Source organism: Staurois parvus, unplaced genomic scaffold (genome assembly GCF_062004578.1).
Source record: "Staurois parvus isolate SC_StPar_1 unplaced genomic scaffold, SC_StPar_1.0 ptg000432l, whole genome shotgun sequence".
Classification (NCBI taxonomy): Eukaryota; Metazoa; Chordata; class Amphibia; order Anura; family Ranidae; genus Staurois; species Staurois parvus.
Genome location: NW_028318228.1, coordinates 1,492,214 through 1,564,302, shown reverse-complemented (window position 1 = coordinate 1,564,302; position 72,089 = coordinate 1,492,214). Strand labels below are relative to the sequence as shown.

Genomic DNA, 72,089 nt, shown 5'->3' with positions numbered 1-72,089 from the left:
GTTAGTGGTGTCAGTGGGAAGAAAGAAATGTTTTTCAGAAAGGGACAATTTGTAGTATAACTTTTGTACTTTGACTGGCTTTCGGAAGTGTAGAACAGGTATTGTCAAACAAGAACAGGTGCAATGTGGATACCGTGCCTCTGCAATGCGAGATTCAGCTGCTGGTAGCCAGGAAACTGGTGCTCTCAGTGCTTCTGCTTACCTGTCCTCCTCACTCTCTTTGAGCTCCATCTTATGAAGTTCTGAGTCCTGGGTGGTTGGGTCAACCCTGGTGATGAGCAGTGCCGAGGTAATGCTATCTTTCCCAGGGGCCTGTCTAGACACATGCTTGCGTGAGCACCAAAGTAGCTGTAAAGTGGCTGCTGGACTGGCTCTCTGCTTCGATTCTGAATATAGACATCAGCTGAATTTGAATCCACTAGCTCCAGAACTGTGCATATGCATGGGACTCTTTAACTGACGCTTGCTCCAGTCCACAGACGTAAACAGGTGGGAGTATCCATCTTTTACAAACAGTCTATAAAATATTGGATGATTTGCAACCCTGAATATACCTGTTTTTTTATGGGTAAAGGGATAAGGTTCAGAGTTGCCGCTAGCATGGTTCAAAATTAGTGATCTTTGTGAATTGTTTTGTGCAGATTCACCCCAGGAGAATTTTTTACTAAACATCATGCACTTAATGGCCTTTAAACTATTGCCATCAGGCTTAGAAGGGCCAAAAAGGAGACATTTGGATAAGACACATAGGATAACACGCCGGGGATGGACACATAGGATAACACGCCGGGGATGGACACATAGGAGAACATGCCGGGGATGGACACATAGGATAACACGCCGGGGATGGACACATAGGATAACACGCCGGGGATGGACACATAGGATAACACGCCGGGGGGTTTACTGGCTGTAGAAAAAAATGTCAAATGCCAAAAACAGCCGCTGTAAACACATCCAGTGTGCAGGAGGGCTAAAGCTGAACTCCAAGTACCAAAAACTCATTTAAATATATTCCTACCCATACAAGATGTAAATCTACTCTGAGCGCACCAAATGCCTTCGCACACCAAGATTCAAATACAAATTGCATGGCTCCTGTGGACAAAGGGACTATTTACTAAAACTGGAGAGTGCAAAATCTGGTGCAGCTCTGCATAGTAACCAATCAGCTTCCAGGTTTTAGGGCTCATGTACCCTGCAGCTGATAAACTCACGTTTAGGAACTTTTCTGCATTTTTTTCAGCAGCCCCTGAACTCCCCCTCATGTTTTCCTATGTGTCCATGTACACATCGTCATTTACAGGCAGTTGAGTTTACAGTCGTTTTTTTTAATGCACCAAACTTGCATTCAGGAGTAGATTTTATCAGCATTTCAAATGCCAAATGCTTGTAAACGTATGTAAACGCATTTAACCGCGTTTGCGTTTAGAAGCGTTTTGCAGTCATGACATGACATGCAGTCATGCAGGTACTTTTAATCAGCATTTAAACCATTACATGTTCTACGCATTGTGGAAGACCAACTACCCAATGAATACCTGCCCTTGAACATCACAGCATTCACCCGGCACTCCAAGATATAACAGAATCCAACTGCAATATTCTTGTACTGTCAAAACCTCCACTTTTATTATCACACGACACACATGAGGATATATCTTATAGTCATCGCAATCTGCATAATAACACACACCAATAATAATGGGAGCATTACAGCATGAAATAGACACATCATTTGACAGCGTCACAGCATAGAATTAATACATTAACAAAGCTATGTGGAAGCTGGGAGGAACAAATCAAATCGGAACCAAACTGCCCAAGGGGTCACGTAGAAGCCATAGGCGCGACCAGTCAAGCCCATATAGCCTTAGTAAAAATCCCAGCGTCAAAGCGTCCTCTGGCCACTAGGGGAGCTTCTACTGGTCTTGCCTGGACCTCCGCCTTATAAACCCTTTTTCTGGAAGCGGTCCAATTGTGCGCGGCACCACACCCACCACAGGAGGAGCTAGCAGAAGGGTTCCGCGAGGATAACAATCACGTTCAACCACCATATTCATTATCTGAAAAGTCACACTTTTGCTTCTTATCTACACCAAAACCTCTTTTCATCTCCCCCAGACTTAAGGATTTCTAAATTAGATGTTCTTAAACAGGTTTTTCTTTCCTAATGTGAGGTTACTTGATTTCACAAAACAGGGTTTATTCCATAAACAAGTTTTTATCTTGCTCTCAGCAAAATATCTTGTGACTCTGTCCCTTTGGCTAAAGAAATGACATCAAGTCACTTCTCATGCCCCTGGCATTTGGGCAACAATGCTTTATTGTAAAAATTACCCAAGAAACAAAAGGGTCCAAGGCCAACACATTTCATAGGCATTACACCCCTGTTTTGGCATTGTCAGTGGAAAGGGGGAAATGCCCCAAGGTTAGTGGTGTCAGTGGGAAGAAAGAAATGTTTTTCAGAAAGGGACAATTTGTAGTGTAACTTTTGTACTTTGACTGGCTTTCGGAAGTGTAGAACAGGTATTGTCAAACAAGAACAGGTGCAATGTGGATACCGTGCCTCTGCAATGCGAGATTCAGCTGCTGGTAGCCAGGAAACTGGTGCTCTCAGTGCTTCTGCTTACCTGTCCTCCTCACTCTCTTTGAGCTCCATCTTATGAAGTTCTGAGTCCTGGGTGGTTGGGTCAACCCTGGTGATGAGCAGTGCCGAGGTAATGCTATCTTTCCCAGGGGCCTGTCTAGACACATGCTTGCGTGAGCACCAAAGTAGCTGTAAAGTGGCTGCTGGACTGGCTCTCTGCTTCGATTCTGAATATAGACATCAGCTGAATTTGAATCCACTAGCTCCAGAACTGTGCATATGCATGGGACTCTTTAACTGACGCTTGCTCCAGTCCACAGACGTAAACAGGTGGGAGTATCCATCTTTTACAAACAGTCTATAAAATATTGGATGATTTGCAACCCTGAATATACCTGTTTTTTTATGGGTAAAGGGATAAGGTTCAGAGTTGCCGCTAGCATGGTTCAAAATTAGTGATCTTTGTGAATTGTTTTGTGCAGATTCACCCCAGGAGAATTTTTTACTAAACATCATGCACTTAATGGCCTTTAAACTATTGCCATCAGGCTTAGAAGGGCCAAAAAGGAGACATTTGGATAAGACACATAGGATAACACGCCGGGGATGGACACATAGGATAACACGCCGGGGATGGACACATAGGATAACACGCCGGGGATGGACACATAGGAGAACATGCCGGGGATGGACACATAGGATAACACGCCGGGGATGGACACATAGGATAACACGCCGGGGATGGACACATAGGATAACACGCCGGGGGGTTTACTGGCTGTAGAAAAAAATGTCAAATGCCAAAAACAGCCGCTGTAAACACATCCAGTGTGCAGGAGGGCTAAAGCTGAACTCCAAGTACCAAAAACTCATTTAAATATATTCCTACCCATACAAGATGTAAATCTACTCTGAGCGCACCAAATGCCTTCGCACACCAAGATTCAAATACAAATTGCATGGCTCCTGTGGACAAAGGGGCTATTTACTAAAACTGGAGAGTGCAAAATCTGGTGCAGCTCTGCATAGTAACCAATCAGCTTCCAGGTTTTAGGGCTCATGTACCCTGCAGCTGATAAACTCACGTTTAGGAACTTTTCTGCATTTTTTTCAGCAGCCCCTGAACTCCCCCTCATGTTTTCCTATGTGTCCATGTACACATCGTCATTTACAGGCAGTTGAGTTTACAGTCGTTTTTTTTAATGCACCAAACTTGCATTCAGGAGTAGATTTTATCAGCATTTCAAATGCCAAATGCTTGTAAACGTATGTAAACGCATTTAACCGCGTTTGCGTTTAGAAGCGTTTTTTTAACTGTTCCATATCCAGATGCTGTATGGAGCCTTTATCATCATCAGAAATGCATGCAAAGTGTTTTCCATGTATTCAAATGGACCCGGTGCACCAGCGCAGTCAGTCCCAGGTTTTGCGCGAAGGAAAAAAATGGTAGAATGTGCTGCATTATGCTCATGATGGGATCCATAGTGAAGACAACCAGAAAAGACCGGTCATCTCAACACATACTGCTCTCTCTGCTTCTGCTCTCTCTATTTCTTCTAAAATGTCTGAAATAGTTAATTTTTTACTATTTTTCAGTGCATTCTGGGCATTTTGGAAGGTCTCCTGAAGTTATCTTAACCGCATGCTGCCCAACCACTGTACATATACGGCGGCAGGGCGGCACTCACAGGCAAAACCACGTTTTAAAATGTGTGTTTTGTAAACAAATAGGGGGCGTGCGCGAGGCGCGCTGCCGCCCTATTTGTCCTGTGGATCACCGCCGCAGATGTCAGTTGCCGGGTCACAGCCGCTCATTAGCGGCTATGTCCCGGCGATCGGCGGTAAACGGTGACAGAGAGCACAGCTGCAGTAGCTGTGCTGTCTGTCACCTCTCTGTCAGCTCGAGGATGAGCTGATCGAGAAAGAATAGTTTCTCTTCCTCGATCAGCCTTGTCCCGCCCAGTACACACCCCGCCCCGCCCCCTAGTAAAACACTCCCCTCACTCCTATAACCCTTCCCTGCAAAATAAAGTTAACCCCTTCCTCCCCATTGCCATTAGTACAGTGTCAGTTTTTATTTTTTTTGCACTGATCACTGTATTAGTGTTTTTGGGGATGTCAGTGACCCCAAGTCAGTACCCCCCAATGTCAGAATGTCCGCCGCAGTCCCGCCATAAGTCGCTGGTCGCTGCCATAAGTCCCTGATCGCCGCCATTATTAGTATAAAAAAAACCCTAAAAATTCCAGTATCTTTCCCGCCATTTGTAAACGCTATAACTTTCACGTAAACCAATTAATTTACACGTATTGTTTTTTTTTTTTTAGCAAAGACATGTCACAGAATGCATTTTGGCAGAAATTTATGACTAAATTTGATTTTTGCATTTTTTTTTTTACTGGACATGTTTTATAGCAAAAAGTCCAAAATATTGTTTTTTTTTCCTCAAAATTGTCAGACTTTTTTTTTTATAGCGCAAAAAATAAAAACCGCACAGGCGATCAAATACCACCGAAAGAAAGCTCAATTTGTGGGGAAAAAAAGGATGTAAATTTCATTTATGTACCATATTGCATGACCGCGCAATTGTCCGTTAAACTAGCGCAGTGCTGTATAGCAGAAAAATGGCGTAAATTGCAGTATCTATACCATAGTTTGTAGACGCTATAACTTCCACACAAAGCAATCAATATACACTTATTGGGATTTTTTTTTACCAAAAACATGGAGCAGAATACATTTGGGCCTAAATTTATAACCAACTTTGAGTTTACTATATATTTTTTATAGCTGAAAATAAAAAATATTGTTTTTCTTCAAAATTTTTGGCTTTTTTTGTTTATAGCGTGAAAAATAAAAAGCGCATAGGTGATCAAATTACACCGAAAGAAAGCTCTATTTGTGTGAAAAAAAGGACGTAAATTTTGTTTGGGTGCAGCATTGCATGACCGCGCAATTATCAGTTGAATTAGTGCAGCGCCGAGTAGCAAAAAGAGGCGTGGTCATTAAGAGGGGTAAATCCTCAGGAGGGCAAGTGGTTAAAAAAACGCTTCTAAACGCAAACGCACATAAACGCGGTATGCAAACGCAGCTAACAGACATTTTTTAACCTACGTTTTCCAGCAGTCAGTTTCCATCGTTCAGAAGTGTTTTCCAGATTCCCCCGTGTACATGGGGCCTTATTGTCAAAGCTTAACTGAACAAGCTGAAGTCAGAAGCTGATTGGCCGCCATGCTCAGCTGCACCAGATTGTACAGTTGTGACCAAAATTATTCAACCCCCACTGAAATTGAGTGTTTTGGCCAGTTTGACATTGCTTTTGATCATTCAGTCATCTTGCTTACATTTACATTAAAGAGGCACTTGTAGGTCAGACAAATATAACATAACAGTTATAATGAAATAACCACAAATGTCTTTTCTGTGCTCACAGCATTATCAGTTTTATTCAACCCCCAAGTGACATTCAATCTTAGTACTTAGTACAGCATCCTTTTACAGTTATAACAGCTTTTAAACGTGAAGCATAGCTTGACACAAGTGTCTTGCAGCGATCTACGGGTATCTTCGCCCATTCTTCATGGGCAAAGGCCTCCAGTTCAGTCACATTCTTAGGCTTGCGCACTGCAACTGCTTTCTTTAAGTCCCACCAGAGGTTCTCAATCGGATTTAAGTCTGGTGACTGCGATGGCCACTCCAAAATGTTCCAGCCTTTCCTCTGCAACCATGCTCTAGTGGACTTGGAGGTATGCTTGGGATCATTGTCCTGTTGAAAGGTCCAACGTCTCCCAAGCCTCAGGTGTGTGACGGACTGCATCACGTTTCCATCCAATATCTCCTGGTACTGAAGAGAATTCATGGTACCTTGCACACGCTGAAGCTTCCCTGTACCTGCAGAAGCAAAACAGCCCCAAAGCATGATTGACCCTCCACCATGCTTCACAGTAGGCAAGGTGTTCTTTTCATCATAGGCCTTGTTCTTCCTCCTCCAAACATAGCGTTGATCCATGGGCCCAAACAGTTCTAATTTTGTTTCATCAGTCCACAGAACACTATCCCACAACTTTTGTGGTTTGTCCACATGGCTTTTGGCATACTGCAGTCGACTCTTCTTATTCTTTGGAGACAGCAAGGGGGTACGCCTGGGAGTTCTGGCACGGAGGCCTTCATTACGCAGTGTGCGTCTTATTGTCTGGGCTGAAACTTCTGTACCCACATCTGACAAATCTTTTCTCAGTTCCTCAGCAGTCACACGGGGACTTCTCTCCACTCTACGCTTCAGGTAGCGCACAGCAGTCGAAGTCAGCATCTTCTTTCTGCCACGACCAGGTAGCGTTTCAACAGTGCCCTTTGCCTTGAATTTGCGAATGATGCTTCCTAAGGTGTCTCTTGGTATGTTTAACATCTTTGCAATCTTCTTATAGCCATTGCCCTTCCTGTGAAGAGAAATCACCTCTTCTCTTGTCTTCCTGGACCATTCTCTTGCCTTCACCATGTTTGTAACCACACCAGTAAATGTCTAGAAGGAGCTGAGTATCACAGTCATTTTAAAGCTGCCTAATTGGTGCTTATTATGCTTGATTGCTGCTCGGTGACATCCACAGGTGTTTTCAATACCTGATGGAAAGCACCTGTATGAACCTCTGTTCTTCAGAGTGGTAGTCTTTAAGGGGTTGAATAATTGTGGCAATGAAGAAACCACATAAGAACCATTTACTACTGTATTACATAAACAATTGATGTCATTTTAGTTGCATTTGGGTAGTTACAACGTCCTTGTAGGATTTGATTCTGAATACAATTCCAAATGTACACTATAGTCCCTAAACCCCTTTACAGCATTGGGGGTTGAATAATTTTGGTCACAACTGTAAGTGCTCCAGTTTTAATAAATCTAAATGTCTGCTTATCCCAAAGTTCAACCCATTAATCAGGAATTTCCCAAAATTCAAACTGTGAATGACCAGCATAACGGTTCGAATTTGGAAAAATCCAAACCCATATTAGCCACCTCCCGCCCGCCATATAGTAGTATGACGGGCGCAAGGTGGTTCTCTCGTTCTGGGATGACGTCCTCCCATTCTCACTGCGCATGCGCGGCTCAGGGAGCGCGCAGCGTGGCGATCGGCGGTGCGCTGTGTCCTTCAGACACAGCGGATCACCGATCACGGAAAGAGCCGAAGATGTCGGCTCAGTCATGTGATCAGCTGTGTCCAATCACAGCTGATCACATGTAAACAGGGAAATGTCGGTTATCGGCATTTCTCTCCTCTCGAGCTGTCACGCTGACAGAGGAGAGGAGAGCCAGAAATCGGCTTTCCGCGCGGGGGGGGGACGACATGTACACTGATCATCAGTGTGCCCTGATGATCAATGTAGCCCCAGCAGTGCCACCTGTCAGTGTCCGCCAGTGCCCATCAGTGCCACATCAGTGCCCCATATCAGTGCCCATCTGAGCTGCCTTTCAGTGTCACCCGTCAGTGCCACCTATCAGTGCCAGTCAGTGCTGCCTATCAGTGTGCATCAGTGCCTGTCAGTGCCGCCTAACAGTGCCAGTCAGTGCCGCCTAACAGTGCCAGTCAGTGCCGCCTATCAGTGCCATGTATCAGTGCTGCCTTTCAGCGCCCATCAGTGATGCCTGTCAATACCCATCAGTGCCACCTACCAGTGCCTCCTCATCAGTGCCACCTATTAATGTCAATTAGTGCAGCCTATCAGTGCCCATCACTGCAGCCTCATTAGTGCACATCATTGAAGGAGAAAAATAACTTATTTACAAAATTTTATAACAAAATTTTCAGTGGTTTTTGGTTTGTTTAAGAAAAAATAAAAAACCCAGCGGTGATTAAATACCACCAAAATAAAGCTCTATTTGTCACAAAACAAAATGATAAAAATTTCATATGGGTACAGTGTTGCATGACTGCGCAATTGTCATTCAAAGTGAAACAGCGCTGAAAGCTGGAAATTGGCCTGGGCAGGAAGGGGGTAAAAGTGCCCGGTAGGCAGGAAGGGGGTAGAAGTGCCCGGTAGGCAGGAAGGGGGTATAAGTGTCCTGTAGGCAGGAAGGGGGTAGAAGTGCCCTGTAGGCAGGAAGGGGGTAGAAGTGCGCTGCAGGCAGGATGGGGGTAGAAGTGTCCTGTAGGCAGGAAGGGGGTAGAAGTGCCCTGTAGGCAGGAAGGGGGTAGAAGTGCCCGGTAGGCAGGAAGGGGGTAGAAGTGTCCTGTAGGCAGGAAGGGGGTAGAAGTGTCCTGTAGGCAGGAAGGGGGTAGAAGTGTCCTGTAGGCAGGAAGGGGGTAGAAGTGCCCGGTAGGCAGGAAGGGGGTAGAAGTGCCCGGTAGGCAGGAAGGGGGTAGAAGTGCCCAGTAGGCAGGAAGGGGGTAGAAGTGTCCTGTAGGCAGGAAGGGGGTACAAGTGCCCGGTAGGCAGGAAGGGGGTAGAAGTGCCCGGTAGGTAGGAAGGGGGTAGAAGTGCCCGGTAGGCAGGAAGGGGGTAGAAGTGTCCTGTAGGCAGGAAGGGGGTAGAAGTGCCCTGTAGGCAGGAAGGGGGTAGAAGTGCCCGGTAGGCAGGAAGGGGGTAGAAGTGTCCTGTAGGCAGGAAGGGGGTAGAAGTGCCCGGTAGGCAGGAAGGGGGTAGAAGTGCCCTGTAGGCAGGAAGGGGGTAGAAGTGTCCTGTAGGCAGGAAGGGGGTAGAAGTGCTCTGTAGGCAGGAAGGGGGTAGAAGTGCCCTGTAGGCAGGAAGGGGGTATAGGTGTCCTGTAGGCGAGGGGTTAACCACTTGCCGTCTGCCTGCTGTTTATAAACGGCAGGGCGGTGGCACTCCAGGGGCGGGTTGCTGTTCATAAATGGCACCCACATTTTCTAGCAATCCGGTGCCCGCTGTGTCCTCCGGACACAGTGAAACACCGATCGTCGGACGGGACCTCTGTACGAGGTCCCGATCATGTGATCACTGATTGGCCAATCAGTGATCACATGCAAAGTAGTAAGCAAGATGTCACTTGTGACATCATTGCTTACTACGTGTGAAATCTGTGAATGATCACAGAGGTCACATGGTACAAGGCTATTCACAACAGCCTTGTACCATGTGACAAGGTGTGTCCAATCACAGCTCACTCAGTATTTCTCAATGGCTGCAAGAATACAGACAGAGAAAAAGAGAAATGATTGCTTTTACATCCTATATGAGTGCAGGGGCGGACTGACCATTTGGAAACTCGGGCACTGCCCGAGGGCCCAGGGTCAGTAGGGGGCCCCATGAGATGCCCCTGGTACCTTTTTCATAGGCTTTTTTGAGTTTGGGCAAGGGCACAGGGGCCTCATGACCCCCTATTGCCCGGGGGCCCCATGAGTTGTCAGTCCGCCCCACCATGGTGACACTGTACTGCTAGGGTGACAGTATATAAAAAAAACCCCATAAATAATAATATAAAAAAATAAAATAAAAATGTAAAAAATGTTTTAAAAATTATAATTTTTGGTTATAAACTAATCTGGCTTATTTTTTTTTACTAAAAAGACAACTGAATACATTTTGGCCAAGATTTATGATGAAAGATTATTTATTTGCAACATTTTATAAGAAAAACACTTTTTTCAAAATTTTTGGACTTTTCATTTACATAGCAAAAAACATAAAAATCCCAGCGGTGAATAAATACCACCAAAATAAAGCTTTATCTGTCTAAAAAAAATGGTAAAAAATTCATATGGGTACAGTGTTGCATGACCGCGCAATTGTCATTCAAAGTGTGATAGTGCTGAAAGCTGAAAATTGCCCTGGACAGGAAGGGGGTAGAAGTGTCCGGACTGGAAGTGGTTAATAACACAACATTACCACCTTGAGGTTTCTTGAATTTCGATTCTATACTTGTATATATGGAGAGGCTGCACCAGCTACTTCCTGAGATGACAGCAGACACTTAAATTGCCACATAACAAAGTGCTGGGAGGATTCCATGAAGGAAAAATGAAGGCTTTGTTAACTAGTAGCCGACCGCAGATAGCAGAATGACGGCTTCACTGCGGCCCGGCGATCTCCGTGATCGCTGTGTCCTACGGACACAGCTGATCACGTGATGTGGTAAAAGGTCGATCCCAGCGGCCTTTTACCACGTGATCAGCGGTGTCCAATGACACGCTGATCACAGGGAAATGCAAGTGCCGGTTCTCGGCTGCACTTTCCTCACGCTGTCAGATCGTGAGGAAAGTACTGCCGAGAACCGGCAGTTGTCAGAGCGGGGATCGGCACCGATCATCAGGACACTGATGATCAGTGCCCTGATGATCGGTGCCCAGCAGTGCCACCCGCAAGTTCCGCCCACCTGTGCCCAGCAGTGCGCCCACTAGCTCCGCCCACCTGTGCCCAGCAGATCACCCACCTGTGCCCAGCAGTGCACCCACCTGTGCCCAGCAGTGCACCCACCTGTGCCACTCTGCAGTGTCACACACCTGTGCCCAGAAGTGCCACCTACCTGTGCCCAGAAGTGCCACCCACCTGTGCCCACCCACCTGTGCCCACCAGTGCCACCCACCTGTGCCCACCCACCTGTGCCCACCCACCAGTGCTGCCCACCAGTGCCACCCACCAGTGCCGCCCAGCAGTGCCACCAGTCAGTGCCCAGGGGTTGTGCCAGTCAGTGCCGCCAGTCAGTGCCCAGCAGTGATGCCAGTCAGTGCCGTCTATCAGTACCCATCATCAGTGTCACCTATCAGTGCCGCCTATCAGTGCCGCCTCATCAACGCACATCAGTGAAGGAGAAAAAATATACCTGTTTGAAAAATTTTATAATAAAAATTTTTTGCACTTTTTTTATTTATAGCGCAAAAAGTAAAGCGCCCAGTGGCAATTAAATACCACCAAAAGAAAGCTCTATTTGTGAGAAAAAAATGATCAAAATTTCATATGGGTACAATGTTGCATGACCGCGCAATTGTCAATCAAAGTGTGGCAGCGCTGAAAGCTGAAAATTGGCCTGCTAAGGAAGGGGGTATAAGTGCCTGGTAGGCAAGTGGTTAACCATTAGCCGCCCGGCCAATGGCCATTTGGCGGCTTCAGATGTGTATCTGCATTCCGGGTGCCCGCCATTTGGCGTGCTCCAGCACATGCGCCGTTTGCGCTAGTGCAGAGCGGCGCAGCAGTGCGATCTGTCATCGGCCGTGCACCTCGGACACGGCCGATGACAGATCCGAGTACCGGCTCCCATTGCTGGTACCATGTGACCTGCTGTGACCAATCACAGCAGGTCACATGACAGTTGTATACAATGGATGGCTTCATTCATGCCATCCATTGTATACTAGTGCCTAGCTGTGAATGGTCACAGCTAATCACATGCACATGTCATGTGATTAGCTGTGACCAAATCACAGCTAAGCACAAAAAAAAAAAAAGCTGAATGAATTGATTTCATTCAGGTAAATGCTTGCTTATAGCGAAGTAATTCTTTGCTATAAGCAAATTGTGTAAAAAAAAAAAAAAAAATACTGATCACTTCCCTAAAGTAGTACAATGTTACTATGGTAACATTGTACTATTTTGGTCATAGTGAAATATGAAAAAAAATCTTTAAAAAAATAAAAAAAAATGTAATAAAAAATTAAATATAATAAAAAAATAAAAAAATATATATATATATTTTTTTTTTTCATACTGTCAACAGTCAGTGTCCCTGTTCACCGGCATGCCAGTTATATGATGACGCTGTACTGCACTGGTGACAGTATGTAAAAAAAAAAATAGTGAAAATAATTTTTTTCATTTTTTCATTTTCCGAAAAATTATGACAAAAAAATACAACTTTAAAAAACTCGCCATTCCTCTTATGAAGTACGTCGGACTGTCTACTCTGCAAAAAGGGGGTCATTGGGGGATATCTGTACTGTCCTGACATTTGGGGGGATATCTGTACTGTTCTGACATTTGGGGGGATATCTGTACTGTTCTGACATTTGGGGGGATATCTGTACTGTTCTGACATTCTTAGACCTCAAGAAATTAGATTGGCTGTCAGTACTTCAGGATTGATCAATATTCAGATCTATACCATAGTTTGTGAACTCTATAACTTTCCTAAAAACTAAATAATACATCCTAATTTAGGTTATTTTCACCAAAGACATGTAGCAGAATACATCTCGGCCTAAATTTATGAAGAACAATTATTTATTTGTAAACTTTTATAACAGAAACAAAGAAAATGTGTTTTTTTTTCAAAATTTTTGGTCTTTTTTTGTTAATTTAGCAAAAAATAAAAACCCCAGCAGTGATTAATTACCACCAAAAGAAAGCTCTAGTTGTGTGAAGAAAATGATAAAATTTTAGTTTGGGTACAATGTTGTATGACCGCGCAATTGTCATTCAAAGTGTGAGAGCGCTGAAACCTGAAAAATGGCCTGGGCAGGAAGGTGTAAAATTGCCCGGTATTGAAACAGTTAAAGCAGAATCCCCCCCCCCCCCTCACCTTTGTAGTTAAGAAAGCTGTCATTTTACAGGCGGTTGCCATGGTCCGGCTCCTGTGTCCAGCTATGGCATGAAAAGTCAGTTGAGAGCTCTCATAGGCACACTGGTGACAGTTATCAGCAGAGGTATGATTTGAAAGTTACTGGCTGAACCTGCTCATTTGCATATCTTTGCAAAGGATTCTGGGAAATGGGTTTTGCCACCTCAGGGTTGATCAAATCTGAATTATTTGTGTTTTTAGATGGTTTACAGAGCCAGAAAGATTTGGATGCGAACATACAAGCCAAAAGAAAGATTTTAATGTTAAATTCAAATTTGACTCTCCATAGGTTGATATTTTGGTAGTTCGGGGCGGTATAAAAAGACTCGAAGCTTACTGAGCAGATGGAGAGGTTGGGAAAGCTCAATGGACACCAAGTGAAGGCTCTTTCTAGGGTCAACTCAGTGACACTACTGAGGTGTAGATTCCTCTGAGGGAAGTTCATTGATACTGATGTGAGGATCTATCTGAGGGAAGTTCAGTGATTACTGACAGGAGTGAGACTCCCCCATGAGTGCTTACTACCATGAGGATCTCTCTGGGGAGTTCAGTGATACTGACAATGAAGATCTGATCTAATGAAGTTCAATGACAGGGTGAGGATGTCACCAAAGAAGTTCACTGAGGCTTGGAAGTTGAGCGTAATGGTTGTTCCCTGTACCTCTCATTTTTAAGTGTTTTTGCAAGACCCCTTACATATATATTCTTATTATAGACAAATTTACCCCGCTAACTCCTCCCACAGTTTTTACACTACATAGTAATATACGGAAACGTGCGGATTGTTCCCGATTGGTGCGCTATCACTTGAATGGTTCACGAAATATCGCGTTTTTTGTGGTGAAATTGGTCCCATAGGAATGAATGGCGGAATGTTCAAAACTAGAGTGGGAGCTGAAAAATCAGGACATGATTTGTAAACTGCCATCACTCCCTCATTTTCAAGCCCACCTACACGTATCTTATATCAAAACGTTCGGCAATCCCCGCTGCCACTAAAAATGTCCACGGCTAAGCCATAGTCCTGATAGTTTTCACAATATCACCTTTTGTTTGCAACTCACACTGCCCATTGACTTTCATTGAAACTTCACTCGCAGCCACCTGAAATTTGAAGGGTCATTTCTAAACTGCGACTGTGCCTTCATTTTTAATATTTCAGAGACATACTATGCATCAAAATGTAGGTCTGGTTCTTGTGATTCTCATAATATAGCTCTTTGCAGTAGCATTTATACTTTTAAAACTACAAGTGTTTGAAAGTGGCAATCGCCAGTGAATTTGGCAAGTTGGAGCAGTGTGTTTATAAAAGCCCCTCTCAGCTTCCTGTGACTGACTCAGTGAGTTGCCATAGCAACCAAAGATGACTCACCAGGCAGCTGAGTGACCCAGGCTAGACTGTGAGCTGCAAAATACAAGTTGAAATGCATTTCTCAGTCTATCAGGCTTGCCATGTGCACTGCTTACATTTCATCAATCACTTGGTTAGGGTTGGATGCAAGAACACGTCACACAATTTCCCCAGAAATTGTACCTTTTCTAGTTAAGTGTTCTTGCATGGCGACCACTTCCTGTTATCTCACATATATATTCTTATTATTATAGCCAAATTTACCACCCTAACTCCTCCCACAGATTTTACACTACATAGACAGTAACATACCGAAACGTGTGGATTGTTCCCGATTGGTGTGCTATTACTTTGTGGAACGTTTCGCCGAATGGTTCACGAAATATCAGCGTTTTTGTGGTGAAATTGGTCCCATAGGGATGAATGGCGGAATGTTCAAAACTAGAGTGGGAGCTGACAAACCAGGACATGATTTCTAAACTGCCATCACTCCCTCATTTTCAAGCCCACCCAGGGGCGGACTGACCATTTGGAAACTCAGGCACTGCCCGAGGGCCCGAGGTCAGTAGGGGGCCCCATGAGATGCCCCTGGTACCTTTTTCATAAACTTTTTTGAGTTTGGGCAAGGACACAGGGGCCCCATGATCCCCTATTGCCCGGGGGGTCAGTAGGGGGCCCAATGAGATGCCCCTGGTACCTTTTTCATAGGCTTTTTTGAGTTTGGGCAAGGACACAGGGGCCCCATGATCCCCTATTGCCCGGGGGCCCCATGAGTTGTCAGTCGGCCCCTGAGCCCACCTGCACAAATCTTATATCAAAATGTTCAGCTATCCCTGCTGCCACTAAAAATGTCCGCCCACTCCAGTTGTAGACTACTGGTGGAGGCAAGAACACTTCACACAATTTCCCCAGAAATTTTAGCTTTTCTAGTTCTTATTTTTATTCTTATTATAGCTAAATTTGCCACGCTAACTCCTCCCACAGTTTTTACACTACAAAGACAAGTAATATATCAAAACGTGCGGATTGTTCCCGATTGGTGTGCTATTACTTTGTGGAACGTTTTGCCGAATGTTTCACGAAATATCGTGGTTTTTGTGGTGAAATTTTCCTATAGGTCCCCTATAGGATAAGCTGGAGCGTGGTGGATTGCCCTCCTCTGGATGCTGGGGTGGTCAACAGGGTTTCTGGGGAATTAAATGCTCGGTACAGAGTAAAAATGGATATTGCCCATAGTGTAGTAATTAAATACCAGATTTTATTAAAGGGTTAAAATTCCAGAAAGCATTCCAAAATTAGCAGGAGATACATGCAGCTTAACCTCTTCACGCCGGCCGAACGTAAATGTGCGGCCTCCCAGCGTCTGGGCCTAGACACCGAGCGGCCGCACATTTGCGTTCTATTAAAAAAAGACATATGTGCTGAGAGCGCGCGCCCTGCACGCTCCCAGCACACATGTCCGGTACTCACGGAAAGGTCCCGATCTCCTCTTTTGATCGGGACCTTTCTTGATCATGTGACGGGGTGTCACGGCGGTCACATAACCCTAAACCCTGCCCCCCGGCTGCTGAAACCCTTAAAGGGTCGGGAGGCACCGGCGCAAAGGGGTTAAAGCTGCTTGATGACTAACCAGCTTGTGTATAAAGATGGCCGCCGGACCTCCGTGTTCCGGCGGCGTCACGTCACAGCGTGCAGGCTCCTCCTTCATATTTATTTCATTAAGGATTGATGTATATGTGCCTACAAAGTCCACTGGTCCACAAACCTCACTAAAACTGAAGAGCGTTTTGAAAAATAATCCCCCTTGTGAGCAAAAGGCTTATTACTTTGCAAATTACAGCTCAGCCCTCCACAAGGGGGTAAGGTCATAGGTCAGAGATGAGTGATCAGATTCTTGGAGATTCTTGGAAAAATCCAAGAACTTCAGAATGTGCCGATATCCCCACCCCCACATAGCACCAGCTTAAGGTTGCCCTTAGAAGGTTTAATCTGTTTTCAGAATGATGGATGGTAAAAATTCAGCCTTTGCCATAATGGTGTCCCATCAAGACCTGCCAGAACATTTATTCCGGACTTAAGAGGATGTTTGACACTAGCAGACATTCAGCGATGAGCCTTCTATAGCAAAAAGTAATGATCACTTACTGGTCCAAGAGAGATTTTAACACATTTAGGAAACCCTTTGTATACAAGTCGTTTAGATACCTGTACATCCTTGCTACTAGTATAGTGCAATTCTTGCAAAAAATTTTCCCATCAGTCACAAAACATGGAAATTAGGGCCACATATTGCCACAGGAAAGTGGAAACAGGCAAGCCTTGTAATCCTAGGATCCGCAGACCTGTGTGGTTCCTGATGTTACTATATACAGTACACATATCAATAGAGATTACTGTGCTTCCACATTTCGGGCAGCTATACCTGAGCCAACGGGTTCTCAGTCCTGGCCCATTACCAGTGAATTATTTTGTGGCAGGTTCTGGAAGTCTGCAGTGGTTTACTTGCTAGAAAGCCAACCGGCTTTCCAAGGTGGAGGAGAAGTCCTCCGCTGAGGCCCCACAAGGATATAGATCCGGTCTTCACATTCTTTCAGAGCCACGGCCAGAGAAGTCCGTCTGCAGAGGCGCAATGTTATTGTCATAGGAAGCGTGGTCAGAGGTTCCAGTGCTGGCCAGTTTGAGTTGAGCTGCTGCATGTGAGAGCTGGAAGGCGGCATCAGGATGAGCGTTGTCAGGAAGCAGAGTACATTCCCTCTCCAGCATATCAGACACTCCCTTCAAGAGGTCCAGGAACCCGAAGGCAAGTGCTGCCTTTCGAAGACGATTCAACTCCTGAGAGAAAAATCACAAGCAAGAATGTCACGTGAGACAAGAAAGACACAAAACGCCATTAAAAGTAGCATCCTATATTGGAAGTACAGGAGCAGGCAGCAGAAGAGGCTATCACCACCCTGTATGCCCATCTTCTACATTGAATGTATTCTTATGGGAACAAAACCAGCTTCTTCTATGTATTCATGCCAGCATGTTTGCAGATTCTTCCAGCAAGAACGCAATGCAAGTGATGCGGTGCTGAAAACTCTCTTCTTGCAGAATACGTTTTAGGTCTGTGGGGACAATTCGCAAAGCGGTATCTTACCGCATCCAAGTATGTTTCAAAAAAAATTGTTGGCATTCACTAAAAAAAGTGTACCAAAATACAGCATGAGTTAGTGAAAACATGCGGTAATGTAACGAGTCATCAGCTGCCAGCAGGTTGTCACGCCCTCCCTGCCAAAACCATACCAGCCCACAAGCCCTTTTGACAAGTCCTTTATTAAAAAAAACAAAAATATAAAAAACATCCCCTGGTTTAGAGCCCTCGTCAATCACAATGCCCGCTGCCACCGCCTTCCCAACAAAAAAAAAAAAAAAAAAGGGCTCCGCTCCCGACAAAGACTCCCCGTCTGACAGCTCTGCTGCCTGACAGTTCTTAAATAACTAAGGGGCAAGGTCAACCGGTGACCACGCCCCCCTAGTGGTATCAATGACTGGAGCAGAGCTGCCCCCCCATGTTGAGAAGGGGGGGTGACTGCTTGTTCGCCCTCAGCCCCAACACCCACCCATTGCTAGCAATTTTTTTTCTTCAGCAGGTGCCCAGCGGATGACTCGTTACATTACTGCATTTTTGCAACGGGACCTGGGTAGCAGGGGGAAACATATAGTGCACGCTGAGGCTTATGGGTGTGGCGGGGGTGGGGGGGTCAATTACTGGAACTTCCTAACAAACAAACCAAAAAAAAAAAAAAAAGGGCTCCGCTCCCGACAAAGACTCCCCCACAGCTCCGCTGCCTGACAGTTCTTAAATAACTAAGGGGCAAAGTCAACCGGTGACCACGCCCCCTTGTGGCATCAATGGGGGAGCAGAGCTGCCCCCCCATGTTGGGAAGGGGGGGGTGACTTCTTGCTTGCCCCCAGCCCCAACACCCACCCCCCCCCCTTCCTGACCTGCACGCTCAGAAATCCCCACACTATTTTTTTTATTTTGCTTGCCGTGGAGGTTCCCCTCAAAATCCATACCAGACCCAAAGGGCTTGCTATGGATTTTTTTTTGGGGGGGGGGGGGTTTGGAGAACGCTACTCCATACCGTTTGTTTCTTATTTTTTAATTGCTAGCAATTTTTTTTTTTCAGCAGGTGCCCCAGCAGATGACTCGTTACATTACTGCATTTTTTCATTACGAAAAGGATCCTGTTGTGTGCTGGCAGCAACCGGTGGGAAGGAGAGGAATACAATGGGGCCTGGGTAGCAGGGAGAAACATATAGTGCACACTGAGGTTTATGGGTGTGGCGGGTCAATTACTGGAACCAATCCCCTCTATAGCTCTCTCTGCAGCAGCTGAATGCCATCGGGAGGGAGAGGAGAAAAAGCCAGATTTCAGCTACTGCAGAGAGCCATACATGGAATCTGTTCCAGTAATTGCCCCCACTGTGCCAATCACCCTCCCTGCCCACATCAGATTCACCCAGCTGCCTGGGCCCCCCTGCTAGCCCGGGGCCCATACAGGAGGACAGGTGGTACCCCTTTATCCACGACCCTGTGTGACTGGGCAGACCATCACAACCCCCCGGATGATATAGCCCAACTAAAGCAATAGCAGGGCTGGGCAGAAGGGTTTAAAAATGTGTGAATTTTAAAACATACATGTTCCAAGGGTAACCTGCTAATACAGTATGCAATACATGGCCAAACGTTTGTCGTGTCCAGACAATCGCAGCTAAATAAGCTTGTTGGATGTCCCATTTCAAAATCACTGGCAATTATATGGCGCTAAATCCAAGAGCTCCACCCCCCTCATCTGCTACACTGCTATAACAGCCGCCACCAGCCTGGGAGGACATTGCGCCAGATTTGTTTTAGTCATTTAGCCTGAAAGAGCACCTGTGACATCAGATATTGATACTGGATTAGAAGACTTGGCTTGCATTTGCATTCTACCAGAAAGGTGCCTGTGCAGTTCCTCCACATCAAGCCATGGGGAAGATTTACTAAACTGGAGCACTCAGAATCTGGTGCAGACGTACATGGTAACCAATCAGCTTCCAACTTCAGCTTGTTCAACTAAGCTTTGACAATAAGGCTCCATACACACTGGGGGGAGGGCGTTTTGAAAACGCTGCTCAGGAAAAACCTGAGTTTTTCAGCGTTTTTAGCATTAGAGCGTTTTTACAGCTAAAATACTCCTCTAGAAACCCACTAGTTCTGGGGTTTTTTTCCAGCCAAAAAACACCCCTGCCAAAAAATGCTGATTCCAGTCTATGTGTGTATGGACACATGGGATAACATGCTGGGGGGTTTACTGGCTGTAGAAAGAAAAACAAAAAACATCAAAAGCCAAAAACAGCAGCTGTAAAAACATCAGGTGTGCATGAGGACTAAAACCTGGAAGCCCATTAGTTTCTATGCAGAGCCATACCAGATTTTGCATGCTCTATTGTTAGTAAATCCCCCCACCTCCATTGTGTCTATAAACCTGGCTTTGTGCACAGTTTTGCTGAACAGAAAAAAAGACCATCCTAAAACTGTTGCCACAAGGTTAGTAGCACACAATTGTCTAAAACAGCCTCTGTGAACCTTTTTAACACAGAGGAAGCCTTGATTTAACTTTCCGGTCTCAGGGAACCCCTGCTAAAAATGGCTTTATTTACTATTCATGATGCATTAGTGTGATAGTCAGAGGTAAGAATTCTCCTCACACTTGTGGCCATTGGGAAGAATGCTCCTCACACTTGTGGTCATTGGGAAGAATGCTCCTCACACTTGTGGTCATTGGGAAGAATGCTCCTCACACTTGTGGTCATTGGGAAGAATGCTCCTTACACTTGTGGTCATTGGGAAGAATGCTCCTTACACTTGTGGTCATTGGGAAGAATGCTCCTCTTACTTGTGGTCATTGGGAAGAATGCTCCTGACACTTGTGGTCATTGGGAAGAATGCTCCTCACACTTGTGGACAGTGGGAAGAATGCTCCTCACACTTGTGGACAGTGGGAAGAATGCTCCTCACACTTGTGGACAGTGGGAAGAATGCTCCTCACACTTGTGGTCAGTGGGAAGAATGCTCCTCACACTTGTGGTCAGTGGGAAGAATGCTCCTCACACTTGTGGTCATTGGGAAGAATGCTCCTCACACTTGTGGTCAGTGGGAAGAATGCTCCTCACACTTGTGGTCAGTGGGAAGAATGCTCCTCACACTTGTGGTCAGTGGGAAGAATGCTCCTCACACTTGTGGTCATTGGGAAGAATGCTCCTCACACTTGTGGTCATTGGGAAGAATGCTCCTCACACTTGTGGTCATTGGGAAGAATGCTCCTCACACTTGTGGTCAGTGGGAAGAATGCTCCTCACACTTGTGGTCATTGGGAAGAATGCTCCTCACACTTGTGGTCATTGGGAAGAATGCTCCTCACACTTGTGGTCATTGGGAAGAATGCTCTTCACACTTGTGGTCATTGGGAAGAATGCTCCTCACACTTGTGGACAGTGGGAAGAATGCTCCTCACACTTGTGGACAGTGGGAAGAATGCTCCTCACACTTGTGGTCATTGGGAAGAATGCTCCTCACACTTGTGGTCATTGGGAAGAATGCTCCTCACACTTGTGGTCAGTGGGAAGAATGCTCCTCACACTTGTGGTCAGTGGGAAGAATGCTCCTCACACTTGTGGTCAGTGGGAAGAATGCTCCTCACACTTGTGGTCAGTGGGAAGAATGCTCCTCACACTTGTGGTCATTGGGAAGAATGCTCCTCACACTTGTGGTCATTGGGAAGAATGCTCCTCACACTTGTGGTCATTGGGAAGAATGCTCCTCACACTTGTGGTCAGTGGGAAGAATGCTCCTCACACTTGTGGTCATTGGGAAGAATGCTCCTCACACTTGTGGTCATTGGGAAGAATGCTCCTCACACTTGTGGTCATTGGGAAGAATGCTCTTCACACTTGTGGTCATTGGGAAGAATGCTCCTCACACTTGTGGACAGTGGGAAGAATGCTCCTCACACTTGTGGACAGTGGGAAGAATGCTCCTCACACTTGTGGTCATTGGGAAGAATGCTCCTCACACTTGTGGTCATTGGGAAGAATGCTCCTCACACTTGTGGTCAGTGGGAAGAATGCTCCTCACACTTGTGGTCAGTGGGAAGAATGCTCCTCACACTTGTGGTCAGTGGGAAGAATGCTCCTCACACTTGTGGTCAGTGGGAAGAATGCTCCTCACACTTGTGGTCATTGGGAAGAATGCTCCTCACACTTGTGGTCATTGGGAAGAATGCTCCTCACACTTGTGGTCATTGGGAAGAATGCTCCTCACACTTGTGGTCAGTGGGAAGAATGCTCCTCACACTTGTGGTCATTGGGAAGAATGCTCCTCACACTTGTGGTCATTGGGAAGAATGCTCCTCACACTTGTGGTCATTGGGAAGAATGCTCTTCACACTTGTGGTCATTGGGAAGAATGCTCCTCACACTTGTGGACAGTGGGAAGAATGCTCCTCACACTTGTGGACAGTGGGAAGAATGCTCCTCACACTTGTGGACAGTGGGAAGAATGCTCCTCACACTTGTGGTCAGTGGGAAGAATGCTCCTCACACTTGTGGTCATTGGGAAGAATGCCCCTCACACTTGTGGTCATTGGGAAGAATGCTCCTCACACGTGTGGTCATTGGGAAGAATGCTCCTCACACTTATGGTCAGTGGGAAGAATGCTCCTCACACTTGTGGTCATTGGGAAGAATGCTCCACACACTTGTGGTCATTGGGAAGAATGCTCCTCACACTTGTGGTCATTGGGAACAATGCTCCTCACACTTGTGGTCATTGGGAACAATGCTCCTCACACTTGTGGTCATTGGGAAGAATTACCCCCTTACAGATTGCTAAAAATATCAATGGTGTCAGCAGGAACTTACCTGAGAGGCAAAAATTGCTCATTGCTCAAGGAACCCCTGGCAACCTCTGGAGGAACCCTGGTTGAGAAACCCTGGCCTAAAATGTCTGAATACTGTAGCATTATTAGTACCCTTCACGGGAAACTATGAGAATCACATTTGGAGTGATGTCCACATACTGAACTTTTTGCATATAGTGTAACATACCTAAAAAGCTGGCTCAACAGCAAAACATCAGCTATAGTTCGGTATACTACTGGTACAAAATGAACAGAAAGCTGACTAGGCACAGCATCAGTGAACATCTTCCTGCAATACATCATAAAAAAAAAAAAAAAAAGAAAGAAGAAGAAGAGCAGGCCAGCTGAGACATGATCAAAAGTTATTGCTTAATTTATTAAACACATCTTTGGAAAATACTAAAAATTAAGAAAAATTGTTACTCAAAAGATAAAGATCCCTTATAAATAAACAAAGGTGCTGTAAAATGTCCAGGCTTGGCTTCTCAACCTCAAAACAGATTCAGAGAGGCTACAGAGATGGAGCACAAGTCAGGATGGAAGAGCCGGGGATAATACATCTATTATTCTTTTGCTTCCACTTCCTCTTTTAGGTTTGTTTGCACAGCATCCTACTAATCAAAGAATTGTTTCATCTTAAAGCAGAGTTCCACTCAATCTGTAAAAAAATAAAAGTCAGCAGCTACAAAAACTATAGCTGCTGACATTTAAAAAAACAGCCACTTACCTGTCCCACGATCCCGCGTTGCCCCCCGCCGCAGCGTTTTTTAACCGTCCGTCATGTATTCCAGGCGCCGGCATCTTCAGTGTGGGCACACCACTTCAAGATGGCGACGGCCTCACCACAGCTGGTTTCACCGGCCGTCTTCTCTCCCCGGCGCCGGCATCTTCAGTGTGGGCACCCAGCTGTGACAGCTTGCGGCTTCACAGCCGGGTGCCCACTGCGCATGCGCGAGTAGAGCTGCGCTTCCTGAATGGCCCCGTCGTCTTCTGGGACCTGTCACGTGTCCCACAAGACTTCGGGGAGGGAGGACAATTTCCGTTTCCGATCTCCTAGGCGATCGCAGTGGAAGTGGGAGCGGGTACCTGTCAAATTCGGGTACCAGCTCCTCAAAGGTACCAATCCTTAATGGGGAGCGGGGGACCAATCTTTAAAGCAGGACTTCCCCTTTTGGGTGGAACTCCGCTTTAATAAATAAAGAACTAAAAGATATTGGGAACTTTATCTTACTTTGTAGAACGTCTGCGTTTTCTCCGGAAGTTTCCTGGCATTCCGCAGAATCTTCTGCACATCAGTCTAACAAAAAAGAAAAAGAAAAAAAAAGTAAAATGTGGCAAACAAGCAAGAGGGTTCCATACACTACTGATTTTAACAACTGCAAGAACTGCTAATTTTTAATGCTGACAACTACGGTACAATATGAGGGCGTCAATTCAAAACGGCTTTAATGCCATTTTTCTGGTGGTAGTTCCTTTAACCATTTGCCGCCCGCCCTATGGCCGAATGGCGGCCGGCAAATGTCATCAGCGTTCCGTCCTCTCGCACATGCGTACTTTTCGCGCTTGCAGAGCCGCGCAGCGGCGCGATCTGTCACTGGCCGTGTACCTCGGACACGGCCAATGACAGATCTGAGTATCGGCCCCCGTTGCCAGTACCATGTGACCTGCTGTGACCAATCACAGCAGGTCACATGACAGTTGTATACAATGGATGGTTTTATTCATGCTATCCATTGTATACTACTGTCTAGCGGTGAATGGTCAAAGCTAATCACATGCACATGTCATGTGATTAGCTGTGGCCAAATCACAGCTAAGCACAAAAAAAAAAAAAAAACCCTGAATGAATCGATGTCATTCAGGTAAATGCTTGCTTATAGCAAAGTAATTCTTTGCTATAAGCAAATTGTGTAAAAAATAAAAAAATACTGATCACTTCCCCAAAGTAGTACAATGTTACTATGGTAACATTGTACTACTTTGGACATAGTGAAATATGAAAAAAAAATATTAAAAAAAAAGAAACAAAATGTAATAAAAAATAAATAAATAAAAAAAAATATATATATTTTTTTTTTCATACTGTCACCAGTCAGTGTCTCTGATCACCGCCATGCCAGTTATAAGAAGACGCTGTACTGCACTGGTGACAGTATGTAAAAAAAAAAAAATAGTGAAAATAATTTTTTGCATTTTTTCATTTTCCGAAAAATTATGACTAAAAAAATACAACTTCAAAAAACTCGCCACGTTTCTTATGAAGTACGTTGGACTGTCTACTCTGCAAAAAGGGGTCATTTAGGGGATATCTGTACTGTTCTGAAATTCCTGGACCTCAAGAAATTAGATTGGCCGTCGGTACTTCAGGATTGATCAATATTCAGATCTATACCATAGTTTGTGAACTCTATAACTTTCCTACAAACTAAAAAATACATCCTAATTTGGGTTACTTTTACCAAAGACATGTAGCAGAATACATCTCGGCCTAAATTTATGAAGAACAATTATTTATTTGCAAACTTTTATAACAGAAACAAAGAAAAACGTGTTTTTTTTTAAATTTTTGGTCTTTTTTTGTTAATTTAGCAAAAAATAAAAACCCCGGTGGTGATTAAATACCACCAAAAGAAAGCTCTAGTTGTGTGAAGAAAATGATAAAATTTTAGTTTGGGTACAATGTTGTATGACCGCGCAATTGTCATTCAAAGTGTGAGAGCGCTGAAACCTGAAAACTGGCCTGGGCAGGAAGGTGTAAAATTGCCCGGTATTGAAATGGTTAAGAACTACGGTATGCATTGATGCTACCATACGCCGCTTCAAGAATCTATCAGTGACAAATTCTTAAAGAATTAACAAGTTTTCTGTTTAGGAAACTGGCAGTAATTAAAGTGATACTTTTTTTTTTTCTTTGTAATTATTTATTGGTGAAATTAACATACAATAAAAAGAACCAGGAGAAAGATTCACCAGAATACAGGAAAAAAATCTAGACCAAGCCTGAAATAGTCACATAGAATCTTTAGGGGTTCATCAAGTTTGCATGTGAGAAGAAAGTATCAAGAGCGAATGAAACAGCACATATACTGTATGACAACAAAACAGGACCAGAACAAATCATCGGGTGATCGTTTAAATGACATCCTAAGAAAAGGAGGATTATGCCAAAGCACAAAGAGAGCGGATCGAATGTATAGTTACAAAGATGTGAAAAAGAACATAGAGAGAATATCAAACCGAGAGAGAAAAATCTCTACCAGTATCGAAAAGACATAATAGAATGGGGGGAAAAAGTGAGGGGGGACCCCACAGTAGGATACTGTAGGGGCTGGGACAGATAGGAAAAAAGAAAAACAGTCAGAAAGGCGCAGAGAGAGTTAAATGAAAAGGAGAGAGCAGAGGGAGAGGAGAGATGGGATATAGGAGAAACAGAACAAGAGCCTTGGGGGTTGCATCCCCTCCTGGAGTGAGAAGTCAAGCCATGTTACATAGTTAGTCTGGCTGAAAAAAGACAAAAGTCCATCCAGTTCAACCATAGAAAAAAAAAAAAGTTCTAATCCTACACCCACAGTTGATCCAGAGGAAGGCAAAAAACCCAGCAAAGCACGATCCAATTTGCTCCTGCAGGGGGAAAAATTCCTTCCTGATCCCCCGAGAGGCAATCGGATATTCCCTGGATCAACTTTCCCTATAAATGTTATATCCAGTTATATCCAGGAATTTCCTACAGCAATCCACTGAGCTGGCCACAACCAACTCTTGAGGGAGTCTATTCCATATGTTCTCAGCTCAAACCTTTCCGTGTTTGGAGATTACATTTCTTTTCCTCCAGGTGTAAAGAGCGCCCCCTTGTCCTCTGTGATGACCTCAGGGGGAATAACTACACCGAGTTCACTATATAACCACTGATGTATTTATACATGAAGATCATATCCCCCCTTATGTATTATACATGGAGATCATATCCCCCCTTATGTATTATACATGGAGATCATATCCCCCCTTATGTATTATACATGGAGATCATGTCCCCCCCTTATGTATTATACATAGAGATCATACCCCCCCTTATGTATTATACATGGAGATCATATCCCCCTTATGTATTATACATGGTGATCATATCCTCCCCTTATGTATTATACATGGAGATCATATCCCCCCCTTATGTATTATACATGGAGATCATACCCCCCCCTTATGTATTATACATGGAGATCATATCCCCCCTTATGTATTATACATGGAGATCATATCCCCCCTTATGTATTATACATGGAGATCATATCCCCCCCATATGTATTATACATGGAGATCATACCCCCCTTATGTATTATACATGGAGATCATATCCCCCTTATGTATTATACATGGAGATCATATCCCCCCCTTATGTATTATACATGGTGATCATATCCCCCCTTATGTATTATACATGGAGATCATATCCTCCCCTTATGTATTATACATGGAGATCATATCCCCCCCCTTATGTATTATACATGGAGATCATATCCCCCCCTTTATGTATTATACATGGAGATCATATCCCCCCCCCTTATGTATTATACATGGAGATCATATCCCCTCCCTTATGTATTATACATGGAGATCATATCCCCCCCTTATGTATTATACATGGAGATCATATCCCCCCCCTTATGTATTATACATGGTGATCATATCCCCCCCTTATGTATTATACATGGAGATCACATCCCCCCTTATGTATTATACATGGAGATCATATCCCCCCCCCCTTATGTATTATACATGGAGATCATATCCCCCCTTATGTATTATACATGGAGATCATATCCCCCCCTTATGTATTATACATGGAGATCATATCCCCCCCCTTATGTATTATACATGGAGATCATATCCCCCCTTATGTATTATACATGGAGATCATATCCCCCCCCTTATGTATTATACATGGTGATCATATCCCCCCCTTATGTATTATACATGGAGATCACATCCCCCCTTATGTATTATACATGGAGATCATATCCCCCCCCCCTATGTATTATACATGGAGATCATATCCCCCCTTATGTATTATACATGGAGATCATATCCCCCCTTTATGCATTATACATGGAGATCATATCCCCCCTTATGTATTATACATGGAGATCATATCCCCCTTATGTATTATACATGGAGATCATATCCCCCCCTTATGTATTATACATGGAGATCATATCCCCCCTTATGTATTATACATGGTGATCATATCCCCCCTTATGTATTACACATGGAGATCATATCCACCCTTAATCTCCTCTTCTCGAGAGAGAATAAATTCAGAGGCAAGACATTCACTGAGTATATTCAGTCAGGTATGCATCTGTAAAACACAAAATATTGCCAAGGGCGCCAGGTGTTCCAAAATATCTCATTATACAGGGTGGCCGTGAGATCCTCCATGTTCCTAAGCTCGTTCACCTTGGAGAACTACTCGCAGGTCCACAGTGGTAAGTTGTTTGAGAATGTCAGTCACCCCTCACCAAAAGGGCTGAAGCCTTGAGCACTGCCAAACGACATGGAGGAGAGTGCCACCATTGGCACCACATCGCCAACACACATCAGGAAGCTATGACGAAATATGGTGAAGTTTAGACGGCACCCGGTACCAACGTGTGAGGAGCTTATAATTGGTCTCCTGTACTTTGGTGGCCAAAGAAGACTTATGGGCAAAGTGCAAGATCTTTTCCCGTTGTAACGTGGTAAAGGAGTTGTCCAGGAAAGGACGAACAAAATTGTATAGGAAAGGACAAACAAAATTGGGTTCCAGGGGGAATAAGAGAAAAGTAGATGATGGAGAGGCTATGGTGAATTGGTTCTCCCTTGTGACATAGAGCTTCACAAGGCATTCAACTTTCAAGAAATACCAGGAGCACGCAAAATGGAAAGCAGGTAGGAGCGGAGCTGAATACCTCTCCAGAAACTCAATGGGGGATCCAACAGTCGAGTAAAATCATTGGCAAGAAGGACCCCAGTGGGATTGAGAAAGTCCACTAAGTGAGAGTAGCCAGTAGTTGTGAGACAAGCAAATTGAGGGTCTTCTTGTACTGAGGTCAGGGTTTCCCAGAATTGTAACCAGAGAATAAGGCGCTGGAGAGTTGGACGTGCTGTGGAATGCTTCTCGAGTAACTACAAGAGTGGCACCAAGAGTTGGGCGTGCTACTAGGTCGGGAGGTAAAGGACATCGCAGCCACGGCCAACACAGGGGCGTGCCCCCAGAGTCCTCCAATTCCATGGCCATTCAATGTTTGGCAGCACCATGGCAGTGCCAATCAGCCAGGCGAGTGAGGTGAGCGGCTCTATATTAGGAGCGAATATCCGGCAGCCCCCACCTCCACCTCTTAGGCAGGGTCAGAACATGGAAAGCAAAACGTGACCCCCCCATGTGACCAGATATAAGTGCGAAATAGGGCATTGACCTTCCGAAAGCTTGATGGGAAGCTTGATGGGGAGGGCTTGTAATAAGTACAGTATACGGGGCAGCACTGTCATCTTAAGTGCACTACATCGACCAAACCATGTCAGCGTAAGGGATTGCCATCGGAGAAGGTCTTCCTTAAGAGCAGAATCTGGCATAATATTAGTGCCCAGGTACCTGATTGAGTCCGTGGCCCAACGGAAAGAGAAGGAAGGGCGAAGGTGACTAAGGACCGTGGACTCGGTGGAAATATTCGGTGCCAAGGATTTCATGAGGCTGATTTTGAAGTAGCAGAGGCTACCATAGTCCCCAAGCACCTGCAAAATATTGGGCAATAAGAGGGTCATTAAGAAAAAGAGATAAGATCGTCCGCAAACGCGGTAATTTTATGTTCCCCAGATGGTTTATGAAAACCAGAGATATTACAATCTGCTCGGATCTCACACAGAAAGGGCTCCAGCGACAAAAAAAAGATCAGAGGGGTGCGCAGCACGGAGCAGAGTCGAAAGACACTATTGGACTGAACAACACCTATAGATCTGCCCACTGCCATATGTTGTCAGTCAAATGTGGAGCAGACCTGATGGGGGAACCAATTTCTCAGTTCCCCCATCGGGCTCAGCCCATCTTCAGTATAAAACGATCCAGCCAAGCACCTGTCAGTGTGATGGGCGCAGTGGCCAAGGAGGGAGGGTGGAATGGTGCTGGGGGAAGTAGTGTGTAGTATGGATCCTCTGCTCTGTGTACTTTTCAGAGTCTTAGAACATACTAAACTCAAGCGGTTAGCTGACAACCAGACAACAAGCATTTTAAGGTAGAGGTCAGCAGTAGCAGCCTCTATTATTTTTGTGTTTTCCTCAATAAGTATGGCGGCTGTGGCTTTAAAGCAACCTTGTTCCCAACTCTTCAAACCAACAATAAATCCACCCTGTAAAGAAAGAAGATGAATACATACTTATGTGGGTGGTGTGTTAAATCTTCACTATCATGAAGGAGTTGATCGGTCACCACCACCAACACACTTACAGCTGTCTTGGAAACCTGGTTCCTTGCCATGAACGGCGATTCCATCTGCTGGACCCTACATTTTCCACTGTATGCAATACTAAACTAGAAACATGACATACTTTGCGGTGTCTTGGATACCTGGTTCTCCGCCATGCACGGCGATTCCTTCTGCTGGACCCTACATTACTACAGTATGCAGTACTGAACTAGAAACATAACATACTTTCCTGGGTCTTGGATATCTGGTCCATTACCATGCACTGTGGTTCCTTCTGCTGGACCCTACATCACTACTGTATGCAATACTGAACCAAGAACATGACATACTTTCCGGAGTCTTGGGTACCTGGTTCTCTGCCATGCACAGCGATTCCTTCTGCTGGACCCTACATTACTACAGGACGCAGTACTGAACTAAGAACATACCATCAAGGCAGTTACCTGCAGCCCACTAGGTTTAATCCATACGGTTACATTCTGTGCATAGCTTCTCTTTGACTTGGGTTGCAGGGGAAATGGGCTCTTGTTGTCTTCTTCACCATATGGATTCTCCTTGGCATCTAAAAAAGAAATGTGTTCTCAGTATATGACGAATGAACATTTTACACTTTGACCAGTTGCCCTCCAGAGGATTTACCCCCCTTCCTGACCAGGCCATTTTATGCGATACGGCGCTGCGTTACTTTAACTGACAATTGCACAGTCATGCAACCCAAATGAAATTTACGTCCTTTTTTTCCCCCCACGAATATAGCTTTGTTTCGGTGGTATTTGATCGCCTGTGCGTTTTTTATTTTTTGCTCTATAAAAATAAAAAAAACAAAAAAACCGACAATTTTGAGAAAAATAAATATTTTTTTTTGCTAATAAACATGTCCAGTAAAAAAAAAATTAAAAATCAAATATCAAGTTTCGTCATAAATTTAGGCCAAAATGTATTCTGCTCCGTGTCTTTGCTAAATAAAATCCCAATACGTGTAAATTAATTGGTTTACATGAAAGTTATAGCGTTTACAAAAGGCGGTATATATAGACTGAGATTTTTTTTTCTACTAGTAATGGCGGCGATCAGCGACGTATAGCACGACTGCAGTGGTCAATCTGACACTGGAGGGGGGGGGGACTGACTTGGTGTCACTGACATCCCCAGTGACACCAATACAGTGATCAGTGCTAAAAAAAAGCACTGACACTGTACTAATGGCACTGGGCAGGAAGGGGTTAACATGAGGGGCGATCAAAGGGTTAACTGTGTGCAGTGAGTTTTTTTACTAGAGGGCTGTGTGTGTGTGTGTGTGTGTATGTGTGTTTCACTGTAATCACACTGCTCTGGATGGCTGTGCTGTGCAGTGTGCCTGAGCTGACAGGGAGGAGAACAGTTAGCAAACAAACAGTCCTCTTCCGTCGGTGATCATTGGATATCACCGGGCGCCCGCGGGGGAAGCAGGTACCCAAATTTGACAGGAACCAGCTCCCACTTCCGGTCTGATCGCCTAGGTAATTGAAAGCAGAAGGTGTCCTCCCTCCCTCCCTGTAGTCTTTTGGGACACGTGACAGGTCCCAGAAGACTACAGGACCATTCATGAAGGGTGCCCACACTGAAGATGCTGCCCTTCTGGAATACAGGACGGCCGGTGAAACGGGCTGCGGGGGACACACCACGGGACCGAGGTACAGGTAAATGGCTGTTTTTTAAGTCAGAAGCTACAGTTTTTGAAGCTGCTGACTTTTAATTATTGATAGGTTGAGTGGAACTCCGCTTTAAGCTTTGACAATAAAACCTGGAAGCTGATTGGTTACTATGCACAGCTGCACCAGTTTTAGTAAATCCCCCCTAATATCTCCCAGACCAGTAACAACCAAGTATGCTAGAATGTTAAAAGGGATAGTTCACCATTACCAAAAAAACTGTCTAAGCAAGTAAAGGTGCTGGAGATGAAATCGAACTGCAGCTTTAACTATAGTTAGTTACTGTCTCCAAATATCACCCAAACTGTCCTCTGCGCCCCTCGCACGACCTCCTGCTCTCTAGGCTCCCTGGTCTTGTCCTTCCATGGTCGTCTCCAGGACTTCTCCAGAGCTTCCCCCATCCTCTGGAACTGGAACTCTCTACCCCAATTTAGCAGACTATCGCCTACTCTGCTCACTTTTAGGCGATCTCTGAAAACCTCTCTCTTCAGGGAAGCCTATCCTGCCCTCAGCCAATAATGGAATCTTTTATTCCTCCTACCAGTCCATCCCCCACAGTTACCACAGTACCGCTAGCCCCTCCCTCCTAGATTGTAAGCTCCCAGGATCAGGGCCCTCCTATCCCTCTTGTATTGAACTGTATTGTTGCTGTATTGTCTCCCGTTATATTGTAAAGTGCTGAGCAAACTGTTGGTGCCATAAATCCTGTATAATAATAATAATAGTTGGATATAGGTGTGGGCTATTTACATAACTTGCAAAGCCTGGCTGAAAAACTCTCAGGGACAGCATCAACTCATCCTGCCTTGTTGCTAGGACGTTTCTAAGACACTGCCAGTCGTACCTGCTTCCCCCCACCCCCCCAATCATCACAGGAGCATGCTCTCTAACCCCTGCACATGTGCGGTCCACTATCTTCTCCACTGCAGCATCGCTGAGCTTAGAGCTACTGCGACAGGGGAGAGAGCACATGTGTAAGGGGTTTGAATTAGTTCAGAGTGTCTTAGCAACGTCCTAGCAACAAGGCAAGCAGAATGATGCCACCCCTGGGAGTTTTTCCAGTCAGGCTTTGGGAGGTACGAAAATGACATAAAACTATAGTAGGCGAGTTATTTAAAGTGGTTGTAAAAGGTAAAAGATTTTTTTTACTTTAACCACTTCCAGTCCGGACACTTTTACCCCCTTCCTGTCCAGTCCAATTTTCAGCTTTCAGCGCTATCACACTTTGAATGACAATTGCGCGGTCATGCAACACTGCACCCATATGCAAGCAGCAGCTCTGCCGTCTCTCTTGGCTCTCAAAGGCTTGGCTGAGAGCAGTTGAAGCCACTGGCTCCTGCTGCTGTCAATCAAACCCTGCAAGCAGAGAGTGGAGGCGGGGTCAAGCTGGGCAGTGTGTCTGAATAGACACAAACAGCCTGGCTCGTGATCAAGCACGTACAAGTGTCCCCATAGGAAGCGGTTTCCTAGGGGGGTACTCGGCAGTGGGAAGGAGCCAAAAACCCTAGGGAAGGACCCCAGAAGAGGAGGATCAGGGCCACAGAGCAGGTAAGTATGTTTATTATTTCAATGGAAAATAAATGCTTTACAAATCACTTATACTTTGGTCAAAGCTTCACAGTTTGTGTCCATCTTCAAGCACCCGTGATCTGCATAGGCAGTTTCTAGTTGTCATTTAAATAGATTATACTAAAAACAGTCAATGCGTTTCAGGGGGTCAGAAGAAAAACTCCCCCTTCATCAGGGCTTCAGTTAAAAGAAGCTCGAATTGACTCAAAATGGAGCTTTCCCATGTTAATCTGTGTAAGGAAGCCAACTGCTGGATCAGGAAAGATACTGGCCAGCAGTAAATGTGTGAGCAAGCTTGATCTTTTAACTGAAGCCATGATGAAGGGGTCGTTTTTTTCTAACACCTGAAACACGTTGGCTGTTTTTTTGCTTTTTTTTTAATATGTAAATGAATGAATGTGGACACTCTTATCCTTTGGTCTGGTGCTCCTTCCATTGGTGCATGTTTTATTTTGAGGTAACCTGCTGGAGTACCCACTGGAGGGTAGACTTGCCTGTTGTGAGCTGCCTAAAATGAGCCAGAGAGCTCTCCGCATGTTTTTGTCTTCTCACTACATTGTATGAACGCCATTCAAAGTCCCAGCACCTCTTCTTCATACATTCTTAGTGGTCTGTCTTAACCACCTCCCGTCCGGCCGTTGTACATAAACGGCTGGATGGACGGTGGCAGTGCAGGGTCAGGTGGCCGTTTATAAAAGGCCTCCCTGCTTGTGCGAGCTCCCTGGAAGCGTGCAGCACCACGATCCGGTGCCAGCTGTGTCCTCTGAAAACAGTGGAACACCGATTGTCATACGGGACCTCTGTGCGAGGTCCCGATCATGTGATCACTGATTGGCCAATCAGTGATCACATGCAGAGTAGTAAGCAAGATGTCACTTCTGACATCGTTGCTTACTACGTGTGAAATCTGTGAATGATCACAGAGGTCACATGGTACAAGGCTATTCACAACAGCCTTATACCATGTGACAAGTTGTGACCAATCACAGCTCACACTGTAGTTCTCAATGGCAGCAAGAATGCAGCTAGAGAGAAGGAGAAATGATTGCTTTTACAGCCTTTATGGGTGTAAAAGCAATCAATGTAAAAAAAAAAAATCTTCATCACCCCCCACAAGTAGTACAGTGTCACCATGGTGACACTGTACTGCTAGGGTGACAGTATGTAAAAAAAAAAAAAAAAAACATAATATAAAAAAAAATAAAAATGTAAACAAAAAAAAGTTTAAAAATTATAATTTTTGGTTATAAACTAATTTGTTTTTTTTTAATAAAAAGATAACGGAATACATTTTGGCCAAGATTTATGATGAAATATTATTTATTTGCAAAATTTTATAAGAGAAAAACTTTTTTTCAAAATTTTTGGACTTTTTCATTTACATAGCAAAAAAAAAAAAAAATCCCTGCGGTGAATAAATACCACCAACATAAAGCTTTATCTGTCTTAAAAGAAAATGCTAAAAAATTCATATGGGTACAGTGTTGCATGACTGCGCAATTGTCGTTCAAAGTGTAACAGCTCTGAAAGCTGAAAATTGGCCTGGACAGGAAGGAGGTGAAAGTGTCCGGACTGGAAGGGGGGGAAAGTGTCCGGACTGGAAGGGGGGGAAAGTGTCCGGACTGGAAGGGGGGGAAAGTGTCCGGACTGGAAGGGGGGGAAAGTGTCCGGACTGGAAGGGGGGGAAAGTGTCCGGACTGGAAGGGGGGGGAAAGTGTCCGGACTGGAAGGGGGGGGAAAGTGTCCGGACTGGAAGGGGGGGAAAGTGTCCGGACTGGAAGGGGGGGAAAGTGTCCGGACTGGAAGGGGCTGAAAGTGTCCGGACTGGAAGGGGCTGAAAGTGTCCGGACTGGAAGGGGGGGAAAGTGTCCGGACTGGAAGGGGGGGGAAGTGTCCAGACTGGAAGGGGCTGAAAGTGTCCGGACTGGAAGGGGCTGAAAGTGTCCGGACTGGAAGGGGCTGAAAGTGTCCGGAGTGGAAGGGGGGGAAAGTGTCCGGACTGGAAAGGGCTGAAAGTGTCCGGACTGGAAGGGGGGGGGAAGTGTCCGGACTGGAAGGGGGGGGAAGTGTCCGGACTGGAAGGGGCTGAAAGTGTCCGGACTGGAAGTGGTTAAGAAAACGGCTCTATAGCCTCACAGACTGATTCTTAAAACGTGGGCAACTGAAATGTAACATCTTATTAGTTCCACTGTACCAGATATAGGCCCAAGCTGCGAGATTTTCCCCAACCAGGGTAAGGGCTCTGGTCCATGCTCAAACAAAGACATCATTAGATTGGATTTCTTCTTGCTGTCAGCTTGGGAGTACAGCATACCACACCAGTCATTCCTACAGAAGTAACGGGGCAAGAAAAAAACCAAAACAAAAAAAAAAACAAGGTTATTACCATCAAAGAGTTTATAGAATACTTATTTCGAGATATAGAACACACACACCAGCCATAAAACAGTATGACCAGCCACCTACTATTGGGTAGGTCCCCCTTTTGCCGCTAAAGCAGCCCTGACTTGTTGAGACATGGACTCCACTAGACAAAGCATCACTCTGCTTTCTCCAGCTTGCCTACTTCCTATACTGCATCCTGGTGCCATCTCTTCCCCAGGAAAGTGACACACACCTTGCCATCCACATGATATAACAAAAAAAACAAAAAACACGACTCATCAGACCAGGCCACCTTCTTCCATTGCTCCGTGGTCCAGTTCTGGGGTTCATGTGCCCATTGTAGGCACTTTTGGCTGTGGACACGGGTCATCACGGGCATCCTGACCGGTCTGCGGCTACACAGCCCCCATACACAACAATCTGCGATGCTCTGTGTGTTCTGACACCTTTCAATCAGAACCAACATTAACTTTTTCAGTAGTGTGAGCTCTAGTAGCTCTTCTATTGGACCAAACTACACAGGGCAGTCTTTGCCCCACCACGTGCATCAACGAGCCTTGGCCGCCGATGACACCGGTTTTCCTTCCTTGGACCACTTTTGTTTGGTCCTGACCCCTGCAGACTGGGAACATCACACAAGAGCTGCAATTTTGGAGTCGCACTGACCCAGTCCTTTAGTCATTACAATTTAGCCCTTATCAAAGTCGCTCAAATCCTTATGCTTGCCCATTTTTCAAAAACACATTAACTTCAGGGACAACATGTTCACTTGCTGCCTAATCCATCCCACCCACTTTCTGGTGTCATAATGAGATAACCAATGTTATTCACTTTACCGGTCACAGGCCATTATGCTATGGCGTGTGTGCGCGTGCGTGTGTAGTGACAGTAGGCAGGTGAAATCACCTGGTTGCGTCCTAGATGGACGATACATTTGTCCAAGGTTCAGACTCTATGGGGATTTGTTCCACTGGGGGGGGAAGTGCTGAGTCCTTCGGCACTGAGGTAATGAGCCCAGCTGAAGGTAGTGGGCTCATTAAGGCTGTTATAAAACTTCCCAGCCTGCTTAGGGAGTGGCTCCAACCTGGAACCAGATCTGTGCCTGAACTGACTCGGGAGCAACATATTATCTGTGTGCAGGGAGCCAAAAGCCTGTGTGGCTAGCCTCCAACTACCAGCGACTAGGTATAGCATCAGGCTGTACCTAGTGGATAGCTAGGGAAGCTGTTTGTACAGTAAGTAGTCAAGTTGGCCAGGATTTTATTTGATGTTTCTTTTTGGTCTGGCGTTTTCCTGTAAATATTGTAAATAAACTGCACCTTTTTGTTTTTTCACCTCCACTGTTGTTGTGCTGTGCCTGTGTTTTTGTGTTGTGCACCCATCCAGGGGGTCACCCCCCCCCCGCTGCCGAGCGAACCCCATTACAATATATATATTATGTGACAGTATGAACGGCAAAGTGTTGGATGGACGATATGTGTCACCTTGCATGAGGTCATACGGTGAGGTGTAAGGTAGGGTCCACTCCGGGTTTTCGGGGCCACAATGGCAGAGGTGGTTCCGGACCAGAGTTTGGACTCCACTGATGTCCACCCACAGGTGATATAAAAAGGGCAGGGCTGGAGCAAGGAGTCGCTCGTGGCCTGGGACTCAGAGAGGTATTCTGAGAGAGCTGTGTGTATGGACTATACCTGCAAGAAAAGGTTTGCTGTTACTTTGTTTTGGTGACAGGGAGAAGCCCTTCACCTCTGAGAGAGGAATCATCTTTTGTTTAGTTAGTGCCTGGATGGCAAGGGTTTATTTTCATGTTCTGTTTATTTTCTGCAAACCTTTTAAATAAAGCTGACAACCAGTCAGATTTTGATGAAAGCCTGCTGTACGGTCTACCTTTGTCCCAGGGAAGGAGATCCCCCACCTGAGCTAACCCCACAATATATATATATATATATATATATACACACACACACAGGTGAAACTCAAAAAATTTGAATATCGTGAAAAAGTCCATTTATTTCAGTAATGCAACTTAAAAGGTGAAGCTAATATATGAGATAGACTCATTACATGCAAAGCAAGATAGTTCAAGCCGTGATTTGTCATCATTGTGATGATTATGGCTTACAGCTCATGAAAACCCCAAATCCACAATCTCAGAAAATGAGAATATTGTGAAAAGGTGCAATATTCTCGGCTCAAAGTGTCCCACTCTAATCAGCTCATTAAGCCATAACACCTGCAAAGGGTTCCTGAGCCTTTAAATGGTCTCTCAGTCTGGTTCAGTAGGAATCACAATCATGGGAAAGGCTGCTGACCTGACAGTTGTGCAGAAAACCATCATTGACACCCTCCATAAGGAGGGAAAGCCTCAAAAGGTAATTGCAAAAGAAGTTGGATGTTCCCAAAGTGCTGTATCAAAGCACATTAATAGAAAGTTATGTGGAAGGGAAAAATGTGGGAAAAAAAAGGTGCACAAGCAGCAGGGATGACCGCAGCCTGGAGAGGATTGTCAGGAAAAGGCCATTCAAAAGTGTTGGGGACTTTCACAAGGAGTGGACTGAGGCTGGAGTCAGTGCATCAAGAGCCATCACACACAGATGGATCCTGGACATGGGCTTCAAATGTCGCATTCCTCTTGTCAAGCCGCTCCTGAACAACAAATAACGTCAGAAGCGTCTTACCTGGGCTAAAGAAAAACAGACCTGGTCTGTTGCTCAGTGGTCCAAAGTCCTCTTTTCTGATGAGAGCAACTTTTGCATCTCATTTGGAAACCAAGGACCCCGAGTATGAAGGAAGAATGGAGAGGCCCAAGGACCCAGAGTATGGAGGAAGAATGGAGAGGCACAAGGACCCCGAGTATGGAGGAAGAATGGAGAGGCCCAAGGACCCCGAGTATGGAGGAAGAATGGAGAGGCACAAGGACCCCGAGTATGGAGGAAGAATGGAGAGGCACAAGGACCCCGAGTATAGAGGAAGAATGGAGAGGCCCAAGGACCCCGAGTATGGAGGAAGAATGGAGAGGCACAAGGACCCCGAGTATGGAGGAAGAATGGAGAGGCACACACTGCCAGATGCTTGAAGTCCAGTGTGAAGTTTCCACAGTCTGTGTTGATTTGGGGAGCCATGTCATCTGCTGGTGTTGGTCCACTGTGCTTCATTAAGTCCAGGGTCAACACAGCCGTCTACCAGGAGATTTTGGAGCACTTCATGCTTCCTTCCGCAGACGAGCTTTATGGGGATGCTGACTTCATTTTCCAGCAGGACTTGGCACCTGCCCACACTGCCAAAAGCACCAAAACCTGGTTCAATGACCGTGGGATTACTGTGCTTGATTGGCAAGCAAACTCGCCTAACCTGAACCCCATAGAGAATCTATGGGGCATTGCCAAGAGAAAGATGAGAGACATGAGACCGAACAATGCAGAAGAGCTGAAGGCCGCTATTGAAGCATCCTGGTCTTCCATAACACCTCAGCAGTGCCACAGGCTGATAGCTTCCATGCCACACCGCATTGAGGCAGTAATTGCTGCAAAAGGGGCCCAAACCAAGTACTGAGTACATATGCATGCTTCTACTTTTCAGAGGTCCAATATTGTTCTATGTACAATCCTTGTTTTATTGATTGCATGGAATATTCTCATTTTCTGAGATTGTGGATTTGGGGTTTTCATGAGCTGTAAGCCATAATCATCACAATGATGACAAATCACGGCTTGAACTATCTTGCTTTGCATGTAATGAGTCTCATATATTAGTTTCACCTTTTAAGTTGCTGCACTGAAATAAATGAACTTTTGCATGATATTCTAATTTTTCGTGTTTCACCTGTGCATATATATATATATATATATATATACACATACACACACACACATATACACACACACACATATATATTAATATATATATATATATTTATATACACACACATATACACACACACTTACCCCAACTGTACTAAGGCCACCATACCCTCCACCTTCAGGCTACCATGTAGAAGAACACAGAAATTTGGGATTTTTCCTGCTATCTGGCTGGCAGAATTCTCATCTTCTAAGTCATCCATGATTCCGGCCCCAATATCATCACCCTCTATGGAGACATCAAATAATTAGCACATACACTTCCAACCTGACCCAGCTAAGCCACATCTCATTAAATACTCACCTTTATTAACAGCAATAGGTAGGACCAGGTGACGAGAAAGGACAGGAGGACTGGAGATGTCCGCAATGTCAATAAAGCCAATGATTTCCAGTTCTGAAGAAAGAATACCAACAAACTGAAAATACATGCTGAAAATTCACCCTTCTGGCTCATGCAATACTGGGAGTAAAAAAAATATTTCTGTAAATTGAGTTCACCCAGCAACTATCTTAAACCTACTTTCAATCATTGCTCAATTCCTCTCCTGATTTGTATGGTCGGCGCCCTCCCCTTTCACAGCTATTAGCTTTCTCTGCCATCAATCATTTTGTTCCCAAGTGTTATATGAACAAAAGAGCACATCCTTGGCATCCTGGCTTAGGATATCAACCAGTAAATGGCACAGCTAAAGTCTTCCTCAAAGAAATTGCACTCCTCAAGTCTTCAAGGAGAAACATGCACATCTAAAGGGTGTCCAGGGATGTGTTCTTTCATGTAATGTTTTTAAAAGAAGATCCAAGGCAAAGTGCTGCAACCTTTACAATAGCCTGTTGGCCACTACCATCAAGAGACAGCAGTCAGACCCAGTGAAAACAGAATAACTTGATTGAAAAACATATAATTGCATGTTGATCGGGAAGGGGGTGGACAGGGACATGGCAAGGAATCAGCTTCAACTTACTTTGGGAGCACCTGAATTTCTCATTATATTCTTTAACTTCTGCTAAGCTGGGAGGGATATGAGCAGCACTCTGAGTCAGTCAGACTATATTGCACAATGCCCTCAGTCTATCACTGGGAGTTTGCACGTAGTAGAGGAGAGCGCAGAGAAATCCTCATCTGCGAGTCACTACTCCTTAAGACTGGTCGCAGGAATCGCATCTCTTCCCACATCCGCAACCACCCACAGCCAAACCATGCTACTCTTACGAGACACCACGCATTTTAGGCCTGTAGCGCGAGTGCGGATGCAAGAACCACAGGGACACCGCATGGTCAAAAAGACCATGAGCTGACCCTGCGGCCATGTTTTGTTGTACAGAAAACAGCCCGTAGTATTGTGAACCGAGCCTTGCTGTCAAATTGCAGGCCAGAACACATTCAGAGCCCTATAAAAGTGATCAGGCAGCTCTAGAACCTTTTATCTTAACGCCCTTTAGCCCGGGTTCACACTGATACAATGCAAAATTTGCAGCGTTTTCTGTGCGAATTCCGCACTGCATCAGAATCGCACCCCGTTCATGCGAACCGCTGCAGGTGTGTATGTTAAGTCAACAACACCCCAATAGCGGTCCACAAAACGCGGTGCGATGTGCAGAATTGGATCGCATAGGTGTGAATACCAATGCAATCCGATTCTAGTGCGGACCAAAAAAAAAAAAAAAAAGGGGTCCTGCACATTTTTGGTGCGATGTGATTAGAGCCATACAAAACGTACGGCTCCGATCGCACCGCACACAAATCGCATGGGATTTGCACAGGAATGCGGTGCGGTGGGTCCACAGTGAGTATAACAAGCATGCTTTACTGCACATACAGACTGATTGTACTGTGGTGGGTTCAGTAACACTTTAACCTCTTTGTGTAAAAAAAAAAAATACTGATCACTTTCCCAAAGTAGTACAATGTTACTATGGTAACATTGCACTACTTTGGTCATAGTGAAATCTGAAAAAAAATCTTAAAAAAAAAAAAAAATAATAATAAAAAAGTTTTTTTAAAAATATATTTTTTTTTTCATACTGTCACCAGTCAGTGTCCCTGATCACCGCCATGCCAGTTATATGATGATGCTGTACTGCACTGGTGACAGTATGTAAAAAACAAAAAGTGAAATTTTTTTTAATTTTTTAATTTTCCGAAAAAAATTATGACAAAAAAAAATACAACTTCAAAAAACTCACCATTCCTCTTATGAAATACGTTGGGACTGTCTACTCTGCAAAAAGGGGTCATTTGGGGGATATCTGTACTGTTCTGACATTTGGGGGGATATCTGTACTGTTCTGACATTTGGGGGATATCTGTACTGTTCTGACATTTGGGGGATATCTGTACTGTTCTGACATTTGGGGGGATATCTGTACTGTTCTGACATTTGGGGGGATTATCTGTACTGTTCTGACATTCTTGGACCTCAAGAAATTAGATTGGCCGTCAGTACTTCAGGATTGATCAAAATTCAGATCTATACCATAGTTTGTGAACTCTATAACTTTCCTAAAAACTAAAAAATACATCCTAATTTGGGTTATTTTCACCAAAGACATGGAGCAGAATACATCTCGGCCTAAATTTATGAAGAACAATTATTTATTTGCAAACTTTTATAACAGAAACAAAGAAAAACGTGTTTTTTTTTCAAAATTTTCGTGTCTTTTTGTTAATTTAGCAAAAAATAAAACCCCCAGAGGTGATTAAATACCACCAAAAGAAAGCTCTAGTTGTGTGAACAAAATGATAAAATTTTAGTTAGGGTACAATGTTGTATGACCGCGCAATTGTCATTCAAAATGTGAGAGCGCTGAAACCTGAAAACTGGCCTGGGCAGGAAGGGGGAAAAGTGCCCGGTATTGAAATGGTTAAGAAGCCGGTGCCTGGACCCAAAGCTGAATGAAGAATAGTCTCGGGGTGAGGATATCGCTGGATCCCTGGACAGGTAAGTGTCCTTATAATAAAAGGACATTATTTACAGTATTACAGTATTTGTAGCTGCTAACTTTTTTTTTTTTGGGGGGGGGGAGGGAGGCTTTAGAACCACTTAAAGTACACACTGTTGCTTTAACTAGTTGCCGACCGCAGATAGCCGAATGACGGCTTCGCTGCGGCCGGCCAGTTCTGGGTGGACGTCATATGACGTCCCCCCAGAACGCGCTCTCCTGCGCGCCCCAGGGGGCGCGCACCCGGCGATCTCAGCGGCCTTTTACCACGTGATCAGTGGTGTCCAATGACACGCTGATCACAGGAAAATGCAAGTGCCGGTTCTCGGCTGCACTTTCCTCACGCTGTCAGATCGTGAGGAAAGTACTGCCGAGAACCGGCAGTTGTCACAGCGGGGATCGGCACCGATCATCAGGACACTGATGATCAGTGCCCTGATGATCGGTGCCCAGCAGTGCCACCCGCAAATCTTATATAAGTGTATACTTGTGAGCTACTATGGTGGCACAGAGATACTTATAAAAAATATTAAAAAATTAATTAACTCCTTCAAATATAATGGTGCATCAACACATAAAACACATACTCAAAAAACTGTGTGACAATGAACAAATAATATATTGGATGTGTCGCTCTCCTCAAAGTGAATGTTTACTTAGAAATATGTGATATATATAAAATAAATAAATCTAAATAAATATTACATAAATATTAATACATTGTGATATAATATATATTAAAAACTCCCAGTGCTGTAATTAATTGAATTGTGATTAAAAATTTTTTTATATTGTACATAAAATTAATTTGTATAACATAAAAAATGTGCAAAGAAACCCTCCTTGCACCGTGATGTATATGTGTGCAAAAATAAATATGTGCAAATTTGCAAATGTTGCCCCAAAACACTAATGTAAGATAAATTTATATATAATGGAGTGTAATAATCAAATTGATATATAAAAAATAAATAACAATAAAAATAAACAGTAAATAATGATGGAAAACTGTGCAAACAATACTTCACTTATTGCAACAAAGGATAGTGGTGTCAGCTGTGTATTACTTATCCTTTGGCTTTAAATGACATGTGATAGTCCCAATTAATTTGTGCAAATATATGGAAAGTATATTATTATTGAGGTAGTCTGTGGTTCTACTTTCCTTCCACTAGATGGCCTCCCAATTCCTTCTGGGTTATGAGGGCTGGATGGATGGATATAGATATCTCCCCTCGTGTTGTCCGGGGTCTATTTCCTATTACCTCTTCCTCCCCTGTATTCCTCCGGTTTAGGCCATAGAAGAAAAAGATATCCACATGGTGTTTTATCCTTTATAAAGGGGTTTAATGCGTTTCCAGACAAATGCGAACTCACATTCCACAAGATAAATACAGAGCGTTTTTGTATAGATGTGTGCCCTCACACAAAGACAGTACTCGCCGTTCCGCTGCTATTGGCGTCGTGACGTCAGAGCCCCTCCCCTACGCGTTGCGCCACAGGGTCACGTGGCTTCCTCAGGAGGATGTAACCTTAAGGTAGGGGAGGGGCTCTGACGTCACGACGCCAATAGCAGCGGAACGGCGAGTACTGTCTTTGTGTGAGGGCACACATCTATACAAAAACGCTCTGTATTTATCTTGTGGAATGTGAGTTCGCATTTGTCTGGAAACGCATTAAACCCCTTTATAAAGGATAAAACACCATGTGGATATCTTTTTCTTCTATGGCCTAAACCGGAGGAATACAGGGGAGGAAGAGGTAATAGGAAATAGACCCCGGACAACACCAGGGGAGATATCTATATCCATCCATCCAGCCCTCATAACCCAGAAGGAATTGGGAGGCCATCTAGTGGAAGGAAAGTAGAACCACAGACTACCTCAATAATAATATACTTTCCATATATTTGCACAAATTAATTGGGACTATCACATGTCATTTAAAGCCAAAGGATAAGTAATACACAGCTGACACCACTATCCTTTGTTGCAATAAGTGAAGTATTGTTTGCACAGTTTTCCATCATTATTTACTGTTTATTTTTATTGTTATTTATTTTTTATATATCAATTTGATTATTACACTCCATTATATATAAATTTATCTTACATTAGTGTTTTGGGGCAACATTTGCAAATTTGCACATATTTATTTTTGCACACATATACATCACGGTGCAAGGAGGGTTTCTTTGCACATTTTTTATGTTATACAAATTAATTTTATGTACAATAAAAAAAATTTTTTAATCACAATTCAATTAATTACAGCACTGGGAGTTTTTAATATATATTATATCACAATGTATTAATATTTATGTAATATTTATTTAGATTTATTTATTTTATATATATCACATATTTCTAAGTAAACATTCACTTTGAGGAGCGCGACACATCCAATATATTATTTGTTCAGTGCCACCCGCAAGTTCCGCCCACCTGTGCCCAGCAGTGCGCCCACTAGCTCCGCCCACCTGTGCCCAGCAGATCACCCACCTGTGTCCAGCAGTGCACCCACCTGTGCCACTCTGCAGTGTCACACACCTGTGCCCAGAAGTGCCACCTACCTGTGCCCAGAAGTGCCATCCACCTGTGCCCACCCACCAGTGCTGCCCACCAGTGCCACCCACCAGTGCAGCCCAGCAGTGCTGCCAGTCAGTGCCACCAGTCAGTGCCCAGGGGTTGTGCCAGTCAGTGCCGCCAGTCAGTGCCCAGCAGTGATGCCAGTCAGTGCCGTCTATCAGTACCCATCATCAGTGTCACCTATCAGTGCCGCCTATCAGTGCTGCATATTAGTGCCGCCTATCCGTGACACCTCATTAGTGCTGTCTATCAGTGCTGCCTATCCGTGCCACCTCATTAGTACTGCCTATCAGTGCCCTTTAGTGCTGCCTATCAGTGCCCATCAGTGCCTCCTATCAGTGCCCATCAGTGCTGCCTCATCAACGCACATCAGTGAAGGAGAAAAAATACCTGTTTGAAAAATTTTATAATAGAAAGAAAGAAAATTTTTTTTTTTTCAAATTTTTTGCACTTTTTTTATTTATAGCGCAAAAAGTAAAGCGCCCAGTGGCGATTAAATACCACCAAAAGAAAGCTCTATTTGTGAGAAAAAAATGATCAAAATTTCATATGGGTACAATGTTGCATGATTGCGCAATTGTCAATCAAAGTGCGGCAGCGCTGAAAGCTGCAAATTGGCCTGGTAAGGAAGGGGGTATAAGTGCCTGGTAGGCAAGGGGTTAATACAGACAGTAAACACCATATGACATGCCTCTACCTGTACTTAAAGATTTAGGAATTGGATCGGTCTCTTCATCTATGACAACAGATTCCGGCCTGGGGAAGACCTGGACATCAGAGGACAGGTTCCCACACTTCAGCACTGCATGGAACGGAGTGTACGCCACATCAATAAGTTTCCTGTAGGAGAAAAATGTTGTTTTACGTGGAATTAACTAAAAAAACGTCAGTTAGGAAGAGAAATCTGTCATGCTAAAAACTCAGAGCCAGCTATACACTATAATCCTCTCACACGACAACTAATCTCTAACAAGCCCGGCAATATCCGGCAGTAAATTAACTAGAGACAGACTCCATGCAGGGCAGGCGAGCTCACTTACCCGAACATGGACTGGACATTCTTTAAGCACAGGGGCCCATCGATGGTAAAGATCTGACCCTCCCCATTATTGAGGTCAATAAGTCTTTCCAGAGTATCCAAGGAATCGGAGCTCTGCAGCTGAGGGGGTGGGGGGGGGGGGACAAGAGGACAAAGAAAAGGAAATGCAATGAACACATCGTCATATATTCATAAAAAGCGTAAATTCACCCAAAAACATTCTCTCTTTATATTAGGAGAGAACGGGGGGATTACAACCACCTGCCGGGGTTAACTGCTAACCAGAGGTCTAGTTTCTCTTTTTTTTTCTCATAAGGAAGTGAAGGAAAGTCTGCAACAAGGACACAAAGGCAATATAAAGATGGCAGGAGGACCAGCCTTCCCCTATTCTACTAAAACAAAAAAAAAACATAAAAAACCCCCAAAACAAATAAACAAAAAAAAACAAAAACAGAAAAAAAAAACCCCACTGTTTGTATTGCGGTAGATTATCCACTTAAGCTCCAGAGGGTTTTACCCCCTTCATGACCAGGCCACTTTTTGCTATTCTGGACTGTGCTACTTTAACTGGTAATTGCGCTGTCACGCAACACTGTACCCAAATGGAATTTATATAATTTCACATTTTTTTGGTTGTGTTATCACCATTTGGTTTTTATTTGTTATATAGACAAAAAAAGGCTGAAAATTTTGAAGACAGACAATATATTTTACTTTTTGCTATTAACCACTTGAGCCCCAGAGGATTTACCCCCCTTAATGACCACGCCTTTTTTTGCTGTTTGGCGCTGCACTAATTCAAATGATAATTGCGCGGTCATGCAATGCTGTACCCAAACGAAATTTACGTAAACTCAAAGTTAGTCATAAATTTCGGCCAAAATGTATTCTGCTCCATGTTTTTGGTAAAAAATCCCAATAAGTGTATATTGATTGCTTTGTGTGAACGTTATAGCGTCTACAAACTATGGGATAGATACTGTAATTTATGCCTTTTTTTGCTATACAGCGCTGCACTAATTCAAATGATAATTGCGCGGTCATGCAATGCTGCACCCGAACGAAATTTACGTCCTTTATTTCACACAAATAGAGCTTTCTTTTGGTGGTATTTGATCACCTGTGCGCTTTTTATTTTTTGCACTATAATCAAAAAAAATACGAAAATTTTGAAAAAAAACAATATTTTCTACTTTAAGCTATAAAAAATATATCATAAACTCAAAGTTAGTCATAAATTTAAGCCAAAATGTATTCTGCTACATGTTTTTGGTAAAAAAAATCCCGTGCATTAGCGGGCAAACTGGCGCTATCTAGGAGGGGTGCTAACACTATCGGAAGTCACCAGTGACACTAACACAGTGATCAGTAAAAATCTGTTCACTGTAATCAATGACACTGGTGACAGGGCAGTGAAGGGGTTAACTGGGGGGGGGAGGGGGGCGATCAAGGGGTTAAATGGGATTTCTGGTGCACTACCGGGCAAACTGGCGCTATCTGGGAGGGGCGCTAACACTATCGGAAGTCGCCAGCGACACTGATACAGTGATCAGTAAAAATTGGTTCACTGATCAGTGACACTGGTGACAGGGCAGTGAAGGGGTTAACTGGGGGGCGATCAAGGGGTTAAACGGGATTACTGGTGTACTGGCGGGCAAACTGGCGCTATCTGGGAGGGGCGCTAACTCTATCGGAAGTCGCCAGCGACACTGATCAGTAAAAATCGCTTCACTGATCAGTGACACTGGGCAGTGAAGGGTTAACTGGGGGGGGGAGTGCGATCAGGGGGTTAAATGTGTCCTAGAGTGTTCTAACTGTAGTGTAGTGCTTTGTACTCACTTTTTGGATGTCTTCTTCTCTGTCTGGAACGGAATGTGTCCAGGCAGAGAAGAATGACATCATATCCTGCCCTGTGTAAATATCAACACAGGACAGGATAGGACAGGGACCGATCATGTGATTTCAGCCAGAAATCACTGGCTGAAATCTAATGATTGATCCCTCCTGGATCAAATCGTGTCACCCGCGGGTCGGCGGGAGCGCGCGCGCGCGCGCCCCCTGCCAGTGAAAGTGTCGGGAGCGCGGAATCCGTTTTAAAACGTGGTTTTGCACTCCACTGCCGCCCTGCACACGTATATACACAGTGGCAGGGCGGCAAGCGGCTAAAAAAAAAAAAATAATAATAATAATAGTAAAAATAATAATAAAAAAAATTAAATATTAATAAATATATATAGATACACATACTTTATATGTGTGTGTGTGTATGTATGTATATATATATATATATATATATATATATATATACACATACACACACTTTAAAAATCAAAATTTCTTCATAAATTGTAGGCCAAAATGTATTCTACTACAAATGTTTGGTAAAAAAAAAAAAAATCCCAATAATTTATATTAATTGGTGTTAGAAGCTTTCCTTAACCCAATATCTAATATCTTCTTATTAACAGTACTAACATAAGTATGAATGAGTTGGATCTTAATAGAATAATTGAGTTATTATATTTATATTTGTTCTAGATTGGGAAAAGTAAGGAATTAGACTTCATAGTCTGTGAATATACATATGAACATATTTCTTGGGTTTTTCCTTTACATTCAAGCCACATATGAGAGCAATTAGCTATACCTTCCCCCATCCTCCCCCATCTATGTAAGAGATAAAGTTACACTCAGACTTTGAGAGAAGTAGATTGGAGGGTTTGTTATATATATACACATCTGTTGGTGTCAATTATCTTAGTGGGACTACAAGAGAATACCAACCCACTTTTAGGTTGGTGGGTGCTGGATTGCTCTTTTAAGAGTAGAAACAAAGACTTTTTAGTCACATTGCTAGAAGCCTTGAGAGACACACACACACTACACACACATATACAATCTTATTATCAAGAACTTAACTATATTTTTTGGACATTATTTAAACATTCTGTATGCCAATATTTTATTTCTAATTTTATGCAACGTTATTATTAAATCATCTTTTTGAGTTTATACAAGAAGTGGAAGGACTTTCTATCTGAACATTTCTCATCAATACAAGTTAATAAAATATCGAGTCAATACGATATTTTACAGTGGCGAGCCTCCAGTTCGATTCGTTTCCGCCGATCGCTTATTTTTGACTTTTTTCTCTTTCACCTTGATGAGAGGGACGAGGTTTGCAAACTCAGCAAAATATGAAATCAAGCTTTCAGGAGAAGTAAAGTCTGCAACAGATGAATCGTCGGCATAATCGAGAACCTAAAAGCAGAATTGGTGAGAATTTTGCGCAATTGCAAGCAACGCTGTTCCTTGGTGATGTCATTTCCCGCCAAGAGAGAAAAGACGCGTTATGTAAAGAAAGACCTTCTTAATCGGTAAGTAATGGATTTTATTGATGAATTATCTAGAGAGAGTAAGTTAGAATTCAAGAATCTGTCTACATTTGTTAAAGATAATGAACTTTGGCGGTACATGTATAATGAATGCTTACAGGCTAATAGTAAGAGAGAAAAATCTAAGTTTTCCTTTAAGAAACTGAGCAAACAAGTTAGAAATGTAATGAAGTTACCGTATTTGCCGGCGTATAAGACGACTTTTTGACCCTTGAAAATCTTCTCAAAAGTCGGGGGTCGTCTTATACGCCGGTACACATGTTAGGGGGGCTGCGGCATTAAGTACAGGGGTTTGCAGGGGCTGACGTCTCTTACCTGGATCCAGTCCCACGACGATCCGGTCCAGGAAGCGCGGCGTCTCCTTCAGTTCGGCCACTGGATGTTCGTGCGGCTGCGCGGCTCCGCCTCCTCACCGGTGATTGGCCGCCAGAACTGTAGCTCAGGAAAGGCACACAGGCGGCCAATCACCGGCGAGGGGGCGGAGCCGAGCGGCCCCGCGAAAATTGAGTGCCGGAGCAGCAGGTAAGTGCTCTGTGTAGAGGTGCTGCTGCAACCACATATGCTGGCCGCAGCAGCACCTTACTAGAGCAGGGTCAGCAAGTGTCAGTGGGAGGAATAGTGCCCCATCATTGGTGTCACTGATACCAATGATGGGGCACTATTCCTCCCACTGATACCAACGATGGGGCACTATTCCTCCCACTGACACCAACGATGGGGCACTATTCCTCCCCCCCACTGACACCAACGATGGGGCACTATTCCCCCCCCCACTGACACCAACGATGGGGCACTATTCCACCCCTCACTGACACCAATGATGGGGCACTATTCCACCCCTCACTGACACCAATGATGGGGCACTATTCCTGCCACTGATACCAATGATGGGGCACCTATTCCCCCCACTGATACCAATGATGGGGCACCTATTCCCCCCACTGATACCAATGATGGGGCACTATTCCTCCCACTGATGCCAATGATGGGGCACCATTCCTGCCACTGATACCAATGATGGGGCACCTATTCCCCCCACTGATACCAATGATGGGGCACTATTCCTCCCACTGATACCAATGATGGGGCACTATTCCTCCCACTGACATCAATGATGGGGCACTATTCCTCCCACTGACATCAATGATGGGGCACTATTCCTCCCACTGGTGTGCATTGGAAGAGGGGTAGTCTTATACGGCGAGTATAGCCCAAACACTACATTTTAGCAGGAAAAGTAGGGGGGTCGTCTTATACGCCCAGTCGTCTTATACGCCGGCAAATACGGTAGTTAATGTTTTTAATGCCATGATTTTTGATGTTCCTAAGACTGCTGTTTGTGTAATGAAGCAAGATCAGAACAGTGTATGTGCTAATTGCCAGATTTTGACTGAGCAAATAGATGATATGCAAAGCGCAATTCAAACAAAAGACATTCAGTTATCTGACCTGCAGAATGATGTAAAAAGAATTTGTGTGAATACTAAGGCAGAGAAACAAAAATCTTTTGTACCAGAGATCCAGTCTATAGAAGGAGATCCTATAGATCAGGAAGAAATGTGTAAGAGAAAATTAAGGGATAAAGCTGCAAAACGTAATCTTAAAATCCTTGATCAGTTCATGAAAAATCAGAAGAAGGAAAGTTTAATTGTTCAAAATGGAGAACAGAGAGAGACCATGTGCTTAGCCACACCCAGTTATGATGATGAACACGTCACAGGCAGGGCGAGAGTCTCAGAGCAGACAGGAAATACTATTTGTTTCTATTGTAAACGATTTGGTCATTTGAAAAGAGATTGTATTCATTATGAATTAGATTTACAAAGAAAAGCTTTGGAATTAGAAGACCAAAATATAATTTCTGAACAATCTGCTCCTCCGTGTTCCAACAATAGTCTGTCTGAGTTGCCTTATGCCTCAGAAGTTAAAAAGATCAGTTCACTGAGAGTTAACAACAGCTTAAACAATATGGTAAACAGTGCTGTTGTCATTAATAGGAATGGTTTACTGCCTTTGCCGAAATTAGGATCAGGATCAAATCGAGATTCTTCTTCTTTACCGTTGGAATATGTTGCTCCAAATTTCTTGGATGAAAGTGGAAGGCCCAAATCAACATCAATTGATTCTTCCATGTACTGTAATGTTGGAAGTATTTGTACAGCAACTGCTGACATGTCTTCAGAACATAAATGGCCACATACAGGAACCAATCTTGAATTGGAACAATTGGTTATATCACATAAGGATCTTTGGAGTCAAAGCAAAAATGATGTAGGTTTGTTTACAAATTTTGAAGTTGACATTGAAGGTAGAGACCCTAAGCCTCAACCTCAATACAAATTGCCATTAGAATCACTTCATCCAATTTCTTCCATTATAGATGAGTTTTTACAGCAAGGAATTTTAAAGAAAGTACAATCAGTGGTGAATAATTGTATTTGGCCTATCAAAGCTGATAATTCATATTCTTTATCAGTTGACTTTCAGGACATTGAACAAATGCATCACAAATAACAGATCTATTGTTCCTGATTGTAACATAATGTCACATCTGGATGCCAAGGCCAAAATATTCTCAGTACTTGAAATTGCCAATAGCCATTTGTCAGTACCATTAGCTAAGAGTTGTCAATATAAGCTTGCTTTTAGCTTCAACAAAGAAACATATACATTCACAAGATTAGCCCCAGGCATGGATATAAGTGATGGCATTGTTCATGAGTATTTGGGAAAAATATTATCTAAATTCTCTAGGCCAGAATGTATTGTCCAGCATGTAGACAAGCTTCTCTTGTCTACACAAAATATAACTGAACATATCACTCTTTTGTCTGAAATATTTACGTTGTTACAAACAGCAGGATTGAAATTGAATACAGAGAAAGTTCAGTTGATGAAAAGACAGGTGGAATTCCTTCATATGCAAATTAGTCATGGACAGAGACAGTTGTTGCAAGAAAAAGTTAGAACTATTTCTGCTTATCCAATTCCAACAAATCGCAAGGCTTTGCGTCAGTTTTTGAGTGAAGTAAATCATTGTAAAGATTTTATACCCAATTTTGCAGAAAAGTCTAGATCATTATTTGATCGTTTGAGACAAAAAGATGGAGTATTTGATCAATGGGATCAAACTGAGAAAGAAGCTTTTGAACTATTGAAATGGGATTTGCAGAATGCTACTACATTAAATACTGTTGAGTTTTGTAGTAAAATTCCTTTTGTTTTAGAAACCAATGTTTCCAATAATGCAATCTCAGCAATTTTGTCACAATTAAAAGAAGGTAATCAGAAAATAATAGGTTTCTTCTCAAGAACTTTGACAAATATGGAGAAAAACTTTGATGCACATATGAAAAAATTGTTAAGTGTTTTCTTTGCAGTCAAAATAACTGAACACATTGTGAAATCAAATCAGATCATATTACAGACACCTGATTCATCACTGAAACTCCTAAAGGAAGATGGTTCAACAGAAAATTATTGTGAAAAGTATCCTATATGGTACAAAACACTGTCTTCCAAACACATTCAGATAGATGTAACAGGAAGACATTTTCAGGAAAACATATCAACACATGTTTGTACAGCTGTAGATGAGAAGTTTGTACCTCATGTTTTCAACATAGGAACTGAGAAAAGTTTGATACCAGTATGTATTACTGCAGATCAGTCTTACACTACAAGAAGTGAGCCAACACAGAAAACAGTTACGCATTTTTCCAATTTTATAGAGATAAGATCAAAGGCATGATCCTTTGTCATCTCTGGGTTGATACAAAACCTTTCTTTGGTTTTGAAACCAAGGTTTTGAATCATGACCAATATTGGAGATGTAGCGTCCTGTTATATTTGTTTTTGTTTATTTCAGGTACTTATATAGCGTCGTCAATTTATGTAGTGCTTTTTACATATATATAGTACATTCACATAAGTCCCTAACCCTCAAGAGGTGTATAATCTGAGGTCCCTAACTCACAGTCATACATACACATACTAGGGCCAATTTAGATAGGAGCCAATTCTCCTACCAACATTTTGGAGTGTGGGAGGAAACCGGAGTACCCGGAGGAAACCCACGCAAGCACAGGGAGAACATGCAAACTCCAGGCAGGTGATGCCATGGTTGGGATTTGAATCAGCGACCCTAGTACTGTTAGGCGGAAGTGCCTGCATTCTAAAATAGAACACTACAAGTCAATAAGAAGTATTATAATCAAAATATGTCTTCCATGTCATGACTAGAAATGTTTGTGATTATGATATGTAATATTAACAGATAAATGTAAGAGGATTAATCCATGTAAAATTATCAATGCCAAAATAATGATACTGCATTTCTGTTACAGGAAATGACCTAAGAGTAACTGTTAAAGGAAGAAAACTCAAATATTTCTAAACCTTTCAGATGATAATACATTTTCCAAGAAGGAAATTTATTCTGGAAGAAGCTTTGCAACAAGAATTTCATTCATCATTGTTTTTGTTGTTCTTTTTATGTTCAATAAAGTTATTTTAACTTTACAGAGCGCTAAAAGAAGACAAGACATCTCAAGGCATCTCATAGAGGAAGAACGTATAAAACAATTGACTTTTTGACTACTGATGAAATAATTCATTCATCAGATATATTGTTTTTTTTTGTGTGTACATTTTATTTTGACATGATATGTTTACCATATCAAGATGAGATCAGTTTTCACATGAACATTTGCAATCACACACTATGTATTTTCAGAAGTGAAGGGTTAAACTTTTGTTACAACAGAGTCACTCTACTTAGTTAGAACATCTGTTGTTAATTAAGCTAAAGATACGTTTTTCTAAGGTACATATAGAAAAACTTAGGCAAACTTTACATTGTTATATGTATGTTTTAAAAAAAAATCATTTGATATACATGTATGGATTGAAGTTAGAGAACATATGTTATGTTTAAATGTTAATAAGGTATTTTGAAAAAATGTATGGATTATAGAACTATGTGCTACACACATTTTGGAGGGAAAATATGAAACATCTATTTTTTAAGTGACATATTTTAAAGTATTGTACTATAATGTTACAGTTATACATTTATTAAGGAGATGAATTATTTGGTAAAAGGAAAATAATAAGGGTAAAAATATTTTTATGTGATACATAACAAAAGGTTTATCAAAGAATTTGTTTTCCCATTATAGAATCAAATTGAAGATAAGTTCAGATCAATTATCTTAAGATCCAAAAACGCATGAATGGATACGAAAGTGACGAGAATGTGTATAAATGGATTAAGATAAGGAAAATGATTAAGATTCGATAAAATCGATCATTTTGAGAGGGAAATGTTAGAAGCTTTCCTTAACCCAATATCTAATATCTTCTTATTAACAGTACTAACATAAGTATGAATGAGTTGGATCTTAATAGAATAATTGAGTTATTATATTTATATTTGTTCTAGATTGGGAAAAGTAAGGAATTAGACTTCATAGTCTGTGAATATACATATGAACATATTTCTTGGGTTTTTCCTTTACATTCAAGCCACATATGAGAGCAATTAGCTATACCTTCCCCCATCCTCCCCCATCTATGTAAGAGATAAAGTTACACTCAGACTTTGAGAGAAGTAGACTGGAGGGTTTGTTATATATATACACATCTGTTGGTGTCAATTATCTTAGTGGGACTACAAGAGAATACCAACCCACTTTTAGGTTGGTGGGGGCTGGATTGCTCTTTTAAGAGTAGAAACAAAGACTTTTTAGTCACATTGCTAGAAGCCTTGAGAGACACACACACACTACACACACATATACATATATACAATCTTATTATCAAGAACTTAACTATATTTTTTGGACATTATTTAAACATTCTGTATGCCAATATTTTATTTCTAATTTTATGCAACGTTATTATTAAATCATCTTTTTGAGTTTATACAAGAAGTGGAAGGACTTTCTATCTGAACATTTCTCATCAATACAAGTTAATAAAATATCGAGTCAATACGATATTTTACAATTGGTTTGCATGCAAGTTATAGTGTCTACAAACTATCGTATTTATACACTGGAATTTTTTTTTTTTTCTACTAGTAATGGCGGCAATCAGTGGAACAGTGATAGTGCAGCGGGCAATCTGACACTGGCACTTTGTGGGAACTAACTAATTGCCACTGACATCACCAGTGACGCTAATACAGTGATCAGTGCTAATAATATACACTGACACTGTATTGACACTGGCTAGGAAGGATCTAACATCTAAGGTCAATCAAGGGGTTAATTTTGTGCCTAACAAGTGTTAATGTGTGAACTGTGCTGCTTTTCAATAAATATTGATTTGTTTCTTTTCCTGGTGATTGGACACAGCCGATCAGCAGGTCCCAGACATGAATTATTGGTCGGGATCTGTTGACGAACTCCTGCTACGTCAAATCACAGCGGAGTAGACGGGGGGCATGTGCCCAACTCCCAGAAACGGGCAGCGATGTACCAGTAACGTAACAGTGCCTTTAGTGGTCACCCCGCCGCAGTATATGTACATACAAGTGGTAATGATTCGGTTTTATTATCTCACATGCCTTCATTTAAAGCCTAACTCCATGCTTAAGGTCCCTTTAAATAGTTTGCCTCGGCCACGCTGGCCCAAACAAACTATTTACTGCACTAACAGGGGCGCTTGCTGGGTGAGCTTTTTTAGCTTTCCACTCCCAGCCATTCAGGGGAAGCTTTGTATTCCATGAATGAATACAAAGCTTCCTTTGATTGGCTGAGGCAATTGACCTCACAATCAGAGGAAGTTTTGTATTCATTCATGGACTACAGTTCTTCCCATGAATGGCTTAGCAGCTCTCAGCCAGAGGCTACGTTGTTTTGGGAATGGGATGGAATGGGATACAGGTAATACAGCTACTGCACTGACAGGTTTTCTTGCTTGGGGCGCTGTATTTTTTAATTTTTTTAATATTTTTTTATATTTGTATTTTAGACCATCTTGGCGCAAAAGAAATATTTAAAAAGAGACACGTATAGTTAGGCTTTAACCACTTCCCGTCCGGCTGCTGTATATAAACGGCCGGACAGTGGCAGGGCAGGGGCGGGAAAAACAATATTTTTTAATTTCAGCTATAAAAATATATAGTAAACTCAAAGTTGGTTATAAATTTAGGCCAAAATGTATTCTGCTCCATGTTTTTGGTAAAAAAAATCCCAATAAGTGTATATTGATTGCTTTGTGTGAAGTTATAGCGTCTACAAACTATGGTATAGATACTGCAATTTACGCCATTTTTCTGCTATACAGCGCTGCGCTAGTTTAACGGACAATTGCGCGGTCATGCAATATGGTACATAAATGAAATTTACATCCTTTTTTTCCCCACAAATTGAACTTTCTTTTGGTGGTATTTGATCGCCTGTGCGGTTTTTATTTTTTGCGCTATAAAAAAAAAGGCTGACAATTTTGAGGAAAAAAAAAAAATATTTTGGACTTTTTGCTATAAAACATGTCCAGTAAAAAAAAAATGCAAAAATCAAATTTAGTCATAAATTTCTGCCAAAATGCATTCTGCGACATGTCTTTGCTAAAAAAAACCCAATACGTGTAAATTAATTGGTTTACGTGAAAGTTATAGCGTTTACAAATGGCGGGAAAGATACTGGGATTTTTAGGGGGTTTTTTATACTAATAATGGCGGCGATCAGCGAATTATGGCGGCGATCAGGGACTTATGGCAGCGACCAGCGACTTATGGCGGGACTGCGGTGGACATTTTGACATTGGGGACTACTGACTTGGGGTCACTGATATCCCCAAAAACACTAATACAGTGATCAGTGCAAAAAAAAAACACTGACACTGTACTAATGGCACTGGGGAGGAAGGGGTTAACTTTATTTTGCAGGGAAGGGTTATAGGAGTGAGGGGAGTGTTTTACTAGGGGGCGGGGCTGTGTACTGGGCGGGACAAGGCTGATCGGGAGACAGAAACTGTTCTTTCTCAATCAGCTCATCCTCGAGCTGTCAGGGAAGTGACAGACAGCTACTGCAGCTGTGCTCTCTGTTACTGTTTGCCGCCGATCGCCGGGACATAGCCGCTAAGGAGTGGCTGTGACCCGGCGACTGACATCTGCGGCGGTGATCCACAGGACAAATAGGGCGTTTTTGTAAACGTATTTGTTTACAAAAACGTGGTTTTGCCTGTGAGTGCCGCCCTGCCGCCGTATATGTACAGTGCCTGGGCGGCATGCAATTAAAAGCCTTCACAGGTTGTTGATTCAGAGATAATTGTGAATGAATTACTGCTCTCACGTGGACGTTTGCTTGCATTCGCATTTATGTGTATGTGTAAAGCGGATCTTCACCCTCGGAGTATAGTTCCTTCCTCTCCACTCCTCCTCCCCTCCTCTACATGAAGAGCAAATTTTTTTTTTTGCTTATTTATTTCAGGTGCTTATAAAGTGCCGTCAATTTACGCAGCACTTTACATATATATTGTACATTCACATCAGTCCCTAACCCTCAAGGGGCGTACAATCTAAGGTCCCTAACCCTCAAGGGGCGTACAATCTAAGGTCCCTAACTCGCATTCATACATACACATACTAGGGACAATTTAGACCGGAGCCAATTAACCTACCAGCATGTCTTTGGAGTGTGGGAGGAAACCGGAGTACCCAGAGGAAACCCACGCAGGCACAGGGAGAACATGAAAACTCCAGGCAGGTGGTGCTGTGGTTGGGATTCGAACCCAGGACCCTAGTACTGCCAGGCTTATGTACTTTGTTTTATTTTTAAAGTTCTAACCCGTTCCCACCCCCTTTCCCCTCCCCCCATTGCACTTCACTCTCCTAGGCGAATGACGTGCATTAAGCCTGCTGTGGCTCTTGGGGATATGCACATCACACAGTCACACATCATAGGAGGCACACACTTTCATCGATAGAGGAAGGGGCGGACCTAGCGGCACATTGTGAGGCTCGGCAGCGGAACCTAATGACGTCACATAAGAAGATGGTAGCACGGGACCGAGAAAGGGCAGAATTCTGAGAGGATTCTGCAGGACATCGCTGGATCCACTGGGCAGGTTGTTTGAAATGTTCAAATTTTCAGGTTTGAAAAAAAAAAAAAAAAAACTTTGTCACAGCCGGGTGCCCACACTGGAGATACTGGTGCCAGACGGCTGGTGAAACGGGCTGTGGGGAGGACACCGCGGGATCGTAGGACAGGTGAGACAGGAGACATTGGGGGTGGTGCACATTCTGGGAATCCAAGGAAGCAAGATAGCAGCTGAATAGCCACCTGATCACTTGCATCCGAGAGCCAACAGTCGGCTTGTAACATTTCCACGCATTACCCGCTGCTGCCGACATGAGCCTTACCTCTGCGGCAGTGAAAGGGTTAATAGTTTGTACATCGTATGCCTGAAATTCCGTTCTCCTAAAAGCGTTTTCTCCTTTTTCTCTCCTGACAGGACTCGCCATCAATTTCCGTCACTTATACAAGCAAAGGCGCAGGCGTCTGGGGAGTCGGAGAAGGAAGACCGCATAATGTTTTCCATATTTTTGTTTGTTTTATATAGCGGGTGGGAGAAGATTTTTGTTTCATTCCCCAATCTTTCTGCTTCTGGTTCTACTCCTTGGTACATTGTTCAGTCTTCTTACTTTCTGGGACCACAAAGGTCAAAGGGCATTCCTACTGAAAGCTGAACAGTCGAAAGGGATTGGTCAAGTGTAATAAACAATTGTCACTCACCTGTGAGCCACTTATTGACCTCCAAATTAAAAAAAAAAAATCATTTGTGCCCTTCCACAGTCTGTTGTCCTGCACCATGGTTTGCCCAAAAATGCAGATTACCTCTGCAACCTATGGAGTGTAATATATAATGATTATTTCTAGCATGTGATTTCTGCGCAGGGGGGCAAGAATGACGCGAGAGGCCAGGACTAAATAATAGGAGAGGAAGGGGGCATTTGGAGGAATCAGAATCGCCATTGTTAGGCCTCGTTCACACCATATTTATTTCAGGTACTTATATAGCGCTGTCAATTTACGCAGCGCTTTACATACATTATATATATATATCATTCACATCAATCCCTAAGCCTCAAGGGGTGTACAATCTAAGGTCCCTAACTCACATTCATACATACACATGGATCCAATTCACCTACCAGCATGTCTTTGGAGTGTGAGAGGAAACCGGAGCACCCGGAGGAAACCCACGCAAGCACAGGGAGAACATGCAAACTCCATGCAGGAGGCGCCATGGTCAGGAATCGAACCCATGACCCATTTACTGCAAGGCAGACGTGCTAACCACTAAGCCACTGTGCCACCATATGCGCAGATTCATCAGTTTTCATGCACACATCAATGAGTTTTATACACGTTGTAGATTCCTGTGCAGAAAAAAAATCTGCCCATGATACCACTGTTGTGGAGTGAACAGGACACATAGAGAACATAGTTACATAGTTAGTCTGGCTGAAAAAAAGACAAGTCCATCCAGTTCAACCATTAAAAAAAAAAAAAAAATCTCACAATAATGCCCTCCTGTATTCTCATAAGCAGCCCATTCTCACACGGTGTCAGCTGCTGCCAGAAGGACTTTGACAAACTTAGTGTACCTGCTTTAAATAGTGAGGATGAATTACTGCACAGTGTCTGCAGCTATAGAGGTCAGTGAGGACTTGTTTTTAAACTGTTACATAGTTAGTCTGGCTGAAAAAAAGACAAAGGTCCATCCAGTTCAGACTAACTATGTAACACTTTAAAAACAAGTCCTCACTGACCTCTATAGCTGCAGACACTGTGCAGTAATTCATCCTCACTATTTAAAGCAGGTACACTGAGTTTGTCAAAGTCCTTCTGGCAGCAGCTGACACCGTGTGAGAATGGGCTGCTTATGAGAATACAGGAGGGCATTATTGTGAGATTTTTTTTTTTTTTTTTTTAATGGTTGAACTGGATGGACCTTTGTCTTTTTTTCAGCCAACCATTAAAAAAAAAAAAAAAATCTCACAATAATGCCCTCCTGTATTCTCATAAGCAGCCTATTCTCACAAGGGGTCAGCTGCTGCCAGAAGGACTTTGACAAACTCAGTGTACCTTCTTTAAATAGTGAGGATGAATTACTGCACAGTGTCTGCAGCTATAGAGGTCAGTGAGGACCGTTTTTTAAAGTGTTACATAGTTAGTCTGGCTGAAAAAAAGACAAAAGTCCATCCAGTTCAACCATTAAAAAAAAAGTAATAATCCTACACCCACAGTTGATCCAGAGGAAGGCAAAAAAAACCCAGCAAAGCACGATCCAATTTGTTTCTGCTGGGAAGAAAATTCCTTCCTGATCCCCCGAGAGACAATCGGATATTCCCTGGATCAACGTCACCTATAAATGTTAGTAGAACAATTGATTTCATTATGCCCTATCAGAACGTGTGCAGAAAAACGGACGTCTCTGCACCATGGTGTGAGCCCTGCAGAGACACTTTTGCCCCCTTTACCCCAGGTTCACACCTAAGCGGTTTCCGCAGCATTTTGCAGAAACGCACAGCAGTCCATTGAACATGATTTTTCTATGGGACACGTTCACATCTCTGCATTTTCACCCAGTGTGTTTTTTTGCAAAGGGTCAGGGACTTTTTTTTTAATGGAAAAAGTTGCATTTTTGTTCCTATAAACGTTAATGGAAAAGCTGCAGAAGGGCATTTAGTGCGTTTTTGATGCTTTTTGCGTTTTTGAATCTGCCCAGAAACTTGAAATTAAAAAAAAAAAAAAATGAAAACCGCACTACAGAAACAGAGCAAAAGCAAACTGCATAGGTGTGAACCTGACCTTAGGCTGGATTTGCACTTTTGTGATCCTTTGAGGTGTCTTAACTGATGCACTTTAACCCCTTCTCCTCTTTCGATTGGGACCTTTCCCGATCATGTGACACGTCATCACGGTGGTCACGTGATCTCTAAAACCCGTCCCGGCTTCTGAAACTCTTAAAGGGCCGGGAGGCGGGATGGGTTTTAGGGATCATGTGACCTCCGTGACGACGTGTGACATGATCGTGAAAGGTCCCGATCGAAAGAGGAGATTGGGACCTTTCCGTGAGTACCGGACATGTGTGCTGGGAACGCGCAGGGTGCGCGCTCTCGGCACATATGTTTTTTCTTACCTGAACGCAAATGTGCGGCCGCTCGGCGTCTAGGCCCAGACGCCGGGAGGCCGCACATTTGTGTGCTGCCGACGTGAATAGGTTAATGTGCATTGCATTGTGACAGTCCATTTATTACTCTTCATCCGTGCGCCACAACATTTCTTACATACGTTTTTGTGTGCTGAAATTAGTTGTGCTTTTTCCCCCTCTACTGTTCTGTGCGTTAAGCTGCCATTTAGGCCTCATTCACACGGTCACAGAGAGCGGTACACTGCCAAGAATCGGTGTATTTGTGCAGCTGGGATTCTCAGGTGGTAAGAAAACGCTGCACATGTTCTGCCTCAGCCGCATACTCTGAGTTTTGGGTGAAATGCGTCAGTGGTTGTCTTAGACCAGGGGTGGGCAACTGTGGCCCTCCAGCTGTTGTAGAACTACAAGTCCCATGAGGCATTGCAAAACTGATAGTTACAAGCATGACTCGCAGAGGCATGATGGGACTTGTAGTTCACCAACAGCTGCCCACCCCTGTCTTAGACCATCCTAAGCTACCCCATGCCAGTGCTTTTAGCCCCACCCTCTGGGCTTCGTCGAAGAGGTAGTCTATGATTAAAGTGATATTATAGGCAATTTAAAGAAGAAAAAAAAACCCAAACAAACCTGTCATACCTATCCCCATGCTCCTCTTCTTGGGTCCCCCTCCCTCTGCCAAGTGCCCCCCACAGCAAACTGCTTGAGCCTGAGTAGGCTCACTCCTAGGCCGCTGCTTTCTGTGTCCATTCACACACACACAGCCATGTCTCGGCCATACCCACCCCCCTTCCTTGGCTCACTGGCTGTGATTGACAGCAATGAAAGTCAATGGCTCCTGCTGCTGTCTCCGCCAACGAGGAGGGAGAGTCCCTGGAGAGCCGAGGCTCTCATGCACATCGCTGGATTGAAAAGGGGCTCAGGTAAGTATTTGGTGGGGGTTGAGCCTTTAGAACCACTTGAAGATCAACTCTGAACATGCAGAGGTATGCCAGTACTCAAAGCGGGCACTGGCTGTGCTGGGAGGCCGTCATGTATGTAACCTCACACAGAAATGTATCCCCGGCCTCATTTAGATGTCATCTGGGAAATTCCCGGCCGCAAGCTAAATGTAAACAAAAGGGCCGCGGATGCAGGGGACGTCATTACCAAAATACGGGCAAGCCCCACCATATTTGGGAAATTACATGGTCCTTGTTATTAGGGAGCCTGATGGGGAACTGAGAGACGAGTTCCCCATCCGGTCCACTCCCGGGTGGAGGGACGTGCCAGACGTATCAGAGGCTGTGACCTCGGTAGAGGCTGTTCTTACATCCGGCCATTTGATGAGCCGGACGTGTGTGGCGTCTTCTTAGCGCATGGTTGGAGTGTTCTCTAGATCGCCTTTTGGATGGCCGGCACCCCTTTTGTGGATCACCGAAATGGCAATAACAAGCGCCTCAAGAGGTTGGCATTCACCCGCGTTTGCGTTCAGCAGGGGCCAGCTGCTTCTCCAAGGGACACTTGTCTGTCCCTCATCACCATTCCAAAGACAAGCTGGGAGGTGAATTGGCCCTAGTTCAGTAACACCTCGGTTTACTCATTTAATTTGTTCTGCAGGACTTTTCTTATAGCAAACAATTCGTAAACCGAAATGCCGTTTCCCATAGGAATGCATTGAAAACCAATTAATCCGTTCCAGAGGTCAGAAAAAAAAGCTACTAAAATACCGCATGAGTTATTTTATTAAGTAATGCGGTATTTTACTAGTGACAACCGTGTTAATGTTTCAGCTGTCAGCGGGGTTCCCCACTGACAGCTAAATGTAAATGAATTGCTGGCAATTATAATAATTAAAAAAAACGGCGTGAGGTCCCTCCTCCCATCTATACCAAGCCCTTCGGGTCTCGTGTGGATTTTGAGGGGAACTCTCATGCCTAAAAAAAAAATGGTGTGGCGGTCCCCCCCAAAATCCATACCAGACCCGAGGGGCTTGGTATAGATGGGAGGGAGGAACCCAGGCCTTTTTTTTAAATTTATTATGGTGCTGATTTTTAAATGTATTTACCGCTTTTTTTTTTTTTTTTTGTCACTATAGCTCAGAGAATTAGCTGTCACTTTCCCCCTAACTAAAAGAAAATCATTTTATTTATTTCAGGTACTTATATATCGCCGTCAATTTACGCCGCGCTTTACATATATATTGTACATTCACATCAGTCCCTAACCCTCAAGGGGTGTACAATCTAAGGTCCCTAACTCACATTCATACATACACATACTGGGGCCAATTTAGACAGGAGCCAATTCACCTACCAGCATGTCTTTGGCGTGTGGGAGGAAACTGGAGTACCCGGAGGAAACCCACGCAGGCACAGGGAGAACATGCAAACTCCAGGCAGGTGGTGCCATGGTCAGGATTTGAACCAGCGACCCTAAGGGGGGACTCTGATGTAAGGGGATGCTGATGGGAACCCTGATGTAAGGGCGGGTCTCTCATGGGGACCCTGATGTAAGGTAAGTCTCTGATGAGGACCCTGATGTAAGGTAAGTCTCTGATGAGGACCCTGATGTAAGAGGATGCTGATGTGTGTGTAGCACTGCGTTAATTGACAGCGCTATATAGGTGCCTGTAGTAAATTAAAAAAAAAAAATAGATAAAAAATCACCTGTAACTACATAGTTAGTCTGGCTGAAAAAAGACAAAAGTCCATCCAGTTCAACCAGAGAAAAAAAAAAAAAGTTATAATCCTATACCCACAGCTGATCCAGAGGCAGACAAAAAAAAACAGCAAAGCTTGCTCCTGCAGGGAAAAAAATAATTTTTTGATTCCCCGAGAGGCAATCGGATATTCCCTGGATCAACCTGACCTATAAATGTTATATCCAGTTATATTCTTTCCTCATAGCTGAGCTCCTCCATGCCTCTTATCAGTTTGGTTGCCCTTCTCTGTACTTTCTCCAGTTCCCCAATGTTCTTTTCGTGAATTGAATTGGTGCTCAAAACTGAACTTTATATTCCAGATGAGGTCTTACTAATCATTTGTACCCGGGGGGGGGGGGGAATGATATCTCTCTCTCTGGAGTCTATACCTCTCCTAATACAAGAGAGGATTTTGCTCGCTTTAGATCCCGCAGCTTGGCATTGCATGCCATTATTAAGCTTGTGGTCTACCAGAACTTCCAGATCCTTCTCCACCATTGACCCCCCCCCAGATCCTTCTCCATTGATTCCCCCAGTTGTACCCCCCCCCAATATGTATGAGGCATGCCTATTCTTAGCCCCCCAGTGCAGAACCTTACATTTATCAACATTAAACCTCATTGGCCCCATAGTCCCCCAATTACACAGAGCATTGAGGTCGGCTTGTAAATTGGAGACATCCTGTAAGGACGTTATTCCACGGCACAGCTTGGTGTCATCTGCAAAGACTGAAATGGGATTTATAATCTCAGACCCGATATTGTTTATAAATATATTAAAAAGTAAGAGTCCCAACACTGAACCTTGGGGTACACCACTGACACCCCTAGACCATTCAGAGTATGAATCATTACCCACTACTCTCTGAATACGAACTTTTAGTCAGTTTTCTATTCATTTACATTCAGATTTTTCCAGCCTGTAGACTTTACCTTACACATTAGCTGTGTGTGGGGAACTGTGCCAAACGCTTTTGCAAAATCCAAGTATACCACGTCGACCACCACCCCTCTGTCCAAGTATACCACGTCCACCACCACCCCTCTGTCCAAGTATACCACGTCCAATGCCACCCCTCTGTCCAAGTATACCACGTCCACCGCCACCCCTCTGTCCAAGTATACCACGTCCAATGCCACCCCTCTGTCCAAGTATACCACGTCCACCGCCACCCCTCTGTCCAAGTATACCACGTCCACCACCACCCCTCTTTCCAAGTACTCCACTGCCACCCCTCTGTTCAAGTATACCGCGTCCACCGCCACCCCTCTGTCCAAGTATACCGCGTCCACCGCCACCTCTCTGTCCAAGTATACCACGTGCACCGCCACCCCTCTGTCCCAGTATACCACGTCCACCGCCACCCCTCTGTCCCAGTATACCAGGTCCACCGCCACCCCTCTGTCCAAGTATACCACGTGCACCGCCACCCCTCTGCCCAAGTATACCACGTGCACCGCCACCCCTCTGTCCACGTATACCGCGTCCACCGCCACCCCTCTGTCCAAGTATACCACGTGCACCGCCACCCCTCTGTCCCAGTATACCACGTGCACCGCCACCCCTCTGTCCACGTATACCACGTGCACCGCCACCCCTCTGTCCCAGTATACCACGTCCACCGCCACCCCCCTGTCCAAGTATACCAGGTCCACCGCCACCCCTCTGCCCAAGTATACCACGTGCACCGCCACCCCTCTGTCCACGTATACCGCGTCCACCGCCACCCCTCTGTCCAAGTATACCAGGTCCACCGCCACCCCTCTGCCCAAGTATACCACGTGCACCGCCACCCCTCTGTCCACGTATACCGCATCCACCGCCACCTCTCTGTCCAAGTATACCATGTGCACCGCCACCCCTCTGTCCCAGTATACCACGTCCACCGCCACCCCTCTGTCCCAGTATACCAGGTCCACCGCCACCCCTCTGTCCAAGTATACCACGTTTACCGCCACCCCCCTGTCCAAGTATACCGCGTCCACCGCCACCCCTCTGTCCAAGTATACCGCGTCCACCGCCACCCCTCTGTACTCGATGTGCAGTGACACACTTACAGCCGCAGCATCTGTCAGCCTGTCATTGACTTGTACTGGCTGCCGGTGGCTGAACCCAAACTTCTGTGAATCCCGGCCGCAATAATATGCCGATTGCTAGCGGAGTCCAGCCTTCTGTGTGACCAAAGCCTTCCAATAAATGGTGTTGACCATAGAATGGGCTCATTACTATAATGCACGAGTCAGAATTAGCCCTAAGGGCCTGTTCACACTTGACTCAAAATGCTACCGCTTAACAAATGCACATATAGCGGTAATAGGTGTATTTGACTCACATGTAACACTCGTTAAAAATGATACCCTAAACACCCTATGTGCGTTATTGGTGCGTTTGAGGCACGTTAAAACCGCACCACAAATGCCTATAATACAACGTAACGTTAGTGCACCGCAGAGGCCTGTCAGCGTGTTTGTGGAGCGTTACCACAGGCTTGAATGGGAGGCATTGAAAGACTTCGAACTCCTCCAGACTCAACATCAGGCTTCACGTTTGAAGCAATGCTAACGCTTTGTTTAGCGAACGTGAACGGCACTGTGGGCTGTCCGTAGTATCATTTGCCTAGACGTTTGAGGAGTGGTAAAGGGTTACTAAACCCCGGACCCGGCATTCACTATATGCGCTCTCCCCGGACCCCGCATTCACTATATCCGCTCTCCCCGGACCCTGCATTCACTGTATCCGCTCACCGGACCCCGCATTCACTATATCCGCTCTCCCCGGACCCCGCAATCACTATATCCGCTCTCCTCGGACCCCGCATTCACTATATCCGCTCGCCCCGGACCCCGCATTCACTGTATCCGCTCACCGGACCCCGCATTCACTATATCCGCTCTCCCCGGACCCCGCATTCACTATATCCGCTTTCCCCGGACCCCGCAATCACTATATCCGCTCTCCCCGGACCCCGCATTCACTATATCCGCTCTCCCCGGACCCCGCATTCACTGTATCCGCTCACCGGACCCCGCATTCACTATATCCGCTCTCCCCGGACCCCGCATTCACTGTATCCGCTCTCCCCGGACCCCGCATTCACTGTATCCGCTCTCCCCAAACCCCGCATTCACTGTATCCGCTCTCCCCGAACCCCGCATTCACTGTATCCGCTCACCGGACCCCGCATTCACTATATCCGCGCTCACCGGACCCCGCATTCACTGTATCCGCTCTCCCCGGACCCCGCATTCACTGTATCCGCACTCCCCAAACCCCGCATTCACTGTATCCGCTCTCCCCGAACCCCGCATTCACTGTATCCGCTCTCCCCAGACCCCGCATTCACTGTATCCGCTCTCCCCGGACACTGCATTCACTGTATCCGCTCTCCCCGGACCCTGCATTCACTATATCCGCTCTCACCGGACCCCGCAATCACTATATCCGCTCTCCCCGGACCCCGCATTCACTATATCCGCTCTCCCCGGACACTGCATTCACTGTATCCGCTCACCGGACCCCGCATTCACTATATCCGCTCTCCCCGGACCCCGCATTCACTGTATCCGCTCTCCCCGGACCCCGCATTCACTGTATCCGCTCTCCCCAAACCCCGCATTCACTGTATCCGCTCTCCCCGAACCCCGCATTCACTGTATCCGCTCTCCCCAGACCCCGCATTCACTGTATCCGCTCTCCCCGGACACTGCATTCACTATATCCGCTCTCCCCGGACCCTGCATTCACTATATCCGCTCTCCCCGGACCCCGCATTCACTATATCCGCTCTCCCAGGGCCCCGCATTCACTATATCTGCTCTCCCCGGACCCTGCATTCACTATATCCGGTCTCCCCGAACCCCGCATTCACTGTATCCGCTCTCCCCAGACCCCGCATTCACTGTATCCGCTCTCCCCGGACCCTGCATTCACTGTATCCGCTCTCCCCGAACCCCGCATTCACTGTATCCGCTCTCCCCGAACCCCGCATTCACTGTATCCGCTCTCCCCGAACCCCGCATTCACTATATCCGCTCTCCCCGGACTCTGCATTCACTATATCTGGTCTCCCACAGTACACACAACATGGAAATGCAATTATTTTAGTAAATATAAACTGCTAAATACCTCTTCTCACCAGCAGTATATAGCAGTCTTGTGACTTCTATCAGTGTCCAGCAGAGCACTGGTTAAAGCTTGTAGGAGTTTTCATTCTCCTGATTGTCCTATGAGGCTGCATAACCCCTGACCCTCTTGTCTGGACAGTGCTGATTGGCCCTGTGCTGACCACATGCAATCTCCCCAAAAAAAAAAAAAACTCAAGCAATACACACCAAACTGAGCATGTGCACCTTTCCCCCAATGTTCTGTGCTGTCAGAAGATGGATTAGGGACAGTGTAGGATCAGAGAAGACAGGATCAAACAGCCTTTTTACACAATGCTGAGGATTAACCCCTTAGGTTCCACAGTGAGTATAACAAGCATGCTTTACTGCATCTACAGACTGATTGTCCTGCTGTGGGTATAGTAACACTTTAATGGTTTTAAAGTGATTTTAAACCATTTTTTTTTTTACTTACCAGTTCTGTGTAATGGTTGCACACAGAGCAGCCCCGAGCCTCCTCTTCTAGGGTCCATCATTATCTTTGACTCCTACAAGCACTTGCCAACCAGCTGTAGTACATATAGAAGCCAAACTAATTTGGTCTATTCTGGTATAGGGGTGCACAGCACATCCCCCCCCCCCGCTGTATCCACTGGACACAGCAAATCGCGGATCCTGGCACTCGGCGCCTGCTGATCATGTGATCGATATGCAATCGCAAAATCAGTGTCAACAGAGCTGTTCTGAATGAATTCATTCATAACATCTGTGGTTCCTAGACTGTGAATGGCCCACAGCTGTCACATGGTGCCAGGGCCAATCACAGCACTTTGTACCATATGATTAGCTGTAGCCAATCACCGATCACAGCAGTCATGTATGTAACCGATTCATGACAGTTGAAAAGTTTGCTGTTACAATGATCTTCATTCTTGCAAGAACACTTATTGTTATCTCACATATATATTCTTATTCTTATTATAGCTAAATTGACCCCCCTAACTCCTCCCACAGTTTTACACTACATAGACAGTAATATACTGAAACGTGCGGATTGTTCCCGATTGGTGCGCTATTACTTTGTGGAACGTTTCGCCAAACGGTTCACGAAATATCGCCATTTTTGTGGTGAACTTTTCCCATAGGAATGAATGGCGGAATGTTCAAAACTAGAGTGGGAGCTGAAAAATCAGGACATGATTTCTAAACTGCCATCACTCCCTCATTTTCAAGCCCACCTACACAAATCGTATATCAAAACGTTCAGCTATCGCTGCTGCCACTAAACGGCTAAGCCATAGTCCTGATAGTTTTCACAATATGACCATTTGTTTGCAGCTCACGCCGACCATTGACATTCATTGAAACTCTACTCTAGCCACCTCAAATTTGAAGGGCAATTTCTAAACTGCGACTGTGCCGTCATTTCTAATATTTCCGAGACATACTATACATCAAAATGTAGGTCTGGGTCTTGTGATTCTCACAATATAAAGCTCTTCGGTGTAGGATTTATACTTTTTAAACTACAACCGTTTGAAGATGGCAACCGCCAGTGAAGTGAGCAAGTTGGAGCAGTTTGTTTTTAACCGCTCTTCTCTGCCCTTGCTGTAGAGTGAGTTGCCATAGGAACCCAGGTGTGTGATCAGGTAGCAGAGTGACAAAAGCGAGAGTGTGAGCTGAAAAATAAAAGTTGAAATACATTTCTCACTCTATCAGGCTTGCCATGGGCACTTTTTAAATTTGATCAATCAATTGGTTAGTGTAATGTTCACTATCTTTACTCACTCCAAATACTCCACACAGTTACTCTGCCCACTCCATAAAGTTACTCTGAACAGTCCAACCTTTTCACAGTTACTCCGCCCACTACAACCACACAATAGTTACTCCAGCCACTCCAACCACACAATAGTTACTCCGCCCACTCCAACCACACAATAGTTACTCCAGCCACTACAACCACACAATAGTTACTCCGCCCACTCCAACCACACAATAGTTACTCCAGCCACTACAACCACACAACAGTTACTCCGCCCACTCCAACCACACAACAGTTACTCCAGCCACTACAACCACACAATAGTTACTCCAGCCACTCCAACCACACAATAGTTACTCCGCCCACTCCAACCACACAACAGTTACTCCGCCCACTCCAACCACACAACAGTTATTCCAGCCACTCCAACCACACAACAGTTACTCCGCCCACTCCAACCACACAACAGTTACTCCGCCCACTCCAACCACACAACAGTTACTCCGCCCACTCCAACCACACAACAGTTACTCCAGCCACTCCAACCACACAACAGTTACTCCGCCCACTCCACCCAGTTACTCCGCCCACTCCAATTACAGACTACTGGTAGAGGTAAGAACACTTCACACAATTTCCCCAGAAATTGTAGCTTTTCTAGTTTAGTATTGTCCTCCAAATTTAATATGGTTTCTGTGGCTTCATTCCACATCTGTCAGAATTTTGCCCAGTAAATACAAATTGAAGTCCTCATGCACACGGGACGTTTTCAGAAGGCTGGTAATGTGAACGGTGTAAAGTCACGTTAAAAATGTGTGTTTTTCAGCTTTTTTTAAGCATTTTTGCATTAGCATTTAGCGGAGTTTTGCCACATTTGCATTTTTTAAAAAAAAAAATATCACAAGTTTGCGGCAGTTTACCGCGTTTTGCCACATTTTTCAGCATTTAGAGCATTTTTACAGCTAAAAATCTTCTCTAGAAATCCACTAGTCCTGGGTATTTTTTCCAGCCAAAACAAAACGTTGATTACAGTCTATGTGTGTATGGACACATAGGAGAACATGCCGGGGATGGACACATAGGAGAACACGCCGGGGATGGACACATAGGATAACACGCCGGGGATGGACACATAGGAGAACACGCCGGGGATGGACACATAGGAGAACACGCCGGGGATGGACACATAGGAGAACACGCCGGGGATGGACACATAGGAGAACACGCCGGGGATGGACACATAGGAGAACACGCCGGGGATGGACACATACGATAACACGCCGGGGATGGACACATAGGATAACACGCCGGGGATGGACACATAGGAGAACATGCCGGGGATGGACACATAGGAGAACATGCCGGGGATGGACACATAGGAGAACACGCCGGGGATGGACACATAGGAGAACACGCCAGGGATGGACACATAGGATAACATGCCGGGGATGGACACATAGGATAACACGCCGGGGATGGACACATAGGAGAACATGCCGGGGATGGACACATAGGATAACACGCCGGGGATGGACACATAGGATAACATGCCGGGGATGGACACATAGGATAACACGCCGGGGATGGACACATAGGATAACACGCCAGGGATGGACACATAGGATAACACGCCGGGGGGTTTACTGGCTGTAGAAAAAAATGTCAAATGCCAAAAACAGCCTCTGTAAACACATCCAGTGTGCAGGAGGGCTAAAGCTGAACTCCAAGTACCAAAAACTCATTTAAATATATTCCTACCCATACAAGATGTAAATCTACTCTGAGCGCACCAAATGCCTTCGCACACCAAGATTCAAATACAAATTGCATGGCTCCTGTGGACAAAGGGGCTATTTACTAAAACTGGAGAGTGCAAAATCTGGTGCAGCTCTGCATAGTAACCAATCAGCTTCCAGGTTTTAGGGCTCATGTACCCTGCAGCTGATAAACTCACGTTTAGGAACTTTTCTGCATTTTTTTCAGCAGCCCCTGAACTCCCCCTCATGTTTTCCTATGTGTCCATGTACACATCGTCATTTACAGGCAGTTGAGTTTAC

General features: G+C 44.3%; 1 protein-coding gene and 1 long non-coding RNA gene across 2 annotated transcripts; one reads left to right on the top strand and one right to left on the bottom strand.

Annotated features, from left to right (window-relative positions):
* Positions 1-15,681: 15,681 nt before the first annotated feature.
* LOC149454228 (integrator complex subunit 14-like) lies at positions 15,682-46,040 on the bottom strand. Its single transcript, XM_089687630.1, has 8 exons — positions 45,923-46,040; positions 45,580-45,722; positions 39,656-39,748; positions 39,436-39,580; positions 35,301-35,434; positions 30,275-30,408; positions 23,621-23,686; positions 15,682-17,275 (listed from the first exon to the last, which is right to left on the bottom strand). The coding sequence occupies exons 1-8, from the start codon at positions 45,928-45,930 to the stop codon at positions 17,024-17,026; spliced, it is 975 nt and encodes a 324-aa protein (XP_089543756.1). The 5' UTR covers positions 45,931-46,040; the 3' UTR covers positions 15,682-17,023.
* Positions 46,041-49,106: 3,066 nt separating this feature from the next.
* LOC149454227 (uncharacterized) lies at positions 49,107-53,837 on the top strand. The gene is made up of 2 exons (XR_016314218.1): positions 49,107-49,298; positions 53,663-53,837. It is a non-coding gene; the product is annotated as an uncharacterized LOC149454227 (long non-coding RNA).
* Positions 53,838-72,089: the final 18,252 nt, after the last annotated feature.

Excerpts from the sequence above, each read along its gene's own strand:
- LOC149454228 (XM_089687630.1), bottom strand. Across the intron at positions 23,687-30,274 it reads TGCAGGTAACTGCCTTGATG|ACTGATGTGCAGAAGATTCT; the intron begins GTATGTTCTTAG and ends CTTTTTTGTTAG. Across the intron at positions 17,276-23,620 it reads AAACGCAGACGTTCTACAAA|GAGTTGAATCGTCTTCGAAA; the intron begins GTAAGATAAAGT and ends TTTTTCTCTCAG.